The sequence below is a fragment of the Pagrus major genome, chromosome 8, assembly GCF_040436345.1.
Source record: "Pagrus major chromosome 8, Pma_NU_1.0".
In the NCBI taxonomy this organism is placed as follows: domain Eukaryota; kingdom Metazoa; phylum Chordata; class Actinopteri; order Spariformes; family Sparidae; genus Pagrus; species Pagrus major.
The window spans coordinates 26,483,611-26,555,699 of NC_133222.1; the positions used below are offsets into that span (position 1 = coordinate 26,483,611).

Consider the following 72,089-nt stretch of genomic DNA (forward strand, 5'->3'; position numbering starts at 1 on the left):
ACAGAGGTTAACAACACCTGTCTGTATCATCTGTAGGAGTTAAATTTCCCATGACTTGAGTGCCCCCCCCCCCCCCCCCCCCCCCCCAGTAGTAGCATTATTGTACACCTCTAAGTTTCCTGGAAATAAAAACTCTTTGACAGTCAATTACCGAAACTTCATCGATGGTGTTATTGATGTAGCCAAAGTCACTGACGATGAAAGCCAACAGATAGGTCGACATTTGCGGAGTTGCCTCAAAAACTGTTGTCTGCAGACCATGACCAGTGCTCATTGATTCTGTAGAAGAAAAATGATATTTAATAGAATACAATTTTGACTTGATTTGTATTATTTATATGCAGTCACGTTTCAAGAGAATTGAAAGGTTTTGAAAGGTTTTTAATCTCTTACACCTTTTTGTTTTCAAATTTCAAAGGTTTTTGTAAGCATGTCACTTTATACACCCTGCTGTCCAGCCTATTTTACATCCACTTATAAAACCAAATGGAGGGTTTGGGTTAGGGTTAGTGTATGTCTGTATGGAGTATGGAGAGTATGTCTTCCTCATACACTCTATTTTGTCCAATTATCATCTGAGTGCTACTAACCTATTTCTGCACCATTGGACAGGGCCACAGTTCCAGCATCGTGGATCAGAGTGATGTGAAAAACGGCTTTCATAGCTGGCTCGTCAAAACAGGGGAAAGCCTTCCTTGCATCTGTCGGCTGCATCTGAGTAGTAGCAACGACCCTGACAGGAAAGACAGATTAGACACTTGATGTTAGAAAAAACAACTGAACATTTTTTGCTAAATGTTTGTTTAGAGTTTTGCCAAACGCTAACTAATAAAATTCACATAAATTACATCTCTGTGCATCCAGCAGAGGGGTAGAGCCCACATGTGTTTAATCTAGATTAGCGCAAAGACTGGATGCAGGGGGAAACTGCTAGCCCAGCTCTGTCAAAAGTGGCAAAATCCACTTTCAAAAGGCTCCAAAACTGGTCTTTCAAATTACATCCTGTTTTACAAGATACATTTAGAAATAGTCATGACAAAATGAGCCAAGCTGTTTCAGAAGCACTTAATACTAGGCATTGCAATGACTTGTTGATCAACAACTAATAAGCAAAGTGGCTGCAGGTGGCATGTCAAAATGTACCAATCTCATCTAGACAAAATCCCAGTGAGATGGTGACTACAGTATAACAGGTAGAACGCATGAATAAAATAGTTTGGAGGGTTTTTTGTTAGTTTAGACTAACTCTAGCTAAAATAACAAACTTATATGAAACTTTTTTTTTGTCTTTGCTGGAAACACATACTTTTTCTCTCCATTCTCCCAGTATTCGCTCCGATAGAAGCCTCCCAGGTCATCAGCCAGCTCTCCAATAAAGTCAGTAAAGAGCTGGTACTGCTGGTCCTTTGTCAGTTTACCATCCAGCTGTAGGACCAGGTACTGAGTCACAGGCTCGAGCCAGGATTTCGTGATGGAGGGGGCTTTGTCTCCATTAACTGAGGTCAGCCTCGCCAAGTGGTCATTCTCAAGTTTGTTGTAGGTCAGCTTATTGGAGTGGATAAGAATCAGGTCAGTCTCCTCAGCACACTTAAACGCCACAGTGGAATTACCTGAAACAGCAGGAAATAACTTGATCAGATATTGTGATCAGCAGTATTTAGAAACGTCAGCTCTATCCAACCTCGACCCATTTGGTCTAATTAGAATTTTGTACAATTAAGGGATTGAGAAATTTCTCCTAAGTCAGTCTAAGGTGTGACTATTCTGTCAAAAGCTCCTTTTTATCAAGAATGAACAAGTCAATATGATTTTCTTGGATGCTGTGCTATGCTTTTAACATGAAGGAGATGGAGCTCATTCATTATAGCCTATATCCAATCCAATCCAAAAATTGACCAATCTGTGTGTAACAGAAAGGTAAGCCCTGCACATGCACACATCTCCCTCAGTCTCCCAGGCTAGTGTTGCTACCGTACAGTTTATACTGTCATGTTAACTAAATGAAATGACCTTATGAAACTTGCAGGATTGTGAGCAATTTCAATCGACAACATTTATATCACAAACCTGTGTGTGTACATCAAGTGTGTACAGGAACTTTAAAATTCATTTGGAAAGAAATGAAGAAGCTATGGATGCTTTATATTAGGCCACAGATCTGTGATGGGTGAGTCAGGATTCAGGATATAAACCTGACCAAGATCCCTGCAAGCAGAAGGTTTCTTGAACGATGAACGTTTCTTCTCCATTTCTCATGTATTGTCTCTTGACATTATACCCTCTTAAGGCTGTAACTGATCAACCTTCTGCCAGTCTTTATCTCCATCCCTTCACCTCTTCAAAGTGCCTCAAAAAGTCTACTGTTTATAACTCATGCTGACCAAAGACAACTGATTCAACCTGAGTAATGATGTAACTACTTTGTAATATCAAAAAACATCTGGCTCCAGAGTATCAGTGAAAAACATTACACACACAAAGCCTTACCAGTAAAGACATAGTGTCCAGTGTCATTTGGAGTCAGTCGTGGCCACAGGGTGACATGATAGGTTTCCGGCACCAGGCTCTTGGGCAGTCGATACTTGTCCCAAGGATTATTGGATGGGGTAGGTGTAGTGGCAGTGGGCTTAGATGTTGTTCCTCCATCCGTTGGCAAGACATTATCATTATTTTTAGCCTTTTCCTGTGAGTAAACAACAGACAGAGCTATGATAGTAGCCAGGGCTCCTGCACCCAGGATGATAGCCACCACCCCAACAGTTTTACTGATGAAGAAACCTTTCCCCATGTTGTCTTCCCCACGCTGAGACACTGCATGCAACAGTGGAAGGTGAACTCCTATATGAAGCCATGGGTAGCATCTCCCCTCCCATTCATTATACCAGGTGATACATTAACAGTTGGATCGTAAATACCAGCCTCACCTGGTGAAGACAAAACTTGCTCTGTCACATCCTTCACACTGATAACTACTGACTTCAAACCGTACTGTGCAAACTTTACTGTACATTTAACTTCTTTAAAATAAAAGCCCAGAACAAAAGTTCAATAATTCTTCTGCTGTGACTGACACATGCACTCGCAGGATTAACTACAGTTATCAGACATTCATCAAAGGAAGGATGAGAAGATTATTCATTTTTTCTTAATGTAGAGGCTCTTCCAGTTCATTCAGAATTACATTTGACTTTCTACATTTTGTCATGGAGATATTTGAAACGTGAGCCGTTTAAAAAGAAGAACACAACACAATGACAGCTTATAAAGAAATAGGAATAGCTTGACATTTTGTGAACTACGGTGATCTGTTCTTTTGCTGAGGATTAGAGCCAGCAGCCATTAGCTTCACATCAAGACTGGAAACAGAGCAAAGTCTCATTCTCTGCAAAGAAATTTTGATTACACTTAACGTAGTAGGCTTAGGATTATACACTCTCCTGAGAACTTTGCTTGGTCAAATTGAAAGTGGAAAGAGAGAACTTGTCCCTATATATCAGCCATGTGATGAACTGCCGACTTGTCCAGGGTGTAGCCCGCCACACGCCTAGTGTCAGCTGGGATCAGTGTAAATGTCCATAAGATGTATATTTCTATGACATGTGTAACAGTATGTGTTTTTAAATATCACTTTATATTGTATTCGCTCTTTTAGTAATTGACTTTATATAATTCTATCAAGCTCAGGCCTGTAACAAACAAAAAATGAATCTTTTGGAAGACAAGACCACAAGACTAATCAAACTTCAGAGGGTTGTGGAAACTGAGCCAAATGATTGAGCGCAAGAGCATTTTTGTCTTATATACATTATATGTATTTTATTCTATATTTATATTTTTTTTTAAGTAAAGGGTAATAATACTGTTGTTGTTCCCTTCATTCTCCATAATCTCCATGTGATTTACATTTTCCAGTCTGTAGTTAGACTTTAACAGAAGGGCGGTTTTTCCACAGTCATATCATTTTATGAATGTCATTTTATGGTCACATAGCTGTAAAGCACAATCAGAATGAAGAGTTATGAGAAATGAGATCCACTTGCAGCCCTTAACCCCCTCCCAGTTACTGCAGCTCTTTATCTCCTAAACAACCTTCTGCCCTTCCTCTCAGGTTGAACCTTTTTAAAAAATCACCCTGACATCTTATATTGCACTCTTCAAACTCTTAGACTTGTTATAGTTTACATTTACATTAACTCCCAAATCTCCATTAACACAATAACAGTTTAAAGGTTAGTCACTCATTCAGTCTTTTCTCTTCAAAACTGATATTCAGCCAAACAGCGACTTTCTGTGTTGTTCATACTAATTCAAAATACTTTGAAAATTAGCTTTAAGTCCAGATGATGGTTTGCCCTGCAGGCTTTATCAACATTTTTCTCCTTACACACATAAAAACAAGACACCCACCACTAGAGTTCTCCAGAAAATTTGACTGGTCCTCACCATGTCCATGTTTTATAGTATACATTATACTTTAACAGGTTTTTTCCAGTATTTATTCACATGGAAATCAAATGACTTAGAATGTAAAAGGGGTCACTCATAAAAAGAATTATTACTCCCCCGACTCCTTTGTACCCCTGAGCTCTATGAAGTTTTTAAGCCTCTTTTAGCACATTATTTGGGTTTTTCAGTCTGCCTCACTTACTGCCCAGAACCAAACAGCAAACACACATGTATCAGTCCCATTGTTTGAGACTTGCTGTCTTTCTTTGTTTTGGCTGATTTTCTAAAATCCCTCTGGACTAATTGCAGGGGATTCAGATCATCTGTGCACAGGGTGGGAGACTGACTCCTGATTGAGGAGTGGAAGCAGCTTGGGGTGTTTCCCTCCCAGCCAATTATGGTGTGATGACGCCCTTTTTGTAAAGACTTAAAAGAGGTGGGGAATGGCACACAGGGGGCACTCACCCTAATTCTGAAACTTTCCCTGACTCACTGAGAACTTTATTCCCCTTAGATTGCCAGCCAGAAACTCTGGTCTGTTTAGGCCCTATTGTGTTTTCTTGGCTGCCCACATCATTCTAGTGAGGAAACTGTGTTTATTTGGGAACCCCTTGAAACCCAAGCCCCTATACACCTTCAGTTTTACATTTTATTTCCCTGGGGCTTGTAGAAGAGGCATTTGTTTATTATACCCAGAAGAGGCATTTGTTTATTATACCCGGAACATTTCCCCTAGATTTACATGTTTTTTGTTTATAGTTTTATGTGGGTTGGGCTGGCATGTAAGCATTTTACTGCCAGTACCGCCACAAAGTTAGTGTCTAGCTGAAGAACATGGTGGCGCATTAAGCAGCTGTAAAGCCAGATATTTATTGTCCAGAGTTAAAGCTGGGCTTGGTAAGATTGAAAAAAACAGCAAGAGCTAGCTAAATTTTGAAAGTATCCAGAAGAAAAAATCATATCCTTCCCATCATGTCTCCCTCCTAATCCACTCCTCCAAAACACATAAACGTGCACAGTACATAAAGTTTATGCTGATTATGTGCATGAAGAAACAACTTTGTAAAATGCCACGAAAAACAAGCAAAATAGCCATCACAAACATACTTTAGTCCAAAAAGTTGCTCACTGCTGTGGGTGTGTGCTTTGTGCTAACTAGGTTAGCTGCTGAACGAGATGTGGGCTTTTCAGCCACAGTGCGATTTGCGCTGCACTGGCCGCTGGGTTCAGTGCAGTGCTGTGCAATACGGTTGAACTTTGGGTGCAAGAGCGCTGAACAGTGTGCTGTATGATGCGCACCGCTTTACTTGATGCAGTGGGAAAGTGTTGTGGCACCCAGAGGCCCCTCAGTCGCTCTAGCAGTGACTCATTCTTTGGCTAAGAGGGAGTCTGCTTTTTGCCTCTTAGTCACTGAACAACACTTTATGCTTGATACAGGAATGAAATGATTGGGTAGGCCTATTAGAGGCCAGTGACAGCCATAGACACAAGATTATTCTTCCTTTTTTTGTCAGAGCATTTGATTTATTGATAGCTGTCGGGATGTTGACAGACTTTCTACAAATATAACACAAATGTTTGTAAAATAACTTAGAAACTACATGAGTCCAAACCAAAAGTAAAATGAGAGTGAATAGGAAACTTACATTTGTCAGGTGGCCTGAAGCACAACTCAGATGGAATGCTAGTGTTTCTTTGTATATACTGGATTTATATTTAGGTAATGGTTTGCACATTCACCATATCTACTAGGAATGCATGCAGACTAAAATTGCTAAGAGTGTAGTGTTGAAGGAGACTTCTGTGGAACAATTTTTACACAATAAAATGAATCGGCAGAACAGTGTTGAAATTATGGAGGCTAAAGAAATATACAGAACATTCATCTTTTTATACTATAGTCACTGACAGAACTTGATTCTGACTGGTTTGCAGGCATATGTCAGTTGCATATGCAATTACAACAGTTCAGTACTGTCAGATGTCTCTAACAAAGTACCTGGAAGAATTTAATCTATTCTGTATCAGAACAGTGATCATGCAGCCCATGAAAATGTGACTGGTAGTTCCTCTAAATTATGCTACATTTAAATTTTTTAAACCGTGATTTTTTCAGCTTTATTACTGAAACACATACTGCCCATGGCAGAGATACTGTCATCATGGAGTAGAAAGCAGGTGTTTTGGAGTAAGAGCAGTGGAATTTGAGATCATCATGGCATCTTTCGACCATCCAGCCTGACCGTTTGGACCATCCACGGGAGGAAGAGAGTCAAGTGGATCAAGCTGTCGCACTCGACAGGCGGACTGTGTTCTGAGCCGACAGAGAGCAGGACTACAGCGGGACGAGGAGAGGTGGACTCGATGCTTGGTGCTCGCATTCAGTTAAAGTTGATGGACAGTGTTTACCTGATATCAAACTTTTGATGTGAAGATTCCGACTACATTATCATCATCACATGTTTATATTTGTATATAAATAACTCTAATGTTCTGTAATTACTGTAGCATGAAGCAGTTTACAACCTTTCATTTCGCTATGCAGACCTGTGAATAAGTTACCATGAACCTTATGTTACAAACCTTAAAACCTTATGTTATTTATAAAATAATGGCACTCCTTCTACATCCCCATACACATTTTCTGCTGTATCAAGACACTTCATTGTGCATTTTTGCTACTTATTTATACTAACTGCCAAAATATGCTAGTATACAACAAAGAGTATTCATGGTATACACCATAGTTAAAATTGCTTTGTCCTCTCTTGACAATAAATCAAAGCTTTGATAAACCATTAATCATGTTAGTTGAAGAGAATTTCCAAAATCACATTTGACTTCCTGTAGATATTTTTTTCATCTCAATACATTTTAAGCTGTCCTGTAAAGAAGAATCTGCCTTCTTCACCTTGACAACTATGTCCAAAGCCCTAGATAGTATATGGCTTTTGCTGTAAAATGAGGAACACTCTGGGGTCAGCTGCAGTTCATTGTCCTTTTCAGGCCTTCTTGTTAAAATGTGCAGGATTTCCTTAGATGTGAGAAAGAAGTGGAAATGCTCTATGTGCTATACAGCTAAGAATGTACAGGAACAGATATGGCTAATGTTTTATCTCACGTGAGTCAAACTGTCCTTTGGTGCATCATTAGAAGCCTACCAGGAACAATATGTTCAACACTTCAGACATTTCTAATAGTTTTATAAGTTGTTGTCAAGGAAAGATTTTACGATGTGGGGGTTTACAATAGTGTCCATTAAGCAAGCAAGGACAGAGAGGTTTTACAACAGCAAGTGTATATAAGATCACCTTGGCTATTATGATACTATCTCTGACCTTGTTTTTATCTCTGGATTACTCTGATAAAAGCTTTGATTGTCAGGTCAAAAGTCAGAATGAAAGAGTTCATTGATTGTGGAAAAGTTAAAGCATTATTAGTAACCATAAAGGTTTAGAAAAACGCTGTTGTGTAATGTAGCTCCTTTTTTAAAAAAAAACAAAAAAACAAACTCAATTCTTGACCTCATGATGGAAGTAAATTATAAGTCAGGAGATTCATATAGTTATTACAGTTGATCTTGAGGGGGGTATTATGGTCTGAAACACATTTTTTAGCTATCAATGCAGTTGTCAAAGCTCAAAACCACAAATGCTAAATGTCTAAAGGAAAAGTAAGGGGATCAGGTCGTTTAGATTCATCAGCCGAAAACTATGAGTATCTGCAATTTGTGTCAGCTCATCTGAGGTGCTTTTGTAAGAGCGCTCTACAGCGGGTGATTAAAAGTGCTCAGAACATCACTGGTACCATCTACAGAGCATCGGTGAAATGAGATGTCTGCACAGGGCCTAAAGGATACTAAAAGACAACCCCCACCCAGCCACTGTCTGTTAACCCTGCTGCCATAAAATACATTTATTCTTATGTAGCACAAAGGGACATTTGAAGCGTTCATGAAACCCTGACTGCTGTTGGCAATCTGCTGCTCTGTCTCCTCAGTCAGAGGGCACAGAATGGGCATCACCAAAGGAGCAACAGGTTGACATTGCAATCCAGAGAGCCACACTGCTTGCATGGCTTTAAAAAGTTTCACTCATTTCTTGAAAGAGCTGGGCACTGTAGCTGTCAGCAAACCTTACGTAAAAAGAAGGAAATAATTAATTTGTTGGAGACTATTTCCAGCCAGTGCCACGGTGTGACTCACTGAGTCTGTTCACATACAGTGCTGCTGATAAGATAAGCCTTTATTTTATCATCAGAGGGGAAATATGGTTGTTGTGGCTGCGCAAGAACAGAAAAAAATAAAGTTAAGAATAAGAGTGATATAAAACCAAAATAAGAGTAGAAACTATACAAAAGCACTCAAAGAGAAGATGACTTAAGTATCAGTGGTGTGATTTGATTATTATCAGCAAAGTCAGCAAATCTAATATGTGTAAATCGCATATACTAGACTAATATATAATGTGATTATTTATTCATACATATATATATATATATATATATATATATATATATATATATATATATATATATATATATATATATATATATATATATATACACACTGAAAACAGTACAACATAATATGCACAGCAATATAACAAAAGTATTTAGTAGTAGTATTTAAAAATCGAAATACAATAATATATAATGCTGTGTAAAACATAAACTGTGTTTGGCAACAACAGTGTGACAAAGTGTTCCTGAGCCCATGTAGTAATCTCCTTTACACAATCATGTGTTTGACAAAGTGTTGAAACTCGCCCCATCCTTGCTTATGATCGCCTGAGCCTTTCGAGGATGCCCCTTTCATACCTCATCATGATACTATCACCTGTTACCAATGAACCGTTTACCTGTGGAATGTTCCAAACAGGTGTTTTTGGAGCGTTCCACAACTTTCACAGTATTTTTGCTACGTCAGTCCAGCAGAGAGATGATGAGGTGTGTGTGTGTGTGTGTGTGTGTGTGTGTGTGTGTGTGTGTGTGTGTGTGTGTGTGTGTGTGTGTGTGTGTGTGTGTGTGTGTGTGTGAAAGGCGGGGGCCCTGCTGCATCTGAGTGGGATGATCTGCTACAGCTCGTCTTGCCATAGAGAGGGTGAGAGGGGTTATGCTGGATGGCTTTGACATTGAACCTCATCGGCCAGCCCAGCCATCGAGCCGGCCTTCTTTAACAGCTTGTTAGGTCTGCGGGCCTCACTACTCTTGATGGCAGCTCACACCAGTGAACTGGTATGTCGGCCGAAGCTTACATAAAGTGCTTCACAGAGTGTAAAGTAGACAAAAGTCCAAAAAGAAGGAATAGTAGAGAAACAGCTGCAGCAAAAAGGCAGCCTAGGGCTTGTCATGTAACTTTATTATCAGGAAAAAGGCAGGACTCTGGTGCTGTACCTAGTTTATTTTTTTATTTACCGCACACCCTGTCAATAAAGATAAAGGCGGATATAATATCTGTGTATAAAGTGCAATTCTTTAGCCTTGTGTAACATGGTGTAACAAGATTTGTATTCTGTCAAGTTACACAGTATCAACTCAGGATATGGAAATATTCAGCTAAGAGTCTGTGCAGGCCTTAACTATAGGCTTTATCAAAAAGGAAAGGAAATTCCACTCTTAAACATAGAGAGGGTGTCTGCCTCCTGAACCAACACTGAAAGATGGTTCCACAGGAGAGGAGCTTGATGGCTGAAAGCTCTGCCTCCCTGTCACAGAGCAGCTCTGTAGGCAGCACACACACATGCACTCACATGTGCTCTCACTCTGCATATCTCACTCTGCATATCTCTCCGTTGTGTCGCTGATTACAGACCACACACACACTCACACTGCATATCTCTCCGTTGTGTCGCTGATTACAGACCACACACACACACACACACTGCATATCTCCGTTGTGTCGCTGGCAGTATTCAAAACACCTCGCAGTTATCCCTCTCTCCTTAACTGTTTCAGTAGCGCCATCAAGGGTGCATACTTGGTTGTTCTGCTGTTTCCTGTACGCATCATTACTCTCACTCACTATTTGATGAAACAGGGGCGTAACAATTTCCTACATTAAGAAGAGTGCTTTGTGCATTTTGAGGGTCAACCTGATCAGCATGAAAATGTTTATTATATTTCATTGTGATTTCATCAATTGTCTTGGTTCGGTTGGGGTGAAAAATGTATGTGTAAAATACTCTAATGTCCAATGGGCTGTAAATGTTTTCTCTGCCAGATAATATTGTGCATTTAAAAAATGTTATGTAAGTTAATACGCCCAGGGGAGGGGCTTTTGGTTTAAAGGGGGCCATCTTGGCCTAGTGGAGTCAGGCTTGGTATGGTTATACCCCTTTTCCACTGGTCAAAAATCCCACTTAAACCCACTAAGATCGGGCTTCTGTGTGCAATGGGAATGTGTAAACTCTGCATTTACACCTGAGTCAATTGACTCTGCAGTAGACACAGGTTTTTATCACCTCAGCTTGGCTTTGATCTAGTCATAAGACCCAGGTAACACGCTAAATTCCACCGCACAAAGTGAATACATTGTTAACATCCGGTAGGGACACGTAAATAAGGAAGGAATTTGTGATGCGGTCTATTGAGGACATCTTATTACTGGACACAGTGTTGGAGGCAGAGCCCCATTCATTCCTATGAAAGCTGCTCAGTGGTGTTTTGAAGCCAAAAAAGCTCAACTTCCAGGCTATGAAAATACCTGGATCGCTGACCGAGCCGGCTAACTTCAGGTTTAGCACCCAGCTAACTTGAAGGGGGATGAAATAAATTAATCATGAAGGTCTTCTAGTCATTCCAACCAAAGGGCTCAAACTATGACAGTGAAACAAGTCATTTCGCGGGGGTTGTGACGCTCAAAATAATGTATCAACTGTTTTACAGACGCTTATTTCACAATGGGTCTATTGTTGTTTTCTCTTCTGTTACAACTGTTTCCGGCGCATTCGTAACGTGAAACGTGACGTCAGAATGTAACAATTCAGATAAAAATCACAGACTTGCCTGCAGGAATTGGGAATGGGGTCAATAGAGAGAGAGAGAGAAATCTCAGGCTCTACAAATAACCTGCACAGGCACATTAGAACAATACATTCACAGTGCAGTTGGAAGAAAAAAGACAAGCAAGTGAACCTGCTACTAATGAAAGTGCCAGTTTGCAGCAGCAGCATCAGTTGCAGTAGAAAGTGTCTACAGCATCATTCAGTACACCACCACAACCACCTAGACCTACAACCCAATGCTCTATGAGACACTTTGTGCAAAAGGCTATGTACTTTATAATGGATTTTTTGTAGCACTCTGTTCCATGTTGAGTATAATAAGCCATATAAATAATAAACATTTGATATAATGTATGTTTTGCACATTAGTAATTCATTTTATACATCATGTTACTGTCACGGGTATGGTGAGGACCCAAAAGCAGCACAGGCAGACAGGATATCAGTCGGTAATGACTTTTATTTATCACAGGAGTCTCAAACAGTTTATACGGTGATGGGGAGAAAAGTCTTGGCTCACAGTGATCTGCGAGGTCTGAGAAGGAGTGAGTCTGGCGTCGCTGACTGAAGGCAAAGCCAGCAACAGGTGGATTACCTAGCAGGCAGACAGGTCCAGTGGTGAGCTGTGTAGCCGCAGAGCCGAGCAGGTGTGTAACCAGGAGGGGATAGGCGAAACTCGTGGTCGAAGACAGAAGGCTGAGGTAATATCCAGGAGATCGGTCAGGCAGGATAGTCAGAGGCAAGCAGGGTCGGAACCGGGAGATCAGGCAGAAAAACGCTGGAGAGTCTGGTGCAAGCATCGAGAACAATCTGGCACTGAAGCAGAGACAGGAGCAGGCTTAAATGCAGCCAGGGCTGTCACAGGTGTGGAGAGTTGGCCTGATGAGGAGGTGTGGCTGACTGGCAGAGTGGAGCAGAGACAGGTGAGTGGAATAATACCAGGAGATGAGCAGACTGTGACAGTTACATTATTTTTGATAATAAATTAATTGAAGCAACAAAAAATCTGAGGAGCCACTTGGGAGCTGAAAGAGCCGGCTCTTTTTAGTGAGCCGAGCCATAAGAAACGGAATTCCCATCACTACTTTGCAGAGTGTTGTGTGGGGCTGGGCGGAGCGTGGAGGCAGAGGCGGTGCTCAGCTGCTCAGACCTGGCCACCTCTGGATGAGAGAGTCAGTGCAGAGCCAGAGCTTCAGGCAGTCTGGCTATACTACTCTACTTTGAAGAGGCGCAGCAGCCCGGCATGGCAGGGATTTGCATTTCCACCACAACTGGGCTACCTGCTTGGAGGTGTTTCTTAAACCAATGACACCTTGTCTCGATCCCTACAGTACTATCAAAAGATCACTGCTCACAAAGTGGCTCCACTAATTCAGTTACAATTACATTTAGTTTATTCTAACTACTTCACAATAAAAGCCCCCCCTTTGTTTAGTCATTTTAAGCTTGTATTATGAAGCAACATTACAGGAAACATTGTGTTTTCACCAGCAGTCACTAAACATGACACAGCTGAACGTGAACACGATGAAACAGTAAAACACAGCAGATGTTTGAAAGAACAAACAGGATGAGAGAAACTAAAGAGATTCAGTTAGAAGCTACAAAAGTACTGAGAGCTGAACACACTGACACACTGAGAAACATCTTTCTCTCAGGTTTCCTGCACAGACATGAGCTGAGTATCGATTTGCAACACACACTTGTTTGAGGGGGAGGTGGGTGCTTGTTACAGGTTGGCCGCAGTCGTGAGATGTAACAGCAGCCTGCTTGGAGGTGGGGTGGGCCCAGCTTGGCCCTCCTCCCGAGCAGGTCCATTGAGGGCATGGCTCAACTCCGTGCAGTAAAACTAATGATTTAAAGTAAATCAGCTTGATTTGGTTTGAGCCATTTCAGAGCCATTTCTGGGCAGGAGAGCACAGAGATTACTTTTTAAATGTTTTGGATTAAAGTGGATTTATCTTCCCTCTTTATCAACCTGACTGCAGCAGCGAGCCAGAGAGGTGATCTCCTATGTCAGGTGTCTATGTCCTGTATTGGTACAATTAGACATGCACTAAATTGAGAATTCAACTTTGCTGAACATTGATGAGAACTTGGCCTAAGTGGGCTGATGGTCACTGATTTTGTCCATGTGTGACCATACCTTAATGTTGACTGCTAACTAGAGCTGGAGGGAAATGTACTTTACTTTACTAATGTAATGATACAGAGAGGAGAGGGGGACTAGATAAGAGAGAGCTGGAGTGATAAGTGCTGAGTTCAGTGAGAGGCTGAATGGATTTCATACAGACACACACCCTCAGTGCATGCCATTCAGTATTCTGCCTGTTTGAGGCGAATAAACACACATGTGCATAAAGCAAACAAACACAAATGATCCTGTGGTAACATCTGCATGAGGAAGGCAAGGCGAAGATGTGCTTCACTTTCTCTGTGAACACAGAATAAGATCCCCAAACCAGACACTGTCCTCCCCTTGGCTGTAGTTTGACATTTTCACACTGATTTTAGGCAATGTAATAAGTTAAGATAATTATGGTGGGAAAGAAAATCACATAATGGCACATCAAAATGTATACATTTAATCTTGTTAGCTAGCATTGCTTGGTGCAAGTTATTTTTGAATAGCATTTTTTAATAATTATGCTTTTTAAAAAGTAATAAGGACAAGCCCCCCCAAAATCACACAAAAAGGCTCCATTGGGGCTCATGGGCAAAAGGCACGGCGACTGGGAATCAGGGAAACCAGGAGGCAGGGCTGAAGGGCGAAGCAGGTCTGGAGAGCAAAGCATGTATGGGGGAAATGAGAAGGGCCAATGGGCGAAGCAGGTCCATGGGGCAACAAGGAAGCTGGGGCAAAGGGTGTAAGCCCTCAGGAGGCCGGCTGGGGTGCCGACAGGGAATCAGAGACTGGAGAGGCGTCGACTGAACCACGGACTGGAGAGGTGATGACTGTTCCAGGAAGTGGGTTCAGGACCAGGCGGTGCATGTGCCAGCCCAGGAGGAGGCGAGACATCAGTCAGGACCCCCGACAACAGAACAGGAAAGGCATCTGCCGGAACTCTTGATGTCTGAACTGGAGAGGTGTGGACTGATCCAGGAAGAGGAACAGTTTTCCACAGAAACTGCCGGAGAGATGCTGGAAATAAAGCACTGCTGATGAGCTTGATGTGACACAGGTGTGGGGGACAATCAGACTGGTGAGGAACACAGGAGAGAACAGAACACTGGAAACACAGGTGAGAAGAAAGGAGAAAGTAACAACAAGACACAAGAGGATATAACTAAAAAAATAAAACAGGAAATCAACAAACCCACACTATGACAGTCACACTGTAATGATCTGTGAAAGTACATTGAAGACTGTTAATTTTGAAATTGTATTCAACATTTGAGGTATTTTACTCAGGTGATTAAAGCTTTGTGCATGTATTGTATGTAATCTGATGTGTATTATTATATATATTCTGATGTGACCTTTTCTTTGGTCTAATGCTGAGTTTAATTGGAATATTTAAATATTTCAAATAGAATTTCATTTGCTATGAATACAATTTTCTAAATTGTTGAAGTTTGTCTGTTTTTGCTGTAATAATCCCATGTTTGATTTATGCAGCACAATGAAACCTATTTCTGGCTTTGAATGATGTTGGTAAAAAACATAATCAATCAATCAAACTTATTTGTATTGCACTGTTCATACAGCAAAGAGCATAAAGTGTTTCACACAATGAGAATAATAAAAACAATAGGTTCAGGAACAGAACAACTGAACATCCCTGGTACCATCTACAGAGCACTAGTGAGATGTCTGCACAGAGCCCAAATAATACTCAAAGACATCACCACCCCAGCCACAGTCTGTTCACCCTGCTGCCATCTGATAACAGATACAGAAGTATCTGCTGCTGTACCACCAGTGAAGCACAAAGGACTCAAACATAGTTTTGTTTTTTGAACCCTTGGGTTTTAAAAAAATGACAATAAATATAGCTTGTAACCTTGTATATCTTATCCTATTCTTGTTTAGAAAGAATGAAGGCTTTACAAATGAATGGCGTTTTAAACAGCATTAATGCAGTACCCGTTTCACAACTTTAAGAGGTGTAACATGTGTGAGCAAGCCTATGTGTCTTACATTTTTCCCGGTGTCATATGCAGTATGTCTACTTTACATTGTGTGTGTTATTTCTTGAAAAGGATTACAATGATTCTCAATTGTGATTTTTCCGAAAAACGTGAAGGCAGCATGATCGATGTCTGGTCACCATAGCAACCGGACGCTATGCGGCACCTTACAGTTCTCAGCGCTTCTCCTTTTGACGCAGACATTCGTTTTTAACCGACGGCATCGATACATCCATCAGTAAAGTGCAGGTCAGCGTGTCCAGAATGCCTTTGCTAGTGACAGACTACTCATGGACACAGACAGACTCGATGGTTTACATTAGTGTGCCTTTAAAAGGAGCCAAAGCTGAGAAAGTAGACATCCTGTCTACAGACGAATACCTCAAGGTAAACTAACATGCTAACACAACAGTTAACTAACAAACAATTAACGTGTGTCACTCAGTCAGCTGTATGTGCCTTTTTGTCGACAAACATAGTCAACATGTAGAAATGCACGAACAACACAAATGGCACATAATACAACAACAGAGCGCTAGGGTTCTAGTTCTTGCTCTATCAACACGTTTAGCTATATCACACACAACTTCTATTGTACCATGTAGCTGTATTGTGTAGGCTACAGTGAATTGTGTAGGCTACAGTGAAACTGTATTGTGTAGGGCTACAGTGTAGCTGTAGTGTTTAGGCTACAGTGTAGCTGTATTGTGTAGGGCAACAGTGTAACTGTATTGTGTAGCCTACAGTGTAACTGTGTTGTGTAGCCTAAAGTGTGTTGTGTAAGCTACAGTGTATTGTGTAACCTACAGTGTAGCTGTATTGTGTAGGCTACAGTGTATTGCGTAACCTACAGTGTATTGTGTAGGCTTCAGTGTAGCTGTGTTGTGTAGCCTACGGTGTAGCTGTATTGTGTAGCCTACAGTGTATTGTGTAGGTGACAGTGTAGCTGTATTGTGTAGGCTACAGTGTATTGCGTAGGCTACAGTGTAGCTGTATCGTGTAACCTACAGTGTATTGTGTAACCTACAGTGTATTGTGTAGGCTTCAGTGTAGCTGTGTTGTGTAGCCTACGGTGTAGCTGTATTGTGTAGCCTACAGTGTCTTGTGCTGGCTACAGTGTATTGCATAGGCTACAGTGTATTGTGTAGGCTTCAGTGTCGCTGTAACCTACAGTGTAGCTGAATCGTGTAACCTACAGTGCATTGTGTAGGCTACATCATAGCTGTGTAGCCTACGGTGTAGCTGTAGTGTTTAGGCTACAGTGTAGCTGTATTGTGTAGGGCAACAGTGTAACGGTATTGTGTAGCCTACAGTGTAACTGTGTTGTGTAGCCTACAGTGTATTGTGTAGGCTACAGTGTATTGTGTAACCTACAGTGTAGCTGTATTGTGTAGGCTACAGTGTAGCTGTATCGTGTAACCTACAGTGTATTGTGTAACCTACAGTGTATTGTGTAGGCTTCAGTGTAGCTGTGTTGTGTAGGTGTATTGTGTAGGCTACATCATAGCTGTGTAGCCTACGGTGTAGCTGTAGTGTTTAGGCTACAGTGTAGGTGTATTGTGTAGGCTTCAGTGTAGCTGTAGTGTTTAGGCAACAGTGTAGCTGTATTGTGTAGGGCAACAGTGTAACGGTATTGTGTAGCCTACAGTGTAACTGTGTTGTGTAGCCTACAGTGTATTGTGTAGGCTACAGTGTATTGTGTAACCTACAGTGTAGCTGTATTGTGTAGGCTACAGTGTAGCTGTATCGTGTAACCTACAGTGTATTGTGTAACCTACAGTGTATTGTGTAGGCTTCAGTGTAGCTGTGTTGTGTAGGTGTATTGTGTAAGCTACAGTGTAGCTGTATCGTGTAACCTACAGTGTATTGTATAACCTACAGTGTATTGTGTAGGCTTCAGTGTAGCTGTGTTGTGTAGCCTAGGGTGTAGCTGTATTGTGTAGCCTACAGTGTATTGTGTAGGCAACAGTGTAGCTTTATCGTGTAGGCTACAGTGTATTACTAAGGCTCCAGTGTCTTGTGCTGGCTACAGTGTATTGTGTAGGCTTCAGTGTGGCATTATTGTGTAGGCGACAGTGTAGCATTATTGTGTAGGCTACAGTGTAGCTGTATCATGTAACCGACAGTTTATTGTGTAACCTACAGTGTATTGTGTAGGCTTCAGTATATTATGTAGGCTACAGTGTATTCTGTAGGCTACAGTGTAGCTGTATTGTGTAGGCTTCAGTGTCTCTGTATTGTGTAACCTACAGCGTATTGTGTAACCTACAGTGTATTGTATAGGCTACAGTGTCGCATTATTGTATAACCTAAAGTGTAGCTGTATTGTGTAGGCTACGTCGTAGCTGTGAAGCCTATGGTGTAGCTGTGTTGTGTAGGCTTCAGTGTAGTTGTATTGTGTAGGCTAAAGTGTATTGTGTACGCTACGCTGTATAGTGTAGCCTACAATATAGCTGTATTGTGTAGGACTACAGTGTATTGTGTAGTCTACAGTGTAGCTGTAATGTGTAGGCTATGCTGTATTGTGTAGCCTACAGTGTAGCTGTATTGTGTAGACTACAGTGTAGCTGTAGTGTTAGAGCTACAGTGTAGTTGTATTGTATAGGTGTATTGTGTAGGCAGTGAAGATGTATTGTGTAGGCTACAGTGTATCTGTATTGTGTAACCTACAGTGTATTGTGTAGGCTACAGTGTGGCATTATTGTGTGGGCTACAGTGTACCATTATTGTAGGCTACAGTGTAGCTGTATCGTGTAACCTACAGTGTATTGTGTAGGCTTCAGTGTATTATGTAGGCTACAGTGTATTCTGTAGGCTACAGTGAAGCTGTATTGTGTAGGGCTACAGTGTAGCTGTAGTGTTTAGGCTACAGTGTAGCTGTATTGTGTAGGGCAACAGTGTAACTGTATTGTGTAGCCTACAGTGTAACTGTGTTGTGTAGCCTAAAGTGTGTTGTGTAAGCTACAGTGTATTGTGTAACCTACAGTGTAGCTGTATTGTGTAGGCTACAGTGTATTGCGTAACCTACAGTGTATTGTGTAACCTACAGTGTATTGTGTAGGCTTCAGTGTAGCTGTGTTGTGTAGCCTACGGTGTAGCTGTATTGTGTAGCCTACAGTGTATTGTGTAGGTGACAGTGTAGCTGTATTGTGTAGGCTACAGTGTATTGCGTAGGCTACAGTGTAGCTGTATCGTGTAACCTACAGTGTATTGTGTAACCTACAGTGTATTGTGTAGGCTTCAGTGTAGCTGTGTTGTGTAGCCTACGGTGTAGCTGTATTGTGTAGCCTACAGTGTATTGTGTAGGTGACAGTGTAGCTTTATCGTGTAGGCTACAGTGTCTTGTGCTGGCTACAGTGTATTGCATAGGCTACAGTGTATTGTGTAGGCTTCGGTGTCGCTGTAACCTACAGTGTAGCTGAATCGTGTAACCTACAGTGCATTGTGTAGGCTACATCATAGCTGTGTAGCCTACGGTGTAGCTGTAGTGTTTAGGCTACAGTGTAGGTGTATTGTGTAGGCTTCTCTGTAGCTGTAGTGTTTAGGCTACAGTGTAGCTGTATTGTGTAGGGCAACAGTGTAACGGTATTGTGTAGCCTACAGTGTAACTGTGTTGTGTAGCCTACAGTGTATTGTGTAGGCTACAGTGTATTGTGTAACCTACAGTGTAGCTGTATTGTGTATGCTACAGTGTAGCTGTATTGTGTAACCTACAGTGTATTGTGTAACCTACAGTGTATTGTGTAGGCTTCACTGTAGCTGTGTTGTGTAGGTGTATTGTGTAGGCTACATCATAGCTGTGTAGCCTACGGTGTAGCTGTAGTGTTTAGGCTACAGTGTAGGTGTATTGTGTAGGCTACAGTGTAGCTGTATTGTGGAGGCTTCAGTGTAGCTGTATTGTGGAGGCTTCAGTGTAGCTGTATTGTGGAGGCTACAGTGTCTTGTGCTGGCTACAGTGTATCGTGTAGGCTTCAGTGTTGCTGTATTGTATATAACCTACAGTGTAGCTGTATCGTGTAACCTACAGTGTATTGTGTAGGCTACATCATAGCTGTGTAGCCTACGGTGTAGCTGTATTGTGTAGGCTTCAGTGTCTCTGTATTGTGTAACCTACAGTGTATTGTGTAACCTTCTGTGTATTATGTAGGCTTCAGTGTGGCATTATTGTGTAGGCTACAGTGTAGCTGTATCATGTAACCTGCAGTTTATTGTGTAGCCTACAGTGTTTTGTGTAGGCATCAGTATATTATGTAGGCTACAGTGTATTCTGTAGGCTACAGTGTAGCTGTATTGTGTAGGCTACATCGTAGCTGTGAAGCCTACAGTGTAGCTGTGTTGTGTAGGCTTCAGTGTAGTTGTATTGTGTAGGCTAAAGTGTATTGTGTAGGCTATGCTGTATTGTGTAGCCTACAATGTAGCTGTATTGTGTAGGACTACAGTGTATTGTGTAGTCTACAGTGTAGCTGTAATGTGTAGGCTATGCTGTATTGTGCAGCCTACAGTGTAGCTGTTTTGTGTAGGCTACAGTGTAGCTGTAGTGTTTAGGCTACAGTGTAGTTGTATTGTGTAGGCTACAGTGTCTGTATTGTGTAACCTACAGTGTATTGTCTAGGCTACAGTGTGGCATTAATGTGTAGGCTACAGTGTAGCTGTATTGTGTAACCTAAAGTGTATTGTGTAACCTACAGTGTATTGTGTAGGTTTCAGTGTATTATGTAGGCTTCAGTGTAGCTGTATCATGTAACCTGCAGTTTATTGTGTAGCCTACAGTGTTTTGTGTAGGCATCAGTATATTATGTAGGCTACAGTGTATTCTGTAGGCTACAGTGTAGCTGTATTGTGTAGGCTTCAGTGTCTCTGTATTGTGTACGCTACAGTGTATTGTATAGGCTACAGTGTGGCATTATTGTATAACCTACAGTGTAGCTGTATTGTGTAGGCTACATCGTAGCTGTGAAGCCTACAGTGTAGCTGTGTTGTGTAGGCTTCAGTGTAGTTGTATTGTGTAGGCTAAAGTGTATTGTGTAGGCTATGCTGTATTGTGTAGCCTACAATGTAGCTGTATTGTGTAGGACTACAGTGTATTGTGTAGTCTACAGTGTAGCTGTAATGTGTAGGCTATGCTGTATTGTGCAGCCTACAGTGTAGCTGTTTTGTGTAGGCTTCAGTGTAGCTGTAGTGTTTTGGCTGCAGTGTAGTTGTATTGTGTAGGCTACAGTGTCTGTATTGTGTAACCTACAGTGTATTGTCTAGGCTACAGTGTGGCATTAATGTGTAGGCTACAGTGTAGCTGTATAATGTAACCTACAGTTTATTGTGTAACCTACAGTGTATTGTGTAGGCTTTAGTATATTATGTAGGCTACAGTGTATTGCTTAGGCTACAGTGTCTTGCGTCGACTTCAGTGTTGCTGTATTGTATAACCTACAGTTTAGCTGTATCGTGTAACCTACAGTGTATTGTGTAGGCTACATCGTAGCTGTGTAGCCTACGGTGTAGCTGTATTGTGTAGGCTTCAGTGTCTCTGTATTGTGTAACCTACAGTGTATTGTGTAGGCTTCATTGTGGCATTATTGTGTAGGCTACAGTGTAGCGTTATTGTGTAGGCTACAGTGTAGCTGTATAATGTAACCTACAGTTTATTGTGTAACCTACAGTGTATTGTGTAGGCTTTAGTATATTATGTAGGCTACAGTGTATTGTGTAGGCTTCAGTGTAGCTGTGTTGTGTAGGCTACAGTGTATTGTGTAGGCTTCATTGTGGCATTATTGTGTAGGCTACAGTGTAGCATTATTGTGTAGGCTACAGTGTAGCTGTATAATGTAACCTACAGTTTATTGTGTAACCTACAGTGTATTGTGTAGGCTTTAGTATATTATGTAGGCTACAGTGTATTGTGTAGGCTTCAGTGTAGCTGTGTTGTGTAGGCTTCAGTGTCTCTGTATTGTGTAACCTACAGTGTAGCTGTATTGTGTAGGCTACATCATAACTGTGAAGCCTACGGTGTAGCTGTGTTGTGTAGGCTTCAGTGTAGTTGTATTGTGCAGGCTAAAGTGTATTGTGTAGGCTACGCTGTATTGTGTAGCCTACAATGTAGCTGTATTGTGTAGGACTACAGTGTATTGTGTAGGCTACAGTGTGGCATTATTGTGTAGGCTACAGTGTACCATTATTGTGTAGGCTACAGTGTAGCTATATCGTGTAACCTACAGTGTATTGTGTAGGCTTCAGTGTATTGTGTAGGCTACAGTGTATTGTGTAGCCTACAGTGTGGCAGTATTGTGTAACCTACAGTGTATTGTGTAGGCTCCAGTGTAGCTGTACTATGAAACCTACAGTGTAGTTGTATTGTGTAGGCTTCAGTGTAGCTGTGTCATGTAGCCTAAAGTGTATTGTGTAGGTGACTGTAGCTTTATCATGAAGGCTACAGTGTATTGTATAACCTACAATTTAGCTGTATTGTTTAGGCTGCAGTGTATTGTGTAACCTACAGTGTATTGTGTAGGCTACGCTGTATTAGGTAGGCTACAGTGTAGCTGTAGCTGTCTGTATTGTGTAGGCGACAGTGTTGCTGTATTGTATAACCTACAGTTTAGCTGTATCGTGTAACCTACAGTGTATTGTGTAGGCTACATCGTAGCTGTGTAGCCTACGGTGTAGCTGTATTGTGTAGGCTTCAGTGTCTCTGTATTGTGTAAGCTACAGTGTACTGTGTAGGCTTCATTGTGGCATTATTGTGTAGGCTACAGTGTAGCTGTATAATGTAACCTACAGTTTATTGTGTAACCTACAGTGTATTGTGTAGGCTTCAGTATATTATGTAGACTACAGTGTATTGTGTAGGCTTCAGTGTAGCTGTGCTGTGTAGGCTTCAGTGTCTCTGTATTGTGTAACCTACAGTGTAGCTGTATTGTGTAGGCTACATCGTAACTGTGAAGCCTATGGTGTAGCTGTGTTGTGTAGGCTTCAGTGTAGTTGTATTGTGTAGGCTAAAGTGTATTGTGTAGGCTACGCTGTATTGTGTAGCCTACAATGTAGCTGTATTGTGTAGGACTACAGTGTATTGTGTAGTCTACAGTGTAGCTGTAATGTGTAGGCTATGCTGTACTGTGTAGCCTACAATGTAGCTGTATTGTGTGGGCTACAGTGAAGCTGTAGTGTTTAGGCTACAGTGTCTCTGTATTGTGTAACCTACAGTGTATTGTGTAGACTACAGTGTAGCATTATTGTGTAGGCTACAGTGTACCATTATTGTGTAGGCTACAGTGTAGCTGTATCATGTAACCTACAGTGTATTGTGTAGGCTTTGGTGGATTGTGTAGGCTACAGTGTATTGTGTAGCCTACAGTGTAGCAGTATTGTGTAACCTACAGTGTATTGTGTAGCCTACAGTGTCAATGTATTGTGTAGCCTACAGTATATTGTGTCGGCTCCAGTGTAGCTGTACTATGAAACTTACAGTGTAGTTGTATTGTGTAGGCTTCAGTGTAGCTGTGTCGTGTATCCTCAAGTGTATTGTGTAGGCGACAGTGTAGCTTTATCATGAAGGCTACAGTGTATTGTCTAGCTAAATGGTAGGCTAGACAATACACTGTAGCCTACACGATAAAGCTACACTGTCACCTACACAATACAGCTACAGCTACACTGTAGCGTACCTAATACACGTAGCCTACACGATTTAGCTGTATTGTGTAGGCTACAGTGTATTGTGTAACCTACAGTGTAGCTGTATTGTGTAGGCTTCATTGTAGCTGTGTAGCCTTTGGTGTAGCTGTATTGTGTAGGCTTCAGTGTCTCTGTATTGTGTAACCTACAGTGTATTGTGTAGGCTACATCGTAGCTGTGAAGCCTACAGGGTAGCAGTGTTGTGTAGGCCTTAGTGTAGTTGTATTGTGTAGGCTAAAGTGTATTATGTAGGCTACGCTGTATTGTGTAGCCAACAATGTAGCTGTATTGTGTAACCTACAGTGTATTGTGTAGGCTAAAGTGTTCTGTAGTGTGTAGGCTACAGTATAGCTGTATTGTGTAGGCTACAGTGTAGCTGTACTGTGTAGCTGTATTGTGTAGGCTACAGTGTCACTGTATTGTGTAACCTACAGTGTATTGTGTAGGCTTCAGTGTAGCTGTGTTGTGTAGCCTAAAGTGTATTGTGTAGGCGACAGTGTAGTTTTATCTTGTAGGCTACAGTGTATTGTATAGCCTACAATTTAGCTGTATTGTGTAGGCTACAGTGTATTTTGTAGGCTACACTGTATTAAGTAGACTACAGTGTAGTTGTATTGTGTAGCTGTATTGTGTAGCCTACAGTGTGTTGTGTAGGCTCCAGTGTAGCTGGTTTGTGTAACCTACAGTGTAGCTGTATTGTGTAGCCTACAGTCTATTGTGTAGCCTACAGTGTAGCTGTGTTGTTTAGCATACAGTGTATCTGTATTGTGTAGCCTACAGTGTATTGCGTAGGCTACAGTGTAGCTGTATTGTGTATGCTATGCTGTATTGTGTAGCCTGCAGTGTAGCTGTGTTGTTTAGCATATAGTGTATAGTATTGTGTAGCCCACAGTGTATTGCGTAGGCTACAATGTAGCTGTATTGTATAGGCTACACAGTATTGTTTAGTAGGGCTGCAACTAACGACTATTTTAATAGTTGACTAGTCACCGACTATTGAAACGATTCGTCGACTAATCGGATAATTATTAATTTTTTCTTAAATTTAGCATGAAGTTGCTTAAATTATGTGGCAAATGATAATAAACACAAGAAAGATGGGTACTTCAATGAAAAATGCATCTTTTATTCAACTTTGCTGCTGATTCATACAAAAAGTAAATAAAAATGTCCTATCTAAAACCAATTAGGCACAGTGCTCGGTCAGTATAGACATAAATCCATAAATAAATAAACCTCTGTCCAGTTTTTAAGGACAGGCAAATGTGTTTTATAAAAAAAAATTAATTAATTAAAATCAAGTAAACATTTTTTCCTGTAAACCAAGGACAGGCACATTAGCAGCAGTAAAACAGTAAATAAAACAAATATTAAGTGCATTTTGTGAAGTACATTCAGTGGTCAACTGCAGTCTGTTGCAAAAGAACTTTACAATTCTCAACAGTCTGAAATCTAACGGTTTTAACAACTGACGTTTGTAGATACACAGCTGAAAATAAAGCATTCAGAGTTGTCCAAATTCAAGTTGTAAACATGGACTGTGTGATACAACCTGGACACAAACCTGTCATGGTGGACAGACCAGGTTTAAAATCAACATGAGGCTCAGGCTATGTCGTTCAGTTTATTCATACTGAGAAAAGCCAGCATATCCACATGCTCTCGTGTGAGGCTTGCTCTCTTCTGGGAGCAGATATTTCCTGCTGCTGCGAAGATTCGCTCTGCCGGGGTGGATGTTGCAGGAATGCACAGAAGAGATCTTGCTAGGTTTGACAGTGTGGGAAAACGCCCCTCATTTTCTCTCCACCAGCTGAGAGGGTCATCCTTTTTGGCTATTGGTGCCTCTGTGAAGAACATCTGAACTTCCCTCCTCACCATTTGGATTTTTTTGTCCTCCTGGGTTTCCTCTTCTTCCTCACTCAGACTGTCAGTGTCAGACTGAAGCAGGTTATCCAGCGCTGACTTTGCCCCTGGGACATTACCCCTCCTCTTCTGCTGTAGCTCAGGGTCATCATGTATCCCAGTCTCGGCCTTTGCCTCTTCTATGGCAAGAACTTCAACTGTACTTTGCACCCTTGTGCCATCTTCAGGTGAGATAAACTTCATCTTTCTGAATCTTGGATCGATGGCAGCTGCAAGAACAAGTGGGTTGTCTCTCTCTGCAGACACAGTGTTAAGATTCTCCCATCTCTCACTTATTCCTTTTCCTGCGATGGCTCGAAAGGCTTTTCCTGAGCTCGTCTCAAACTGGGTTTGCTGTATGGACCGTTGCAGCCCTTTGACCAGCTGTGGAAGACATGAAGCAGTAGCATACTCCTGTCCACTGAGGAAAACGGTAGCGCATTCAAAAGGCCCCAACCCTTGCACCAGCTCTTCAAGTAGCACCCACTGCTCTGGTTTCAGGTCAAAGTAGTGCTTGCCTCTTGGTGTTACCTCAGGGTCAGAGAGAGTTGCAGTGACTGGCCAGCGCTGCTCCAGGAGTCTCTCCACCATGTAATAAGTACTATTCCATCGCATACTGACGTCCTGGATCAGCTTGTGCTCTGCAGTGTTCATTTGCTGCTGCTTCTTCTTCAGTTTTGAATTTGCCAGCTCACTTCTCCTAAAGTGCTCCACTAAGCTTCTTGCAGCACCAGTAGCTTTGTTGATGCTGGGCTCTTTGAGGGCACTGTTGACGATAAGTTGGAGGGTGTGCCCAGCACAGCGGACTGAAGACCAACCGTGTTTTTCTTCCAGGAGTCAAGCTGCTGCCAGCATGTTAGACCCGTTGTCGTGTACTATTGCTTTAATTTTGCTAGGCAAGATGTCAAATTTCTCTATCACCTCTTCCATCCATATCATGATGTTCACAGCAGTATGCCTCTGCTCCAGAGGTAGAGTGGCGAGGTTCAAAGTCTTCATTTGCCAGTCTTTGGTGATGAAGTGACACGAAACTCCAAGATATACCTCTGTGGCACGGCTGGTCCAAACATCAGACATCAATGTGAGGGAGCTGTTGACCTCTTTTAGGATCTACTTTACCTTTAAACACAAAAGTTGATTTTTGTAAATATTTAAAGTGCAAAAACCTACATGTCAACAGAAACTATTCAACATACAAGTTATACTGTTTTAATAATTGCAGCTACTCTATGATTTTACCAAAATTAAGTTATGTATTTCAGCTATTTTAATATATATATGTAAATATAATATATGAATGAAATATATAATTGCTTTTAAATGAAATTTGTGATTGCTTGTATGAAATATGTGTGATTGTTTATATGAATTATGAAATGTGTGTGTGTTTGTGTGTGTGTGTGTGTATTTTAAACAATTACCTTCAGAAACGTTGTACTGTATTTCTGCTTCATCAAGTGGGTGAAATGGGTTCTGGATGGCAGGATGTAGTCTGGGTTGAACTGGGCTATCATCTGTTGAAACCCGGCACCATCGACCACGGACAGCGGCCTCATATCATAGATCAGCATCTGCAATACTGACTCAGTGAGGGCAGTCGCCTGTTGCGGGGTGCACATCTGCCTCTTCTGCAGAAAGGGGTCCATGGTGGCTCTCTCTGCATTTAATTTAAAATACATTTGTCAGGCGTAACGTTAAAGCTCTCTTTTAAAGCGAAAAAATTGGCTTGAATGTGACTTGAATCTTACCGAGGCGAGTCAGACTCCGTTTCGTTCAACTGCCCGACGTGCTTTCTCTTTAAATTTTTGTGCATTACCGAGGTGCTGCCGTGATACGCAAGGTCTGCTTTACAAACCTTGCAAGTAATCTTTTTATTCGCCGTATCCAGGCTAAAATGCTCCCCAAGTTTTGGTACGCGTAGCTAATGTGTTGGACGCCCCCATTTCTGTGTACGTTACCGCTAGACGCTATTGTGCATGTGCGACTCTCGGCAGAGATTGTAATTAAATGAGATGCCTCACTCTGTTGGAAAAACACGTCTGGCGACAATGAATTCCATTGTCGACTATTTCTATTATCGATTTTTGTCGACAACATCGACGAATCGTTGCAGCCCTATTGTTTAGGCTACGCTGTATTGTGTAGGCTATGCCGTATTGTTTAGGCTACGCCGTATTGTGTAGGCTATGCTTTATTTTACAGCCTATAGTGTAGCCTACAGCGTAGCTGTACTGTGTAGGCTACAGTGTAGCTGTATTGTGTATGCTATGCTGTATTGTGTAGCCTACAGTGTAGCTGTGTTGTTTAGCATACAGTGTATAGTATTGTGTAGCCCACAGTGTATTGCGTAGGCTACAGTGTAGTCGTATTATATAGGCCACGCCGTATTGTTTAGGCTACACCGTACTGTGTAGGCTACGCTGTATTGTATAGCCTATAGTGTAGCCTACAGTGTTGTGTAGGCTATGCTGAATTGTGTATAGGGATCATTTAATTCGGGGGATCGGGGCCGATATGGGCATTTTTTTCACTGATCGGGATCGGCAATTTTGAACGTGGACCCAAGCCCGATTATTTTTACGTCAGCTGTCGTCAACAGAGCACAATTTGTGGCAGAATGCAGTCGTGCTCGTAGCATTAGTCTGGAGAACCTGTGGATAAAATGTCTGCAGTGTGGAAATATTTCAAATTAGAAAGCGAAAGCAGTCCAAGGGCAACACGTAACATCTGCAATACGACCGTTTCGCGAGCTGGTAACAAAAGAGCTGCATTTAATACTACAAGTTTGATACGGCACATAAAAAAAAAAAACAAGAGTTCACTCAAGCAATACAGGCAAAGGCACCGAAGCAACAAACACTCGTGGATACTTTCAAAAGGAAAGAGAAATATCCTCGAGTCAGCGACATGGCCGCAAATATTACAGAGAAGGTCATTGAATTCATCGCTCTGGATAACCAGCCCACCTCTGTGGCCGAGGATCAGGGTTTAGTTACTGACTTTGTTTACTTGTTGTTTTTGTAAAAATAAAAAACAAACAAAAAAAAACTCATTAAAACCAATGTTGCAATAGGATATGCAGAATAAGAAAGAGCCATATGAAAGTATTTACTTTGTTTCAACAAAATAAAAAAAAAGCTATTAAGAACAGCTTGGATGTAGGTGATTTTTTTCTTAATGCAGCTGTATTATCTAAGAAAATATTAGTTAGGGCTAAGTATCGGATCGGGACTTGGTATCGGCAGATACTGAATATTAAATGACTCAGATCGGGATTGGGGTAAAAAAAACCTGATCGGGACATCCCTAATTGTGTAGCTTACAGTGTTGCTGTATTTTGTCACCTACAGTGCATTGTGTAACCTACAGTGTGTTGTGTAGGCTACAGTGTAGCTGTGTTGTGTAGCCTGCAGTGTATTGTGCAGGCTACAGTGTAGCTGTATTGTGGAACCTACAGTGTATTGTGTAGGCTACAATGTAGCTGTATTGTGTAGCCTACAGTCTATTGTGTAGGCTACAGTGTAGCTTTATTGTGTATTCTACAGGCTGTTATGTTGCCCACAGTGTAGCTGTGTTGTGTAGCCGACAGTGTAGCTGTATTTTGTAGGCTACAGTGTTGCTAAGTTGTGTAGGCTACAATGTAGCTGTATTATGTAGGCTACAGTTTAGCTGCAATGTGCTATAATTGTGTAGCCTACAGTGTAGCTGTATTGTGTAGGCTACAGTGTAGCTGTATTGTGGAACCTGGAGTGTAGCTGTATTGTGAAACCTACAGTGTAGCTGTATTGTGTAGGCTACAGTGTAGCTGTATTGTGTAGCCTACAGTGTAGTTGTGTTGTTTAGCATACAGTGTAGCTGTATTGTGTAGCCTACAGTATATTGTGTAGCCTACAGTGTAGCTGTATTGTGTAGCCTACAGTGTATTGTGTAGCTGTATTGTGTAGGCTACAGTGTAGCTGTATTGTGAAACCTACAGCTTAGCTGCACTGTGTAGCCTACAGTGTAGCTGTATTGTGTAGGCTACAGTGTAGCTGTATTGTGTAGCCTACAGCATGTTGTGTAGGCTACAGTGTAGCTGTGTTGTGTAACCTACAGTGTAGCTGTGTTGTGTAACCTACAATGTAGCTGTATTGTGTAGGCTACAGTGTAGCTGTATTGTGAAACCTACAGTGTAGCTGCACTGTGTAGCCTACAGTGTAGCTGTATTGTGTAGCCTACAGCATGTTGTGTAGGCTACAGTGTAGCTGTGTTGTGTAACCTACAATGTAGCTGTATTGTGTAGTCTACAGTCTATTGTGTCACCTACAGTGTAGCTGTATTGTATAGGCTACGCCGTATTGTTTAGGCTATGCCGTATTGTGTAGGCTACGCTGTATTGTGTAGGCTACGCTGTATTGTGTAGCCTACAGTTTAGCCTACAGTGTAGCTGTATTGTGTAGGCTATAGTGTAGCTGTATTGTGTAGGTTATGCTGTATTGTGTAGACTACAGTGTTGCTGTATTGTGTCACCTACAGCGCATTGTGTAACCTACAGTGTGTTGTGTAGGCTACAGTGTAGCTGTGTTGTGTAGCCTACGGTGTAGCTGTATTGTGTAGCCTACAGTGTAATGTGTAGGCTACAGTGTAGCTGTATTGTGTAGCCTACAGGCTATTATGTAGCCTACAGTGTAGCTGTGTTGTGTAGCCGGCAGTGTAGCTGTGTTGTATAGGCTACAGTGTAGCTAAGTTGTGTAGCCTACAGTGTAGCTGTATTGTGTAGTCTAAAGTGCCATTATGATGTCTAAACTAATTTAAGCCAAACATTCTTTAAACAGGTTCTGGTGTTTGTCTTCATACAGTACCCATAAATGTTTTCCACATTCTCTTCTGTACAGGTGCATTTCTCACCGTACCTCTTTGAAGCCTTCCTGTTTGAACCTGTTGATGAAGTCAGAAGCACAGCAAAGGTTGGAAACGGAGTTGCAGTAATCAGTTTGCCAAAGAAGACCAACAAAGTGTGGGAGCGTCTGATGATAATTAAAAGTAAGAGCATCTACCCTGTATGTAGTCCTTTCACTAAACCGTTCAGCTGCACAATTCAAAGGCATACGATACAAGAGGTAGTATCAGGAATTGCCAGCAACCATAGCCAGTGTGTCAAAAATAAGATTTTCATTAGCTGTCATTGAATGAACAAACTGGCCGAGTTATGTATTAAGACAAACCTGTGGCACAGAACTGTGCTGTAGCTGGAGAAGACTTCAATATTTCAGCTTTCAGAAACATTTTATTGTTCAGGACTTGCTCTTTATTCTACATTTCAGAATCAAAATCCCCTTCATTGTCCAAGTATGTGAACACATAGGACTCCAGTTTTATTTTGTTTTTAATGTACTTTCACACAGAACAATTTACAAGCAGACAGAAATAGACATAAAGCTGTAGTGCAAATGAGTACAAACTGAATGAGTGAAGTATTAGACTGCACATAAAGTGTGTGGTTATGTACACTATATGCATGCCTACGTGTCTATATTCAATGCATAAAGCATGTAGGATTTAGGTGAATGTATGTGGATGATACAGTGTACAGTGTGTATTTCAAACTGTAACTGTGTCATTTATAATTTGTAGGTAAGTGGGTGTTTTTTTTGCTGTACTGTAGGTTATACAATAATTTTGCTGTTGTGCTTTAACACAATAGGGAATTCGGGTTATATTGTCTATCAATGATAATGATTATCAGTGATAATTATTCATTTTGATAGATATTAAGATGCAGTTACGATCTAGATCAGCGGTTCTCAAAGTGTGGGGCGCGCCCCACTGGTGGGGAATAGAGATGTGACAGGTGGGGCGCGACAAACGGGAGGAAATTTTCCTTTTTATGCCTATTTTTATCAATGCCTTTCTTTAATGACAACAAAGATCATATCAATAGTCACTGTTCCTGTCGCCGCGGTGGTAAGCGCGGCCCGCTAGCTTGATAGCTGCGTCTGGGACTCCCGAGTGTAGCCAGGTCTCAGTGATTATAATCACACAACTCTCCTGGACGAGTGACCATGTTGATAAGCGAAATCGTAGTTCATCCATTTTGTTGTTAAGAGACCTGACGTTGGCAACGAAGAGGCTGGGGAGCGGTGGTCTCCTGGGATTCCTCTTTAGTCGAGCAAGAGTGCCGCCCTGGCAGCCCCGCTTCTGCTTGCGCTCCCTCCGCAGGCTCCGCCGCCTGCCACTCAGTGTGATCATCCACGGAGGCTCCGATGGTCTGGCTATCTCCGCTGGTATCCGGTGACTATGTGGGAAAGTATCCATATCGGGTAGTTGTTGTTGCGTGATCCCGATTTGTAATAGGGATTCACGACTGTACTGTATTAAGTTTGATCTACCTGAGTGAAATTCCCAGAGTGCGATCAGAACAACAACAAACATTTATACTCCGCCAGCAGATGATATTGTGGATGTATCTCTCAAATGCATACCGAAGACCATTCTGTCGGCTTCTCTCTGATATCACCAAACAGTTTTTCCAGAAATTTGTCGTAATTTCCTTTGGAATATCTCTTATTGATATCACTGAAAACTCCATATTTCTTATGGTAGGAGCGAAAGCTTGACAGACATAGCAACAGTAACTAAGGGGGGCAGGGCTTAGCGAACGGTCAATTGTAGAGGAACAAACTTTCGCGCGGATGTTAAGCTTGGCGTAATTCATTAGCATTGTGTTGGGGCGATGGGGGCAGGTGGGGCTTGAAAATTCCCCCTTGTCCAAAGTGGGGGATGACCGAAAAAGTTTGAGAACCACTGATCTAGATACATTAGATCGCCTCAGGAGCACCAGCCTTGAAGAAGGGACATGATAGCCAATTCAATAATTAAATCTCATCAAGTTAGCCGTATAGCAAAGCAAAAATATCAATAACCTGACTACACAGAGATTACAATAACACCCAAACAGTGAACAAAACACCTAAATGGAGCACATGTGCATTACATCAGCCAGTTAAGCAGTCTTGTGCTTAGCCATGCTATGCTATGCTGTGTGCTATCAAGGCCCAGTTCAACGTTACCAGTCTTTGAAGAAAAGGTGCTGATGGGTCCTTAGCTGATGAGTACATTGTAATCCCAATGTTGAACAGTGCTGTCCTTGCTGTGCAATGGACGATGAAAGATGGTGGATGGAGGAAACTGGTTGCTCCTTTCCTTCGCAGGGGTAGCAGCTTGGTGCTACCTCGTTGCTGCGTTTTCCTCGGATTGTGGAGTTAGCTGGCAAGCTGTGTATCACAGCTGCTGGTACTAACTGAGCTGGTGTACTGGCAGGACCTTGCATCACTGCTGTGGGGAGAAGTTCTGTGGGCCTGCTGGAAATGCAGCTGGAAGCTCTCAGCAGCTGTTGGGCCCAGAAGAATCCAGGAGAAGAGAACTGGTGGCCAGCTCCATGGGGGCAGACCTGGAGAAGAGCTCTGAAGAGCGAAGAGGGCAGGCAGCACAATGGGAGAATAGAGAGACAAAAAAAAGGAGCTGGAGTTTTGACTACCTGGTCAGTGGGGGATCTGTCACCCTGACCAATAGTAGCTCAAAGCTGGGTCTCTTGGCAGTCTTTGCTGCTGCATTTTGAAATCCACAGTGAACAACTTCATCTGTGGATCCCAACATTACCTTATTGCTACTGCCAACATGTCTAGTGTCTGTGTTGGGAAAAACGTCTTTGGTATAGGAAGAACATGGAAGCAATCAACACATAAAGTGATAGTGATGCATAGCAGTCACAACAATGACAACATTTTCAAACATCAGTAGACTAAATAAGATTTTAAAATCACTCATGTGTCAGGCCTGGGCTTGAAAGGAGGACTCAGGAGCAGAATTTAGGACAATAAGAGCAGGCTTTTAATTGTGAAATTTGTTTTTTTTCACTTGAACTCTTAAGCAAGGTGAGAAACAAATAGGCTATAAATCACAATATCTAATCTGCAGGCTGAGGAAACAAGAAACAGTACAACAACAAATTGAGGCAAAACAACCTCAAAGAAAAAGGGAAAGGAAACAGAAAATCACTCCTGAGGAGGCAAAGAAAAGAACTAAGAACTAAACTACTCTGGCTCACTCGGCTATGAAAACTTATAACAAAAAAACAAAAAAAAACAAACAAAAAAAAAATCACTCCAATCGGAGGAATAAGAAAAGGCTATAAACATAAACTACTCTCTCGACTGACTATGAAAAATGAATGAAACAAAAGAGGCACTCCACCGGAGGCAAACAAATGGCCATGAACTTAGACTTGAATACACTGAGAAAAATTACAAACAAAAGTCACTCACTTAAGAGGATCAAGAAAAAGAAATAAAAACTTTGATTCTTGGCGTGAACGAGGCTGTGAATGAGCCCTTGGGTGCGAGACGAATACAACACTCTGACACAGAACAAAGGGAGACGCAGACTATAAGACACATCAGGTGAGGGAACACAGGTGGAAACAATTAGGGATTAGGGGAGACATCAGACTGGTGGCACATGAGGAAGGGCAAGTGACCTGAAACGAGAGGAGAGTTACTTTTCAAAATAAAACAGGAAGTCCACGAGACACAAAACCCAGGACAAGACATCATGGACCATATGAATTAAGGTGTCTAGTTGCACATGGCCTACAGGCCCTACATTAGGCTCTAAGATAAATAGAGATCCCTGATAACCCCGAGCTAATCATTTCAAATATCTGCTTCACTTCATTAAAAGTATGTCATACCTTTACATACAATTAATTTACCATTATAAATTGATGTGTTTCAGATGATAAAGAAAAACAGAGGACGATCAGAGAAAAGGCTCTGTTGAAATACCAGGAAAAGCTTTCTTTAGAGTCTAGATCCAAGGCAGAGAAACAGCATGCAGAGAAAAAATATGCACTGGAGACAATGATGAAGGTAACTTACTCAGTGACTCCACAATCTACTCAATATTCACATCACCAAGTGTCCAAAATTACCTTCAGAAGTCTGCAGTAAAATCTAGAAGCCTTCTAGCTATATATGACTTAAGGACTTATATATAGGCTTTGTTTTTTACTTGATCCCAGCTTGAAAAGGAGGAAAGAGACAGTATCCAGAAAATGAAGGAGACTGAGCGAGACATAACCACAGCAGAGCTAGCAGCATGGCAACTGAGACAGAAGGAGGAAGCCCAACTCAAACATCAGAGTCAGAGAGACGGTCAAAACAAAGTGAAAGTCATGACAGAGAAGCAAGACAATGGATGTTCAGGTGGTGGAACGGTCATACCGGGTAAGTAATTAACTGTGCAATCAAATTAGCTTCTATATTAGTTGGTTTTGGTATGATAATGAACATATTCCTGTGTTTAGATCAACAAGCCAACAGTGAAGCAAAGAGCAAGAAAAAAAAAGCAGACCTGCCTGCTCCAAGACTTGCTGGAAACATTCAAGTCACATTTACCCCACGAGTTTTTTCAACAGCCCTCAGGGAATCAAGAGTGCCAGAGGAAGAAGAGGTGAGAAACACGCATCAACATATTTCTGTGGAAACTTGCAGCACAGTCTCATTCACATTTGTAGACTCTAAATAGATCAACATTAACTATCAGGCGATCATCCAAAGAGGATGAAAGACACCAGTCTAGAATTAGTTGGACAGCAAAAATCCTCTCACTTTGATGCTCGATCATACTGTACCTTCAACTGTTCTGCGTATGGTGACTAATAAAATTTTTTGAAAAGGAATACAGTATTTTCACAAATGCATGTTTAAAAAAGGGCAAATACCAATTATTAGTTATCAAGGAGTATGCAGTAAACATAGAAAAAAGAAAAAAAGATCATCGAAATTTAGAATAATCAGTGATTGAATGTAACTAAGTACAACTTACCCAAGTACTGTACTTAAGTACAATTGTTAGTATTTTTCCATTTCTGATAATTTATACTTCCACTCCATTTATTTAACTTTAGTTAGTTGGGCAGCACGGCAGCGCAGTGGTAAGCACTGCAGCAAGAAGGTCCTGGGTTCGAGACCTGGTTGGGGCAGGGCCTTTCTGTGTAGAGTTTGCATGTTGTCTGCGTGGGTTCTCTCTGGGTACTTGATCAGTTACTCTAAATTGTCCGTAGGTGTGAATGTGAGCGTGGATGGTTGTTTGTCCCTATATGTTAGCCCTGTGATGAACTGCCGACTTATCCTGGGTGTACCCCGCAGTTGCCCAGTGTCAGCTGGGATCGGCTCCAGCCCCCCCGTGACCCTGAAAAGGATAAGCAGTTTCAGATAATCGCACACGGCACATCAGTTTGACTTTATTGATTATTTGAATCTCTCAACAGTTATAAGTTCTGTGTTGTTATTATTAAATAATATAAAGAATGGCATTTTTGGCAAGGGGCTGTTTGCAGACACAAATTCAGTCTCTACAGCTGTTAAAGCTGACGGACAGCTGATGCAGCTATGATCAGCATCAATCAACATCGCTTCACATGACACTTCAGAGGAAAGGACATCTCATTTCTCACAAAATACACTCCTTCGTCTCCTCTCTCCTCCCATGGTTTCCTCGTGCTTCTCCACAAATCCTCGGTGGGAGGGACTAAGACGCAAGGAAAAGACGCAGTGAGGGAAACGAGAATGCAATTTAGGGGGAAATGTTATGTACCCTGTGATTACAGAGAGAGAAAGGATGCTACATCAGAGCCAAAGTAGCACATTATTGAATTAATTTCTTTTATCACCAATCAGACACAAAAAACATTGGTACCAATAATTGGAAAAATGCTGAATATCTGACTTGATATTAGGCCAGGCCGATAATCAGGCTATCCCTAGTTATGAAAAGGCATTATGGCATGCCCTCAAATATACTAAGTGTATTAAATCTTAGCATGCTTAAGAATACTCGTACCCTGACTTTGTACACTTTAAGTATATTGCTGTGTATGTACTATTCATGATTGATTAGTTTATTTATAGTCTACCTTATTTGTATTATAAGTAAGTACATTAAAAACATATTGTTAGTCTCTTGCAAATATACAAGCAATATACCATGAATATATTCTTATTAGTATTCTAATTTATTTAATATATTCTTAATGTGGTATTAATATACATTGATATATTCTTAATGTAGTAACAATATGCTATTAATATGTTCTTATTATAGTTACAATATACCATTAATATATTCTTATAAGTAATTATTATTTATTTAAAATATTCTTAATGTGGTATTAACATACCATTGATATATTCTTATGTAGTAATAATATACCATTGCTATATTCTTATGTAGTAATCATATACCATTAATATATTCTTATTCTTATGTAGTAATATATACCATTGATATATTCTTATTGTAGTAATAATATACCATTGATATATTCATATTGTGGTAATAATATACCATTAATATATTCATATTGTGGTAATAATACACCATTTATATATTCTTATTGTAGTAGTAATAATATACCATTGATACTGTACTACTTTGTATATTACATTATATTGTCTCATCTCATCTCTCATCTCATTTTCTTGGCCGCTTTATCCGTGAGGGTCACGGGGATGTTGCCGCTTTATCCCCCCCTTTCAGGGGGTTGCGGGGGTTACTGGAGCCAATCCCAGTTTTCATATGGGCGGAGGCCAGGGTATATCCCTGGTCGCCAGCTCATCGCAGGGCCCTTTCTGACGGCAGAGGCTGCCACACAACTGCGCGTCAGGAGCAATTTCGGGGTTCAGTATCTTGCTCAAGGATACTTCGGCATGTAGCTCGGTTCCGCCCAGGGGAGCCGGGGTTCGAACCAGTGACATTCTGGTTGCTGGTCACCTGCTCTACCCACTGAGCTACAGCCGCCCCCTTACATTATATTGTAATTAATGAAATATGTTCACTTTCCTTCCTGTTTACTCCTCATGGAGCCACCTGTAAATGCACCTCTGCTCCATACATTTCTGATTAGTGAAGATCATTTGATCAGCCGCCATCATTTCAGCTTCCCAAGAGCTGTGCTGCCAGCAGGGCTGCTTCACACAGAATGGAGGCCACAGGCTGCTAAAGTAATGCTTTCACTGCTGATTCACACTAGACTCATCACTTGCCACTGTCATCTGTCAACATCAACTATGATGAATTGTAGCACAGGTTTTGTTGATGCATAAGCCATGAGTCTTTTATGGTTCTAATGAAGACATTTCTTAAATATAGAAAATTATTAGAACATAGCGTTTGTCTAATTATAATATTTTATTAACCATATTCTTTCTGAGTGGAATTAGTACTAAGATTGCACTTTATATATTCCAACCAACTAGTGGCTCAAAAAACAAGCTGAAGCCAGACGTGCTGTAAATGCAGATGTTGAGGAGCTGAAGGACCTGAAGGAGAATGAGAAGAATTCTGACTGGTTAAAGAACAAAGGAGAGTAAGTCAAGTCTCCTCTCAAAACAGTTTAACAACACTTATTTTTTCTGAACCATGAACACTAAAGTTACTCTCTCCTTTAGTAAATGCTTTGTGACTGGGGACTACCTGGGTGCAGTGAATGCCTACAACCTGGCTGTCAGGCTCAACAGAAAGATCCCAGCTCTGTATTCAAACAGGGCTGCATGTCATCTCAAGTTAAGAAATCTTCACAAGGCCATTGAGGATTCCTCTCAGGTCCGTACTGTGTCTGTGTTTTACATCATCTGCTCTCCACTGCATGTTACACACATTAAAACTGCACTTGCTGGTGTCTTGAAACTTGCTAATAGCAGCAGCACATAACTTGATTAATAATATCTGGAAATTCTGTACAAGGAGAGAGAATATAGAATGGGGTCATCTAGTCTGCTCACTGCTGTGTGCGACACTGTTGTAATGTTTCTCCTAAATTAAAATTCTACTACTGCAGCCTCTATAAAGTCTTTACAGTTAATTCTGACACACAACTTCAGTGGCAGTAACCAGGGATTTATTATTTTCAGGACTGAAGTCGATACTGATTAGTAGTGATCAAGAAGACCAAAAGCAGATATTTGAAACCAATATACATCTGCAGTAAAAATTTTAATCCAAATTTAGAATAACCAGTGATGGAATAACTAAGTAGACTTTACTTTAAAGTACTGGACTCAAGTACAGTTTTTAGGTACTGAAATCCTTAAAGCTGCTATGTTATTTCCTTATTAAAATGTGCGTTCAATAGCTCTGCATTCCAACAGTAATCACTGTTATGGAGTGTTGATGAAAGTTCTCAGTCATCCAGGTCATGGTTAGTCTAAGTGCTGTATCGTAGGCAACTGGACTTGTTTCAGTTTTTGAAAACGTTTCACCTCTCATCCAAGAGGCTTTTTTCAGTTCTACAGGGCCACAAGGATCTTTCAGAGGGCTCAAAACCAGCTACTCAATGAAAGAGGTGACAGGTTTATTTTAGCATCAATGCACTCACTGCTAAGGCTGACCAGACATTTGAGGAACTAACATCACTACTACCAAGCAACGTCCTGGAAAATGTCTCCAAGTTTGTTAAGAAGGCACAAGCATCACAACACACTAAAGGTAAGGAACGGCAGACATGAAAATTAAAAACTTTACAGGCACGTCAAAAAAACAGAAGCTCTCACCTGGAGAAATAAGGACATCAACAACACAGCATATTCAGACATACAAGAGAAGTGGGTGAAAAACTTGTCCAACAGAGAGCTCACCCAACCAGAGAAGAATGTTGTTGCCAAAGGACTGAACTTTGCAGTAACTCCAGAACAGATACCGGTAGTAGATCTCATCACAGCAACAGAGTCAGCCATCAGAAACAACAAGCTGGCAGACACAGAGGCAGAAAAGCTACGGTTGAAGGTATCAGCTGCTCTTGCTAATGCAAAAGCATCCCCCTCCAACCTCACTACTGAGGAAATGAAGGCCCTGGCATCACTCAGAAGAAACCGGAACATCACCATCTTGCTAGCAGACAAAGGGAGATGCACTGTAGTGCTAAACACAGCTAACACCTATGAGACTCTGAGGCGAGATCCTACCAGTAGCTACAAAAAGAAGGTTATAGAATATCTGCAAAAACTGGAAAAGGATAAAGCCATTGACAGGCCATCATATTACAAACTGTACCCCGGGGAAGACATCCCATGTATCTATGGACTCCCCAAGATCCACAAGGAAGGAACACCACTCAGACCCATCACCAGCAGTATTAAATCAGTTACCTATGACATATCCAAGCACTTAGCCAGTATCCTAGCTCCTTTGGTCGGTAACACTCAACACCACATCAAAACCTCACAGGATTTCACCAACAAGGTGAGAAAAATAACACTGGACCCAGATGCAACAATGGTTTCTTATGATGTTACATTACTCTTTACATGCATTCCCACTCAAGAAGCGGTTAAGATGGTGAAGAAACGCCTGCTACTGGACAGTACTCTGTCCAGCAGAACCAGCTTCACCCCAGACCATATTTGTGCCTTGCTTGACCTCTGTCTGATGACCACCTACTTCCTGTCTGCACTTCTTGGACTGTGCAGTACACATTGGAGAAGACAGAAGCCTCAACATTGAGGTGTACAGAAAACCTACATACGCAGATCAATACTTGCTGTTCGACTCTCATCGCCCACTGGAGCACAAGCTGGGGGTCATCAGAACCCTAAACCATCGTGCTGAGACCGTGCCCACTAAGTCAGAGGAGAAGGAGAAGGAACAGAAGCACATCAGGGGAGCACTTAAAACCTGTGGCGACCCAAACTGGACCTTTTTTCAAACCTGTAAAAGATCCAGAGCAGACAGAGAGGAGGAGACGAGAAAACAAAACATCTTCATTCCTTATGTCGCAGGAACATCTGAGAAACTTAGGAGGATCTTTAATAAACATCATATACTGGTTCAACCTACCAACACGCTGAGGCAGAAACTCCATCCTAAGAACAAAACACCCAGGCATAAACAGAGTAATGTAGTTGATGCTGTTCAATGCAGCCAGGACTGCACAGATTTGTACTTTGGGGGAAACAAAACAACCTCTCCATAAACAAATGGCACAACACAGGAGAGCCAACTCCTCAGGTCAAGACTCTGCTGTCACTTACATCTGAAGGAGAAACATCATTCCTTTGAGGACAACAGTGTAAACATCTTGGCTAAAGAAGACAGATGGTTTGAAAGAGGAGTAAAAGAATCCATCTATGTCAAACTGGAACGACCGTCTTTGAACAGAGGAGGTGGCCTAAGACATTACTTATCACCCACATACAATGCAGTACTGAGTTCCCTCCCCAGACAGCTTAACAACCATTCACACCACCTGGGCTCACCTAGCCCAAACAATCCACATGAAGGCCGGTTGGGTCAGCGACCCACAAGAGATGAGAGGTGAAACGTCTTCAAGAAACTGAAACAAGCCTAGTTGCCTACGATACAGCACTTTCAACTGTTATGGAGTGTTTGTCCAGTAACCCGTGTCTCTCCTCTCTCTGCTCATGCAGTAAAAGAGAAAATAAATTTTCTGGTATCCCTGCCCACTTTTATCCAGTTGGGACAGAAACTCCATAAAGGGACAGTCCTATCTGCTTGATGAACACACACAGGACTGCTAACTAGAAAACAGGAAGTTAGCTAAAATGACGGCAACACTTACAGCAGCTTTAAGTATTTCCATTTTCTGATACTTTATACTTTACTCTACTACATTTATTTGATAAGTTTAGTTACTAGTTACTTTGGAGATTAAGTTTATTTGATGTTGATAGGCTGTTACTTTTGACATGTAACCAATCAGATAGTGTTGACGGTGGGGCACTGAGTGAGACCACAGCGTGGTGACTACAGACAGAGAAAGAATGCTGCATCGTAGTCAAAGTTGCACATTTTCAAATTAATTTATTTTATCAGCAATCAGACACACAAAAACTGCAATACTGATGATTGGAAAAATGCTGATTATGGCCCCCCAGGCCAGGCAGATAATCAGTCCATCCCTGGTACAACGTGGAGCTCTATGCACAAAGAAAGATGATCTATCTGGCTTTGGTTACAAAAATAATACTTGACAATAGGATCAATGAATTGTTGGTTTGGGTCTGCACATTAGATTATCCTACATGCCACTGAAGGGCACACTGCCCCCTTCTCACTTAATAAGACATCATTGTTGATATAACTAGTTCCACCTGAGCTTTTCATTGGGTAAACATCACTGCATGATTAGTTGTGTTTTTCACCAGCCTCCTTTGTGTTCATACGTAACCTTTTGTGTAACCATTTCCTTGCATTTCCAGCATGAATGAGAGGGAAGATTTGATAATATCGTGAAAAGAACTGTGCACATGTGTCACTGGGCAAGCAAGCACTGTAATGACTGTCAAACTGGTACTAAGTTTAGCAGATGGTGAATCATTAGACAGTAAACTGGATGTAGATGGGTTAATCACTGACCAGTCAATATCTCCACTGATTTTACACATCAAACACTGTATAAAAAATAAATAAATAAATAAATTGGGGTGTATGAGCTCACCAGACCTCTGGATCCTGCTCCTCATAATCCTCTCCTTGGTCCAGTTGCAGTGTGGGTACTGTAGGCGCCAGGCTTTGAGAAGGAAGAAGAAGGTTTGGAATCAAACAGAGAATATCTTTGACTGTGTTGCATGGATTTCTTTGTCCTTCATGAGCGTGAACATTTGTATCTTGAAGCTGGTTGAGTTTTTAGAGTCTCCGTTTTGGATTTTGCTGTTGATCCTGCAGTGTGCTTAATGTGAACGTAGTGTCATTAAATGAACACAACATAAGTTACTCCGACTACACAGACATTATCTCACAGTGCCATGTTTATAATCGTACACGTCATGTTGTGAATTAGGCTGATTGTAAAGCCATATTAAGCTCTTGTATAGCTTTTCTGTAAAGCTGAGATAAACATCATGTTTCTCTGCAGGCTCTTGATCTGTTGACTCCCCCAGTTGCTGCCAACGCAGCTGCCAGAGTCAGAGCCCATGTTCGCCGTGGATCTGCTTTCTGCCAGCTCCAGCTCTATGCAGAAGGTTTGAACTGCATCAGTTAGTCTTTCTGATTTGGTACACTGGTCCTATACACTTTTAAATTTTATTTTTGAACTTTAATGACACTCACAATGATTGAACTCTAAACATCAACGCTTTTTGCTTTTGTTTTGAAAGATATAATGGTGTAGTAACAATAGGTCACTGTAGAAGTTTGAACATGTTTCTACCTATTCTGTGCGGTCAGCTGATCGACCTGTGACATGTTTTCTCAGGGTTACAGGACTACCAGGCTGCTCTAAAGATTGACCCTCACAATGAAGCACTGCAGGCAGACACGCAAAGAATCAGAGACATCATTCAAGGCACTGCAGCTCAACCTGAGACACAGTAACACACAGAAAATGCACTGTGATGCTTGTTTCTGTTATCCCTTACCAAATAGATTAGTACATGATAACAGAGAACTCAAGGCTGCTGTGTATCTGTGACCACACAGTCACACACTAACTGCCTTATTGGAAACTGGGACAGGTATGTTTGTGTGGAGAACACAGTGTGTTCTACTCTATGATGCTGAGTTCATAGGAGATACTCTATCAGTATGCACAGAGCGCCCTTGTGTGGTTAAATGTTGCACCTAAAGTGAAATGCAAATGATGGATGTTGATATGTGAATTCATAGAATTTTTTATTTTCAATATGAATTTTACATGTCAGCTTTTTAGTACTAGTATGTAGGTTGACACTGAGTGTGAATATAATAAAAGACACCTTCAGTTCTTTCAAATGTCTGGCCTTTTGTGCTAGTGCATTTTAGTACATAAAGACTTCTGCAACCTTGAGCTGGCGTGTTTTTCTTTCACTATATCATATAATGTCATTTTGACAACATAGTTTTCTTATTGTTTTAGTAACTGGAGTATGGTCAGCTAAAACTAAAAAGAAAGACAAGAAATGAAAAACTTTGAGCTGTCTCCAACAAATTCTTGTTATTTTTCAGGTGCAGTTGCTATGATCATAGTCATGTCACATAGATGGTTTATTTAAAAGGCTTTGCATTGTCCAGGAGGCAGGGAATAATTTCATGGAGTCCATACACTAGATAATGTTTCCAAGAACTTTCATTTCCACCATGTAAATAAATAGTATAGTGAGGAGATTTATGACATCTGGTATGCTTTGTAAGCACACAAAGGAATGCTTAATTCCAAAATTTGACATTCAAATTGTGGCATTATTTTGGACACAGTTGCCAAATTTAAAGGTAGTTTTGAAACCATTATTTTACCAGAAGGTATATTTGAATGTATGTAAAATGTATCATGCCAAATTTAAGGATCTGAATCCTTCATCCACCAATGGTACATCAGTGTTGAGAGACAGAAAAATGTTAACAGATGTAGACACAACTGAATGTTTGTTGTCAGCTAACCTCCAAGATCAGAGGCTTTAAGTTCACATCAGACTGACTGCTCACAGACCATCCCCAGTCCACCCTGCTCCCTCTACAGTATTTTATGACACTGATTTCACATTGAAGGGATTTGGACATTGCTTCTCCTCTTTGTAAACGCAGACTTTTTGTAAAGGCCTTTATTGCCGTGAATCTGAAGTGCAAATTGAGGTCAACTGATCAGACCACACAGTGGGTCAGGACCCAGTGCTGCTGGGTCATGGGAAGGCTAGTGTGAGTCTCCAGATGATTCTGGAAAAACTGGTGGTATGGTGCTTTCTTCTTTTTATTATTCTGATAATAGCTGCAGGATCTAACATGCTTCCAGAGCTTTATTGAATTCCTTTAGCATGACATAATGCAGACCCCATAACTCAGTGCAGGTTAGTAGTCTAACAAACAAAGTATAGCAGCTTTAAAATATGGGTCCACAGAAAAGATGTTTTTGTCAGTGCATTGATCTCAGGAGATCAGAGCTCCAATCCTGCCAAACATGTGAGTGTGACTGTGAAGTAGCACTTGAAGACCTCGACCACACACTCTGCCCTCTGTCAGCGGACACAATTGAAATCTGTAAACACCCCGCAAAGCCGCTTTTCTTATTTTTTTCTTCTACCAATTTTCTGTTTTCTCTAATCTCTTAATCAAATGTGCCAAAAGCTCCCCAAAGAATTACCAAATGGTTGAAATTTAGCGTCAAAAGAATAGCATCATTAAGAGGCTCTGTTTTGTAGTGGAGCTGCAGTTTGAGTGAATGATTGTCAGTGAATTACTTCTCCCAGCATTTGAAAAGATAAACACAATTCCAGCGTGCAGAGACGAGCGTGAGAGCTTAAGTGTTATTACAAAAGATTAATGCAAGTGCTTGGAATGGAGCGAATGGAGGCCCACACACAAGGTCGTGCTAGGAATTCACTGGACAACTTAGCTGTGGGACGAAAGGAAGACATTTACGGTTACACTTTATTCTGAGAGGACTCGAGAGCAGGAGACAACACAAATACCCTCAGAGGCACAATGCAAAAATGTTTTTTAATATGTACAGTCGCTGGCAAAAGTGTCCATCCACTTGTAAATAACTTGTATATCATGGCAGTCCAATGATTTCTACAGCTCTTTTGTTAGCTTCCTGGCACGGACTTGTTTCTTCAGCACAGTCCACATGTTCTCAATGGGGTTTAAGTCAGGACTTTAGGAGGACCATTCCAAAACCTCAATTCCAGCCTGATTTAGCCATTCTTTTACCACTTGTGATGTGTGTATGGGATCATTGTCCATCCAACTGCACCCAAGAGCCAATCTTCTGCTGATGATTTTAGGTTTTCCTGAAGAATTTGGAGATAATCCTCCTTCTTCATTATTTCATTTACTTTCTGTAGAGCACTAGATCATTATTGAACCAAACTTGTGGTTCAGTAATGTGTGTGGGTCAGTGCTGCCAGATGGGGAATGTTAAACTATTGTAGCAGAGGCTTGAAATTATCATCATTTGGGGAAAATTCTCGTACCTGAGTCATAACCACAAGAATAAATGGGCATAAATGTGTAATATTACAGAACACGCATTCAAACTCATGGCCTACAAATCTACCCACATTGTTTTTAAACAACATGATGTACAAAATTATTGTACATTGTGGCTTTTTTGGCCTGCTCTGGCTTGGCAAAGGATTGGCAGCTGAAATAGGAGTCCAACAGGCTCATACCAGCTCTAAATCCAGTGAGTGAGACTTTATCCAGCTAAACAGTCCAAAAAGAGCTAAAAGGAGAGGGAGTATCATGAAGTCACCTGAAACACAGGAGAGTGATAATAGTCTGCCCTGAGCAGCAGCAGCAGGACGAATCCCCCCATGGAGTCCAGACACTGGTGGCGGTGGTTGATGACTCTTCTGAGATGATGAAGCTGGTGAATCTGCAAAGATGGGGAGGTGGAGGGCACGCAGAACAGCGGCATGAACTAGAGGCAGGAGACAATGGTTTTTAAAAAGACAGCAGCAAGATGATAGGCTAACAGTGAAGGTTTTTCGCTGTGCTATTAGACAGATGTGAGCAGCTGATATCGATTGACGGCGCCCAGATAATGACAGGCAATTATCATGAGTGAAAGGAGTGAATGAAAGGAAACAAACTAAAGACTGAGCATGTGAAAGACTTGTCTTCCTGTCGGAACTTTCACTAGAGCTTCACGTTGCAGCATGTGTTAATAGATAACTGTTTGCCTATCAGCCATGTCACTTCTGAACCTTATAAGGGGATAACACTGTATGTTCATGTTGTGTCCACAACTTGTTGTTCTAGATGTGTCTAAGCCAGTCCACTATTAAAATAATGCTGCCTTTAGTATCCACAAGCTCCAGCAAGTTCTTTATAGACTTCTGCATAGATTTTCCAACAGTGGTAAATCCATGTTGTGGTTACCCTGAATGTCTGGTAATTATCAGAAAAAGTAAATGTGTGTGTGTGTGTGTGTGTGTGTGTGTGTGTGTGTGTGTGTGTGTGTGTGTGTGTGTGTGTGTGTGTGTGTGTGTGTGTGCGTGTGTGTGGGGGGAGCAGGCTCAGGCTGATTCCCTCCTATTATTGTGTGAGCTCAGTTTGATTGACAGGTGGTCAGCCCTCCTGGCTGGGTGCTGGAGCTGACTGACCACTACCATATGGAGGCCTTTATCCCTGCACGCTGAGCAGGACACACACTGCTGCCTCTGGACACCACTCTTTAACCCATTTAACACACTCTAACAAAGGAAGTGGACCCCCATGTATACATGTCCCTGCACCAGAGAACAGCTTGGAATTTAACCAGCTCCTGGGGTCCAAAGTTAGGGCCAGTTGGTCCACACATGACACTGACATTTATAAAGAAGAAGAACTATGATTACATTTGAACAAATTGTTCTCCATAATAGTTTTTTCCAATTGCTTTCACAAACTTCTACTTTTTCAAAACTCTTCAGACAGTCTGCACAACTGAGGTCAATGTGGATTAAACTGTGGATCACTTTTCATTGCTTTGACACAAAATGCATTCAGTGGTCACATCTCATGAAACTTACTAAACTCAACCATCACCAAACCAATATTGGCTGATATATCAACAGTGAATTGTTAACTTCCTGATATTGCTATCAGCACCAGAAACTGAGTATCAGTCAGGCTCTAATTTTTATATTAGTGTGGCTTTGTAAAGTTAATATTGTGAACATTTTAGCAAACTTTTGCATTTTTACTTATCTAGCATATAAAAATAAACATCAACGTTCATTCAATAAAATGTTGACTTAACTTAGGTGGCGATTGACTTCAGTCACCTTTTCGAGCATAAAAGAGCCCTCAGGTGACCTCTGCTGTCTTGGGGAAAATATGGAGCAGCAAGGAGCAGTTAGGGACCCCTTTCACCTCACTCATTCTCATGTGTCCTCTAGGTCTTGAACTAATATTGATTGCTGCAGCTGTGATCATTCATTTGCTCTTGTTAAGAGCAGATAATTAATTCAGTTATTGGCCTTAACAGACACAAAAATTCCAATACCACTCAAAATTTCCATTTCATATATTTTATTGACTACATCTCACAGACTGGCTGTACATAATGAAAGTAAAGCCTCAAATTTCAATCTAACATTGATCCTCAGTGAGAATGTCAATTTGCTGCAATAATTCAGAGAAAACAAAATCTACTTAAGGCATCACAGGTCCAGTTTACATTTCAGCTTAAACTGACCTGTTGTTGTTTCTGTGGTGTTATACAGAAATGATGTTTTCTTATTAGTGTGAACAACAAACATGCTGCACAAGTTCCGCTCAGATTTGTACCGTCCTCCTTCCTTCCTCCTCCTTCCTCTTCCCTCCCTTTCTGCCCAGCTGAATAACCACTAAAGGTAAATTAGTTTATAATGACCCTGCACCATCCATACAAAACCTGATTAGACACGCAACCCTCTGCCTAATGAGCTGAAAAACGGCTCTGTGTGTGTGTGTGTGTGTGTGTGTGTGTGTGTGTGTGTGTGTGTGTGTGTGTGTGTGTGTGTGTTAAATGTCTGTATTTTGCTCCTTTAGTCACAGCTCTGTGTGGTATCTTCTAACCCACACCGACACTGGTAACCATGTAAACACACACACATGCACATACCAGAAAGCATATTTAATTGCATGAATAGTGTTATACATGCGACTCAGTAATGTTACGAGCAGCAGAGCAGGTTATATACAGTAGGTACTGGTGTTTGGTGTTAATGGTTCTGGAAGTTACAATCATATTTTAGCAAAGCAAATAAAAAAGATTGTGTCCCAGGTTTATTGTAGGTGAGGACGTAAGACATGATGTGGACAAAAACTTGATGATGAAGAAGAAGAAGACAGGGTCGACTGTCACTGTCCTACCTACTGTATCTTTCCTACACATGCATGTATTGTCAGTGTGTACATGTTTGTGCTGTAATACATTTATTTTATTTTAGTTATTAATTATTTGGTTTAGGAAAATTAAGCCTGTTGAAGCATCTTGCAGCATTTCTGATAAAAAATTTTGTTAATGCAAAAGTAAAATAAAACATATAAGCTACTTTACTAACCGTAGTGATACATATTGCGTCATATCTATTGTGTAAGGAGTGATGTTTTCTTGTTGGGAGACAAATGTTGTGACTGGAACTATTTTGTTTGCATTTTGGATGTTAGGTGAACTATTGTGTTGAGCTTCATGTTGAAATGTGTGACGAGTTTTAAAAACAGGAACTGAGATTAGAGAAATTAGGGCTGGACAATAAATACAATATATAGTTATCATGATATGAGACTTTATTTAGTCTTAAGACATTGGATTTCAAATCATTGTGAGCGGAGTGAAGTGTTGTCTTTTCCTGGTTTTACAGGTGTCATTTGTAAGAAGTAGCCAGAATTTGAAAGTTACTCCAAAACTGTAGGGGGCAGCATAACCACAAAGTGCTGCTCATTATACTGGACTTGCTACATGTTGCTGTAGCTATCTTTGCTGTCACAACTGGCTGCTGATACCAAGTAGCTCAGCTAGCTGCAAAGCTAAGCAGCCCTATTAGCTGAGTGACTGAGTAACCGAAGGCAATGGGGCTCAGCCCAACCAGGCTAAGTGAACTTCCAGTGATCACAGCTGGCAAGGCAGGAATATGGTTAATTTTTCACATCACTGTTTGTGTGAAAGTTACAAAGGTGGAATGGTGGGACAGTTTCATTCCACCTCTGATCCTCCAGCGGCGGTAGTATCAGAGGCGCTGCAGAGGCGAGACAGCGTCTGTGTGAATGGATAAGCCGGTAGCGTGGTACGGATATGTTGGTCTGATGGTGTTCACAGTCTGACAGCTAAACAGATCCTTCACTCATCAAATAAAAGAGAAATGTCCCACACTTCAACCCACAAAGCAACATTACAGGACCAAACAACAGTAATGTGGTAACTCGTCGTGTCTTTTGGCAACTTACATGAGGATAAAAATACTGCATCCATACATGGAAAAGTGTCTGTCATCCTGTCTCTCCTGCCGACTCTTCATCACATTTATGCCTGAAAAACAGCATCTGTCCCCAGCAGCAGAGCCAGGCAGCTCCTGCAGTTGAATGGCGGTGACTATGTGACGCGATTCAGAGCAAAACTCACCTTTTTTTTCCCCCTTCCACTATTGTGTTGTTGTAGTTACTGTACTGGAACCTCACTGTGACTGTCAGCCATCCTGACTGAAACTTCAGTGAACTTTCCCACAGAAAACAGCATCCCTCCCCGCGAGTGAGGGTCAGACAGCGTCCTCTATTTACTGATGGTGATCATGTGAAGATGTCATTTAGAACAAAAAAGGATGGCAGGATGCATGGTGGGTCAGGATCTTCATCACAACACATCATAACAGCATATGATTATAAACAGTAGACAGATACATGTTTAGATTAACAGGTGGAAACATGTTAAAAACACCTCTGTACCACCACACCTATTTTGGCGGCAGAGGAGAGAGAGAGCTGGACATCGGCAGCGGGTGAAAACTGCGTGTAGAGCCAGAATATTTTCACATCTTACTCTGTGAACTGAGGATTTATTTGGACCAAACCAGAGGTAAGTTTGATTTAGCTTATGTCCAGTTTGAATGAAGTACATTTTACGATGAGTTAGCGAGGCGATTAAGCTCGTCTCGTTCAATAAAAGACAGAAACTTGGATATTTTGGCTTTTAGTTAAGAAAATAAGTGTAAAAATGTTTCCTTTGTTGATATTTTGTGAGTTTATTTTCATTACTGATTAGTAGCAAACTACTTTTACATCTCCCAGCTGAAACTATCACCTTTTGAAGCACAAAGCGGTATTAAAAGACTAGCTGTTAGCTGGTTAGCATGCTAACTTCAGTAGACATCTCTGCAGTGAATAGTAGTCTTTGACAGAATGTCAACACTGTTGTTTCTTCACACTCTGTTAACAATCTACCATCTACAGAGTATCGGTGAAGTAACTTGTCTGCACAGAGCCCAAAGATACTAAAAGACGACACCCACCCAGCCACAGTCTGTTCACCCTGCTGCCATCTGACAACAGATACAGAAGTATCTGCTGCTGTACCACCAGACTTTGTTTTTTGTTTGTTTTTTTCCTCATATGTAGCATCAACGGACTTAATCTGAGTTTCATTTACAACCCTGGTCTTGTAAAATGACAAATATATGAACCTCTAACCTTTAAATTTTTATATCTGGATATGCCATGAAATATATCCCGTCTTTCTTTTTCTGTTACAGAGGTCCTCAGGGATCTGTAGTCCCTGTGGACCTGACCTTTGCTCTCTCTTTGAAACTTCTAAAATTGTTAATTTGAAAATTGAAGCTTATCTTGTTTTTTTAATTCATTATGAAAACTTAGTTTCACCTTCTCTTTTCCTTTTCCTCCCTCTCCTTCCCATCCTTTCAACCCTCCTCCTATCGTTCCTCTCTCCTCCTACCGTCTGCCTCTCCTCAGTGATAATGAACAGCCTGTCTTGCCCCTGTGAGTCTGTTCAGAGAGTGTGTGTGACTGTGTGAATGATAGACTAACCCCTTTCTGAATTATAGACTCCTAGGGGTCACCCTGTATCCCCAGGGGCCTATTGTTATTGCCCCACTAACAGCCTCTCTCAGCTGCACTTGACAGCCCATTGGTCGGGTGTGTGTGTGTGTGTGTGTGTGTGTGTGTGTGTGTGTGTGTGTGTGTGTGTGTGTGTGTGTGTGTGTGTGTGTGTGTGTTTCCTCTCAGGTAGAAGAAGCCAGCAGATCACTCCCTGTCCTCCAGCACGCCTCACTGCCCCTTTTATGGTCTCTCTCAGTTACTGAAAAGGGCCTGGACACTTAAATCCAAATGCTACTCACTGCCACTAACTTCCCATCTCGCCGTCATTTCCAAGGAAGTGAGCAGCACAGTTAGAGGAGGACAGAAAGCCAGGCAGATACTGGAGGAGTAAGAGGAGAACAGAGTGGGTATGTAATAATATTAAATGGACCTTTAAAGATCCATTAGAACATTGGGTAAATATGTGCAATGTCATCCTGCAAAACCATTGGAGAAATGTACATTGAAGAAATGCAAATGCTGCTGTCCATCCAAAAGAGACAAATGTTTTTAGAAGGTCAAAAAAGTGTTTTATTTGCTTTTACTATTAGCAGTAGAGGCGAACAGAACATGTGCAGATCAGATTATAACCAGGTTGCCAGTAGGAATGGAGAGAACAGAGCTGATCATACAGAGTTGGTAAATCAAACTCAGTAGAGAGAAGAGTGAAAGCATCTTTCTGAGAAAAGCTTACGTTTCATTCTTTGCTTTTCTTTCAATGAAATAAACTCTCCAGCTCCAATAGAGCTGATGCTATAGCAGCTATGCTAACACTTAAACCATGTCGCTGCCATCTCTAGCAACCAGTAGTTCCTTAGATCATCTGATCTCTGGAATCTAGCTATCTCGTAAGGTCAGCCGGCTTGTTTAGTGCTTCCAATTTTTTGGTTAGTCCAGACTGTTTGTTTTTTAATACACTGGCTCTGTCCACGGTTTTTATGTCAATGATCTAAATACTACAACATACATAATTTGTAGCAAATTTAAAACACTTCCTCTGTGCAGAAAAAAAACCCTGCTGTGCCATGGCCAAATTAATCTGAAACTGATTCAGAACACAGGTGAAAATAACCATCAGGTCACAAATTAGGATATAACCTGTTAGCAAGTCATAATTACGAGATACCAATGCTTTTGTCTCTGTTGAATACAGTGCACATTTGTATGTGTTCTGTGTTGAAAAACATTGAAGACATAATTAATAGAAAAGTTTACAAAAAAAGAGTTACAAAAAACATCTAAAGTTTAAAATTCCTCCAATAATGCAGCTCTATTATGTCTTTGCGATGTAGAAGAAGAAAAAAACATTCCATTGTAATGTGGGAGGATTTTACTCAGCACTGTAAAACCCACAATGAAACCCACACCATCACCATATTTCACTTTCCCTCTCTGTTTGCCGAGTTTGATGAAGGCCGGCGAAGCCCTGCTAAGCCACACAGAGCTCTATACACACAAGCCTCTGCCACAGAGTGCCCGGCTGATTATTCCCCTCAAGTGCTGCCGCTGCAGCGACGCTTTGAAGTCTCACATTCATCCATCTCTTTCTCCTCTCTCCCTTCTCTATCAGTGTCTGTGTCTTGCTCATGACTAATACCATAATGATGTTAAGAGGCAGAGGAGGAGGGGATTTAAATTAGAGCGCCGTCTTTCTCTCTCATTGTATTTAATGGCTCTTATTGTGAGAGCTGTCAGGCCACAAGGGGTCCCTGAAGGAGTGATAGGGCCATTCCTTCTGCCACTCTGAAGAAAGGATGAAGGGAGAAGTGGATCAGGAGAAGGAGTATGGCCAGTGTAAGTGGGGTAACACCAAAGTACAGAGATGTGAGAGACAGAAAGAGTGCCAGCGTTAAGTATCCAGGCTCCTTTCTTGGGTTTTAATTAAAACTCCTGAGGAATTCTAAACCAGGCTTTTCTTTCTTTCTGAGTTCAGAGCTTAATGTGTTGGAAAACACGTCTGGGTTATATTGAGAGAGGAGTCGAAGAGGAGGATACTGAAAGCAAATAAGAGGCTGTTTACGGATAAAGCCATTCCTATTTCTCGTTAATCAATTAACTCATTCATGGTTAATGAAAAGACTAATTAACTCCTGGTTAAAAGGCCATGGCAGGCTTGTGAAGGAGAGATGCAGCAGATCACGAGTGTTGAGAGGTATATAGTATGAGCAAATCAGCCTTTTAAAATTAGACTCTGCTCATTTAACATAGTATACAAAATGCTTTAATATGAAAGGTAAGTGAAAACATTTTCTCTTTGTTTTCAGTCAAATCTCTCGTCTGCAGTCTTCTCTAATTGCTCACATCGGCCGTTTTCTTTCCTTTTTTCCAGAGTGGGAAAGAGGAAAGTGTGCTTTGTCAAACAGCCATCTCCATGTCTCTCCATCTCAATACTCCACTCTGAACTATTTCCGCATGTCTTGTCCCCTACTTCATCATCTTCCTCACTGAAAAATCCAAAAATATTGTTCTTTTCCATAGTTTTGGACTCAAGATGTCTCCTACATCCTTCTTCTCTCTGATTGCAGCAGAGGTGTAACTGATGCAGCGACATCGTGGTCTCCTTGCATATGGTCCTGAAGACTCACTCAAGGTCACAACAAATTCAGATGTTCTCTATATCTGGCTGTTGGCCTCTTGGGAGTACCTGACTCTGACTAACTAATGGCCATCAGGTTACTGAAACACTTCCACCTAGTTGGAAGCTACTGAGCTAGTTAAGACTAACAAGCTAGCTGTGTTCACACAGAAAGAGAGGTGAATCACCTTGTGCTAATTCAAGTTCGATCCTGGGATCATTTGTGTTTATTCAAGTTAGTTGCACGGCGTTAGGCCCTTTTCACAGAGACTCCTCATTATCACCGCAACGAAGGCTCGTCTTTATGCTGCCTTTGTTTGTTCACACTGAACCAAGCAGGAACCAAAAGAGGCGTGGTGGTACACATCATGACGTTGACATCCATCTAAACATGTATCTGCCGACTGTTTTATAATCATATGGATGCAGTTATAATGTGTTGTGATTGAGATCCTGACCTACCATGCATCCTGGAAAGTGACGATTTTTGCTCTAAATCAAACAATTACGATCACCATCAGTAAACAGTGGACCCTGTCTGACTCTCATTTGTGAGGAGGGATGCTGTTTTCTGGGGGAAAGTTCACTGAAGTCTCGGTCAGGAGGGCTGTCCATCGCTGTGAACGCCTTGTACCGGACTGTGTTAATACAATAGATAAAGTTGTTTTGCAGGTCAGGCTGGGTACGGGTCGTTGATTTGCACAATTTCTAACAGAATGGCTCTCATAACGGGTTAGGTGGGTGCAGGTCATCAAAACCTTGACCTGCGCATCACTACAGCAGGCACAAAGGGTATTTGTGTCTCTGTTTGCAGTCAGCTTAGCCTCTGAATAAGTCAGCGCTAACCAGAGAGTGCTCTCCTTGACTGCAGGTGTTTATTCCTCCAGAAGCTCTGGGCTCTGCCTACAGCTGTCTCCTCCAGAGCTCACCAACTCCAGCAGTTGCCAGGTAACACCAACAGGGTGACTCGTTAATTCAAAACACCTGCGTCTGTCTTTTCGTCCACTAGTCCAATTAAATGCACAGCAAGCATTATTATTTGTCCAATATTTGCATTAACAATTTCCAAAAAGTTCTGTGACTCAAATTAATTAAGCTGAGACCCAGTAAACAGCTTGCAGCTAGCTGTCATTCAAAGCCGACACACCCTTAATTATGCATAACTTTAAACTGTAGTATACTTATAACTAAAATGAGTGAGTTATTTGAAGTTATATAGGCCAAGATGATGAACAATCATAGTTGAAATAATTAAAACTGGTGATAATACTGTGGCAAGCTGTTGTTCATTCATGGTAAATCCCAGGAAGTTAGTTTTTTATATACATATATTTTTTTAACAGATTATGAGCAAGAGGCAGGATATCACTTTGCGGTTGAACACCCAGACAACTGGGTCTTCCCAAGCAGCACCAAACTAAACGTTTTGTGATACATCAGAGGGGTGACAAGCTGTTGCAGAAAAGCAGCACATTTTCAAGAAACTTCAGTTTATAAGTTTATAACAAATAGCTTGGATACAACCTAAAAAACACAGATTTATCTTCACTCCTGTTTATCAACCTGACTGCAGCAGTGATCCGGTGGTGACCTCCATTGTCAGGTGTTTATGTTCTGTAATGTTGACTGCTGACTGGAGCTGGAGGGGAAATGTGCTTTACTTCAGGAGAGGGGATAAAGGAGAGAGAGAACCAGAGTCTCTGCTGAGTGCTGAGTTCAGAGTGTCTGTGTATTTAACCTGAATATAAACACACAGACTTTATATTACTTTTTAGTATTATTCACTTATTTCCTTCCTTTGGACATTTGGGATAATATAAGTACACAACTAAACAAAGTATATAATGGTATAAATGGTATAAAGGTCTTGTCGTTTTTAGACATTCTAATGAAGAAATCTTACATTTTATATATATCTTTGCTGACTATAAACCAATGTTAACGGTAAGTAATACACCAACATGTCACTGAAATGTATTGAATAATTGCTGTTTCTGGAGAAAACGAGGCCACCCGAACCTAAACCTGCCTAAATGTGCTGTGGATTGGACTCATCTCTCATCTCTCTGAGGAGGCAAATCGTAATGAGGGAATTATGTAGCAATGCCATTGGCCATATAGGATTGCCCTTCATTCCTTTCTCTCTTTTTGGTCAGAAAAGTAACAATTATTTCAACACAAAAACACATGGATGGATGGATGGATGGATGGATGGATGGATGGATGGATGGATGGACGGATGGATGGACGGATGGATGGATGGAAGTGAGGAAAGAAAGGATTGAGAGAAGGGGTCCTTAAGTAAATGATGGGAATGATACTTGGAGGAGAATGTAGCGCTATCGGTCATATGGTGAAGTGGAGGCTGGGGGGCTTTTCATGATCTTCACTCTATTACAAGGATTAGTGATGTAGGGAGGGCAGGCCACACACACACACAACTCTCTCTCGGTCTCGGTTACTGCAGGTCAGAATGACCGTGGTGGGTAGGGATAGCACTTGAGAGCGCAGAGACTTTGTTTTGAGATTTAACCTGATGCACCAGATAGATGTTTCACTGAACCACCTGGACATTCGTCCTTGGAAAGTTCTTGAAGCTAACTTCAACCAATCAAATCAACAATAGGAGAGCACTATCACCAGTGGAGCCAGCTTGTAAATCAAACTCTTACCAAAGTCAGTGAAGAGTGAAAACATCTTTTCCATCAAGAAAAGCCTTTAATGTCATTCTTTGCTCCACTTTCACTTAAATAAACTCTAAACTGTGGTTTAGTCACAAGCGCACTGCTTGAAACCTGGCAAGATGGATTTGCAAGATCATGTGATCTCCTAAATCCAGCTGTCACACAAGGTAAACATTACCACCTCAATTACAAGATATACATGTATGGCTATGATTAGTGCATTTATCTATATTATATAATCCACACCATGCCATGCGATAATTAAAATATAATTCAGAACATAGAGCTCAGTTAAACTGTGAAACTGTAATTGGTTCATAGCTCTTAGTCACTGTGGAAAGGAGAGATGGCTGTCCTTCTAATATTCTGAAAATATTGTTTATTTTTCATTGACTGTGATGCAAAAGCATATAAGCATCTAAACCATGATTAAAGGACCTTTTGTCTCCTTCACAGTATTTTAAAATATAGGCTACTTGATGTAGTAGTTGGATGCAGATACTTTGCTACTGTGTAAGTCCCTGTTTAGTTTCCTGGTTGTAATGCAGAAAACGTTAAAAACACATTAAACATAATAAAAGTTAACAACATTTTAATTCAGGTTTTAAGTCAGGTGGAAACACAAAAGTTATAGTATAGTTGCATTTGACTTTGACAAGCACTGGAGCATGGAAGCACCTGGACGTGAGAGGAAGGGATTTACACATTAGCTTTCCTCGCTTTCTCAAGACAGACCCCCATGAAATCACTCTTTAACTAAGGGATCACTCACTCCCTGTGTGACTGTGTGCACGCGCATGCGTGTGTGTGTGTGTGTGTGTGTGTGTGTGTGTGTGTGTGTGTTCATGGTGGTAATGCCCATGGTAAATTGATATCATTACTGTCTGGTTGTGAAAAAGGCAGAACTAAAGACCGTTCCTATGTTCCACCTCTTGCTGTTGACTTTCTAACAGCTCTGTGTGTGTGTGTGCGTGTGTGCGTTTGTGTGTGAGAGAAAGAGAGAGACAGACAGACAGACAGACAGACAGAGAGTGAAAGAGAGTGGCACGTGAACATACCATATTGATTTGCATGAGTTGACACATCTTTCTTTTTTCTCTTTCGTTCGTACTTAGGTTATTTCTTTCTGTTTGTAAGTCCCCCCCTCCTCTGGGTCTCAGACCTAGCCATGTATGACAGATATGGTTGATTGTGAGTAGATCAGAGCAGATCATTGAGGTGAATGGCCTCAGTGAAACCTCTCATTCAGCTCAGAGTCAAAGCTTTCAAAGGAGCCCTGATATGGAAGAAATGGGGATATCCTCCTGGCTGTTCCTTTATTCTTGTGTGTGTGTGAGAGAGAGAGAGAGAGAGAGAGAGAGAGAGAGAGAGAGAGAGAGAGAAAGAGAGAGAGAGAGAGCAGGGTGTTTTGCGTGGGCTGCTGACTTTGGTCCATGTGAAATTATCAAACAAAGCTGAAATAGGAAGTAGAATGAATAGCACTCACGCTGGGCACCATGACCATAATCTGGTGTGTGTGCACGTGTTTGTGTCTCCGTGCACACTCGCTGTATGAGAAAGAATGGCTCGACACAGTCTTCAAACAGGAAATGAAAATGTTTTTATCCTTTTCTTTATGAGCAGTTTTGAATCGTGCCTTCTGAATTTGCTTCAATGCTAATGGACACCATGCTCTGCTTGTACCAGCAATGGTGATTTTCTGTTAGACTGTCAGTCTGCTTGTAATATGAAAAGTGTTTGTTTTTCTCAGAATGGATATTTAAATGAGTCATTTGAGCTATTTGAATATCTTCACTGTGAAAATGCACTTTAAATTCTGCTCAGATCAAGACCATGGTGTTTTTCCCCTCAGGATGGCACTCCTGCTGCTGGTAAAGAAAAGAAATACAAAGATATCATAGCACAGGAAATACATTTTGTAGCATTAACTGTCATCCTTTTTCCATTTTAATAAGTGGGAAAAGTTTTGTAGAATTTTTATTGGCAAAGCATTAACTCCATCCTTACTGAGTAGCTCAGGCTCACTGACCATCTCACTTGTAATGAGATGGTCAGTGTAGCGGACACTGAAGCCCTCTGGAGGATGGTCTGTCGGCTGGAGTTGGCCAGGCCGCCAAAGGAACAGGAGCTGGAGTCGGCCGGGCCGCAGATGAAGGAACAGGCTTGGGAACTAGAGTTCCCAGTGAAGACCCATGAAGAGGCTCACGGTTACAATGTGCATTGGCTTACCCAGAGACTGCCAGAGCTGGGGCATTGGGCAGACTTGGCTCTGGGGCACTGGACATGTATCTGATATCTGAACATCATAATTATCGTTGTACCAGGACCATCACGATGAAAACCACATCTGGAGCTAACTCTCGTGGCTGAATGGATTAAGAATAGGACTCTAATTTAGAGGGCCTGGGTTTTAATCCCATTTAGAACATATTGTTAAACTGTTCACTTCATATTTTAACACTAAGTTCACTTGTTATTTTCCATTTCATTTCAGTTTTCTGTCGCTGATTAGGCAACAGAAATACTTGGTTAGCTTTAGGAAAACATGGTTTGGGTTTAAACAGACCCTTTCACAACATTAAACATGTGTTTAAAAGGATACTTTCTCTTCTTTTTTCTCAAGTTGCAAAGCTTTGACAATACAAGATGTGATTAGTCAGTTGCTATGACCTATGGTCCTAGAGCAACATTAATTTGGATGTTTCAGGAAGGGCACCAGTACGGCGATATCAGACTGTGCAGAGATGAATGTGAAAATATTCTTCAACTGTGAAACTTGTGCACAATGAAGCTCAAATATCTAAGTGAAGTAACAATGAGCAAAACACATACAGATGTATGTAGCCTACTGTAGAGGACTGACGCTGATTTCATCAGCACAACATACTTATATGCTATGGAAAAACAGTTGTACGATGTCCTCTTGATTCTGGAGGAGCTTTGTCACGCTGAGGAAATTTCCCTAATTATGTCATCAGGGTCATCTCAGAGACAAATCAGCTTGGAGACAAGTTTGTAACAGAAAGCCTACGTTAAGACAATATACTAACGGATAAAACTCAGGATATCTCAGCCTCTGCTGTTTCTAATCAGTTTCTTACAACTCCTCCAAGGTTATGGGAGTAAGCAGCAGGAATACTACTTTAATGATATTAAATTAACATTTAATGCCACAAGAAACACTCACATATAATTCTTTTTCACAGATGACATGCTGACATGCGACATTTAGTGTAGTCAGTCTTGTGTGTATGCATTACTGAATATATCGGGGACATAGTGTGTGGATATATTATTAAAGCAAAATTCTTATTAAAGTCTTACTCTTGTTATTTCCTTTTCATTGGGACATTTTGGTTTCATAACAAGAAATAGGTGTCACTGAGAGTACATAAACAGTTTCAGTTTTGTTGCAGTTAAACTCTTTTGAACACAAGCTGCAGTCTGCATTTTTCTTGAAGAATACTTTCTCTACAACATAAATTGGCATCACGACAAGATTGGACAGAATTTGATCAGAAGAGAAGAAGTCTGCTGCTGTGGCCACATTAAAGAGGTAAGAGTCATCTTTCCATTATTTGTTAATGCGCAGTCTCACCAAGGTCTGTGCAGCAAGCAGAGTCCATTCTCTGTATATTCTCCAAAAGAACCTGAAAAGTAACTATAAATTGATTTGAGAGATGAAAGTGGCTTTCTGGTTTTATTTAGGCTGACTCCTAAATATTAAAATGAATGATGGCTGAATTCTGCTCTGAAGATATTTTTAATGTTATTAGTAATGCCTGTGCTTTTCTTACTATGACCAGTCCAAATGTCTGCTGTACGTTCAATTCATTTTGATGATTACCTTTTATAGCAAGTAGCATCATTTGCTCCTCTATAATAATCTCATAGATAATTTGGGTACACTAATTGACATTAGTTAATGCAGTATTAAGCATTAACCAGCTACTAATTACCACTTAACTGATGTGTCTTGTAATAATATTTAATGAGTAGATGCTATTAACACAGTAATAGAGTAATAAGCATTAACTAACAGTAATGAATACAATACTAAGCTTTAAGTAATGGTTAAAGGTGTCCCTTGTTAACATTTATTAAGGGTTTACATGCTAAGATACTAACATAAGTAAATGTTTGATAAAGATGTTCATGTTCATTGTCGTGAAGTTCGTGAAGTTCAGTTTTTATGAATGTTGGTGATAATGAGGGTAATGACTGTCCACTTGTTCTTCCTCCAACTTCTGACATATTTTTGTTAAGATCAGTGGACACACTTCATGGTCTTCATGTATTCTTGTTCCTTTATTTTCATTTCGATGTTCATTAGCATATAGCCTAACCTATAAATTAGTGTGCACGTTATACTATAAAAGCATTGTTAACCATAACATGGGGTCATTACTCTTTGTGACCCTGATTGTAAAGTTGAAACAGTTATCCTTTATGTGACGCTTTTAATTTCATAGTGTGGAATAAGCATTACTTAACCATAATTAACACTATCCTAACATTATTAACCAACCCCAGACCTACCCGAAACTAACCTAGTAAGTATAAACTATTAAATAATGCATAGATTAATATCGTAGTTGATATGAACACATTAGTGACTACAAGACCCATTTGTCATTAGATTTCAGAGCAAGACTTCTCTTTAACAAGACTTGTGTTTCTGGTTACAAAAAGGATCTTATTACTGAACAGAAAAGTCTCTCTCTGTAGGAATTGTTTGGAATGTTGTCAGACACTTGAATTAATAACCTCAGCCTGTCAGTGGTAAAAACAAGCACTTTTAGTGGACGGAACTTTGACAGTCTGTGTTGCCCAAAAGGATTGCGCTGCTGCCATTTCAGCTGTTATTATACATACTAGATGCCAGCTGAGGTTATCTACTGAACCAAATCCAAAACTCGAAAGTATGAATCATTTACTCACCAAAACATGGAAATATAGGGCCCAGCTTTAAAAATATCCAAATTCCCCTTTAATATTTTGTAAAAGAAAATGAGAGTATTCCCAAACATTTACAAGTCATCACTGAATTCATTCAAGCCAATGAATCAATAAAGTTTTCTATTGAAATGCCATGATGGAATACCAATTCACATGCATCAGCTTTCACTGACAGTCTCAACTGACCTATGAACATGGAAATTGAAGGCCTATCATTCTGTTTTACTCCCCTTACTTCAAATGAAGACTTGAATTTTAAAAAAATGTATTTATTTTCCACTGCCGACATAGTAATGACATCCATCTCTCCACAGAAACCAACCCGCTCCAGATGTGATAGTTGTTTTTTTATTTCTATTTCCCATAGCAGAACTCCTGCCGGTCAGATTATATGAGCAGCAGATCCCTTACTGAGTTGGATCTGACTGGATTAGCTGTTTCCTGCCCCGACACAAAAGAGTCCACCAGGAAACCAGATCAAACCACACACAGGAATATACATGGGTAGGCTGTGCATATCATAACATGTGCGTGTGTATTTCTGTGTGCACATGCCGGGAGCAAAGAGCCAGGCTAAAGGGCCGAAAGCCAACAAAGAACAAGAAGAGGAAGCAGCAGGAAGCTGACTAGTCACTTTATCCCTGGCTCCCACTCTCTCTCCCTGCCTGGGCAGACGGTTGGATCAAGGGAGAAAGTTGAAGTTAAAATCAAAGGTTGAACCAGGGATTAGTCCTGAGTGGAGAGTGGTGGGGGGTGGGCAGGGGACGGTTCAGGTTTAAAGAGAGCCTTAGGATGATTTTCAATGCTCAGATTAAATTGTCTGTTTCCGAGTCAGTGTTCCTATCACCCAAAGACGAAGTAACAAGTAACCATTACTCCTAGTATTGTTGAGCCCAAGTTTGTTCTTCTCTGGTGATTATTAATCCTTTCTTCTTCAATTCTGAGTTGATGATTAAATTCAAATTTGTTGTAGTAAAACCTAAAACAAAGATGGTAACAGGAATTTATTTCATTGTTACTATTGGGTCAAGGAATAGAGATATCAGATATGCCTTGTGACATGCCTTTAAATTACAGAACATTATATATATACAGTGCATTCAGAAAGTATTCAGACCCCTTCACTTTTTTCACATTTTGTTATGTTGCAGCCTTATGCTAAAATCGTTTTGATTGCTTGGACATGGCACACACCTGTCTATATAAGGTCTCACAGATGACAATGCATATCAGAACAAAAACCAAGCCATGAGGTCAAAGGAACTGCCTGCAGAGCTCAGGGACAGGATTGTGTGTAGCACAGATCTGGGGAAGGCTACAAACACGTCTGCTGCATTGAAGGCCCCAAGAGCACAGTGGCCTCCATAATTCTTAAACGGAAGAAGATTATTACAACCAGGACTATTCCTAGAGCTGGCTGCCGGGCCAAACTGAGCGATTGGGGGAGAAAGGCCTTGGTAAGAGAGGTGACCAAGAACTGAATAGTCACTCTGGCTGAGCTCCAGAGGTTCTGTGTGTAGATGGAAGAAACTTCCAGAAGGACAACAATCACTGTGACACTCCACCGATCTGGGCTTCATGCCAGAGTGGCCAGACGGAAGCCTCTCCTCAGTGAAGGTTTGCAAAAAAGCGCCTAAAGGACACTCTATTCTAAGCGTCATGTCTGGTGGAAACCAGACACCGCTCATCACCTGCCCAATACCATCCCAACGGTGAAGCATGGTGGTGGCAGCATCATGCTTTGGGGGTGTTTTTCAGCAGCAGCGACTGGGCGACTGGTCAGGGTTGAGGGAAAGCTCAACAGAGTTAGTTTTTTATTATTTTTTTCATCGGTTTGGGCCAAGCTGATCACTATTGTAACTATGCTGCACACTTCCAGTGCTGAAAAGGAAAATAAAAGAAACTGCTGAACAGTTAAAGAGCCTCATTGTTGCCTCCAACCCTCGACCAACCATGCAGTACCAATTTAGCCTCTAACACAGAAACCTCAGAAACCGCTATATAACCAGAGCTATATCTAAAATTATTGTCTACCATTGACTTTCACCAGCTAACTTCAATGATTTCTTCATCTAAACCATCAACGTGTCTGTTAGACCCAATACCAAGTAAATTGCTTAATGAAGTTTACCTCTATTTAGCAATTCTATACTCGACATGATCAATCTGTCCCTATTAACAGGATATGTAACACAGTCCTCTAAAGTAGCTGTAATTAAACCGCTTCTTAAAAAGCCAACACTTGACAGAGGTTTTAGCCAACTATCGTTAGACCCATATCTAACAGTCCCTTTTTCTCTAAGATTCTTGCCAATCAGCTATGTGTCTTTCTACATAACAATAGCTTTGAAGAGACTGATAATAATGAGAATTTCCAATCAGGTGCATTATAACACCGAAACAGCATTGGTTAAAGTTGCAAAGGATCTCTTAACCGCATCTGGCGAGGGTCTTGTCTCTGTGCTAGTCTTATCAGATCTTAGTGCAGCTTTTAACACTATTGACCATCACATTCTTTTACAAAGAATGGAACATTTAATTGGTACTAAAGGAACTGCATTGAGCTAGTTCAACTCCCATTTATTTAACTGAGACCGATCTCAGTTTGTACAAGTTAACAATGAATCCTCGCTGCATACAAAAGTTAGACACGGAGTTCCACAAGGCTCTGTGCTCGGAATAATACTATTCACTTTATATATGCTTCCTTTAGGGAATATCATTTGAAAACACTCCATTAATTTTCATTGTTAAGCAGATGATACATAATTATACTTATCCATTAAGACAGATGACACTAATCAGTTAGCTAAACGTCAGGCATGTCTGAAGGACATGGATGACCTGCGATTTTCTGCTTCTAAACTCAGACAGAACAGAGGTTATTGTGCTGAGCCCTAAACATCTTAGAGGCACATTATCTAATGATATAGCTACTCCGGACATTATTTCTCTGGCCTCCAGCATCACTGAAAGGAATCTGGGAGTTATCTATCCGGCTTCCTGTAAAATCCAGAATAGAATTTAAAATCCTCCTCTTCACATACAAAACCCTTAATGGCCAGGCACCGGCATATCTTAAAGACCTAATAGTACCCTATTACTCCACTCAGGATGCAGGGTTAATTAAGACAAACAATGTGCAATAACCCATATATTTTCAACTGTAGCATTATTTATTACACTGCATATATGGATATATTCTAGTAGAATGTACATTTCTTGTATTTTTGTTCTGTTTTTGTTGTTCTTGCTTATATATAGTTTGTATTATTATTATTATTATTATTATTATTATTATTATTATTACTACTACTACTACTATTATTATTATTGTTATTAGTATTATCATTATTATTATTATTTTTTTATTATTATTTATTTATTTTTTTCTGCATATTTCTAGACTTTAAATGGGAGCAGCTGCAATGCAAGCAATTTCCCCTCGGGATCAATAAAGTATTTCTGATTCTGATTCTGATTCTGATTACTTATGGTTCCTAGAGTCTCCAAAAGTAGAATGGGAGGCAGAGCCTTCAGCTATCAAGCTCCTCTCCTGTAGAACCATCTTCCAGTGTTGGTTCAGGAGGCAGACACCCTCTCTATGTTTAAGAGTGGACTTAAAAGTATTATTAATATTAATATCTCAATAAGTAAAGCTGTTATTACTGCTGTGGCTGCTGTATCCCCCCTCCTCTCATCTCTGCCACAGCTTCTCTCTCTAATTCCTCAGGCTGACTCCTCAACACTCCACTGTAAAAAAATAAAAAAAATAATTAATTAATAATTAATTAATGTGTGTGTGTGTGTGTGTGTGTGTGTGTGTGTGTGTGTGTGTGTGTGTGTGTGCAGCGTCATTTTACTAAAGGCAGGGGTTAGATTGGTCTGGAGCACACCAGAGCTGAGCTCTACCTCCTGACATTGCACCTTGAGCTCTAGCTCCTTCAATATCACCAAAGTCAGAGCAGCTGGAACTGCAGGGAAGAGAGAAATAAAGCATCAGGCCAAAGATAACAGGTGACAACAGGATAACTAGATGGCTGGCCAAAAAGATTAAAAGTGTAGACTCACTGATTTAGAGACTGATCTGGCAAAGTCAAATGGCAGGGCTGAGTATTTGTAGAGGTCTTGATTATTGAAAGGGTTGCAGCTGGTGGAGCTATGTTCTGACTCCAGCACACTCGTCTCACTCATACAGACAACAGGATGGGAAGTAGAGGGCTTAGCAGGTAACGGCTTGTCTAGGTGGAAGGCATGGAAATCACATACAAGCGAGAGGTCCAATATATGAAGACGGGGCACCCAGCAGCGCTTCCTGGGAACAAGGGAGGTTGGTGGGCAGTGAACTGATGGGAGAGAGCATTAGGCTTGATAATCCCTGAGCAATAAGTTTGATAAGTGAGTGTGATATTGAATCTAACAAAGCACAAGGCCGACCTGGCTCGACAAAGGTGTTTCTGATGAGTCTCAGAGTCCTTTGAACGTCCTCATCCAGATAGACAAAAACAAGGCATCCTATCACGTCCCTCAGCATATCATTGACCAAGTTCTGGAAACAGCAGGGGCATTAGTAAGACCATATACCTAAAGTGGTTGAGTGGTGTGTTGAACGCTGTTTTCCTCGTCCCTCACTCTGATGCAGAGGTGTATGGTAGGCAGAGGGGCAAAGGCACAACTGATGAGTGGCGAGGGATATTTGTTAATTTAATGCTCTACATTAATGACGATACCTGAGTCATGGTGCGTCTTTCACATCTGTGTCCTGCTCCACCCTGACTCCACTCATGAGTCTGTTAATTCCTGCCAGTTTCTCAACAAGATGTTTGGACTACGTGTCCTCGTTCCACCACACCATGGCTGTGAGCTTTTGGTGTCTACTTTTATGTTGGGCAACTTCTTTTTTTAATTTCTAAGCCAGCAGCATCTGTCAGATGTTGCGACTCAACAAATGTTTTTGCATTTGTGATATCCACACTGTGTGCCAACTGTTTCATCAGTTCTCCATGGTCATTTTCATGCCATCAGCAGGAATGAATATTAATTAGGGGTGTTTCACTAACTATTTATAGGCAACTGTGGGCATTCCATGAAGCTCGCAAAAGGTGTGCCACATTTCGAGTTGACTGGGTTTTATAAAGGGAAACCGGCATAGGATGTGCGTGCACTGTTTTATAAATCAGAATATTTTTGTCCATCACTTTCTATATTTCATCCGTATGACACCTTTTGACGTGAATCCTGCATACAGTTTTATAAATGACGCCCTTGGTCTGTTTGGTCCTTCGGCCCTGCCTCCTGGTTTCCCTGAATTCCAGCCATTCCCCAAGGACGAGTGCCATGCTTTGAAGATATTTTTCATAGTGGCCAAACCGTGTAATTACATCGTCACGTGGTGCACTGCAGCCCAAAAAGTCTTTTTCCTATAAGCTTACATTGTGAAAGAAGTGGCTGTTAACCGGTAGATGTATTTTTTTGAGTGTCACAACCCCTGTGAAATGACTCGTTTCCCTGTCATAATTTGAGCCATTCGGTCCAATGACATTTGGAAAGTCTAGAAGATCCGCATAATTAAATTATTTTATACCCATTCAAGTTAGCTGGGTGCTAAACAGAAAGTTAGCCGGTCAGCAGTAGTCTCCAGTGCACACTCTCTATCGGCCACACAACATGGAAGATCCAGGTATTTTCATAGCCCAGAAGTCTAACTTTTTTGGCTCCAAAATGCCACTGAGCAGCTTCCATAGGAATGAATGGGGCTCCAACACTGTGTCCAGATTTAATGTAACCTCCTTGTTCCCAGCCCCTCTGCCTTTCACCTGAAATCCCCAGTCGCCCCTTTCCTCCTGCCTTTGGGCAGTCAGATGTTTTGAGACTTTGTGATCTGTGATTTTTTTGGATTTCATATTTTTGTAATTGGGCTTTTCAACCTGCCTGACTTAGTGTCTGCATTTGATTCCTCACCATTCTGCAACCATGACAAATTCAATTGGTCAGTAAATTGTGTTTTGTGTTAATTTTACAAGAACATTTTCCAAAGTCAAATGAATAGTTTCAACTTCTTTAAACAGGTTAAACCTTTACTCCACTTATGCAGTAGCTTGATGAACAAAGCAAAGTCCCAATTCATTTTGGGGCATTTGTTAATGTTTAGTTTGATTTTTACAGCACTCATTTTACCCACAGCTTTTAGCTTTCCTTTCCTTATTGAGCTGCATTCCTGTCTGTCATTTCTGACAGGTACTTAAGATACAGGGTTTTACCAGACTGATGCTCCATACAGGGAAGACTATGATCTATATGACTGATCCAGAACTGACTAATGCCGCCACTTTTTTGATGCTGGCAGATTGGTTTATAAGGTTACATTCTTTGATACTGTCTCTGTCGGGGAGTTGAACCCCCAACCTCCCCCTGGTCTAATCTCCCTGCTCCCCTCAGTGGATGTCACTAGATCTTTGTCAATTTGTGCCAGAAAAAACTTCTCTCATTAGATATACAGAAATTTATTTTGCTTTTTCATAAAAGATAAATTTAAAGATTCAACTATTAAATACTTTTATATTATGCATTTCGTTCATGTATCTTAAATGTTTCAATGTTGTAGGCCTTTTGCAACACAGCTGGTCAGCCTCTGTCTGGATGTCTTTTATGTCTGCACCAGTTGTTACTCATACAGTGTTAGTGTCATAATTGTTGATTGTAATATCTATGATACTTCAGTTTATTCTTGTATTTCGATGTATCCCATGATCAAATTCCGTAAAAAGATCATTTTAGTTTTAGCTAACAAATTAAGCCTCTATTCTGAAACTGCATTTTCATATATGCATCTCGGAATCATGAAAGCAGATACACTTGTTGTTGCTAAATTAGTGAATGTGAAAGGGATTAATTTTATTCAATAACACATTGATTAAAAGATAGTTTCTGTGGCAAAATAGTTGTGTAATTATGTGGAGATCTAACAATGGCGAGATGTAACTGTGTCCCGCTGAGTAGAAATGCCATCACATAAATGATTTGAATCTGTGGATAAACAGCGGTACGCATGAGTGTTCTGCAATAGAATCTCTCTGTCTGCTGATCCGTGTGAGAACGCTTGTCCCTCAGCATATGCATATATAAGCCTACTATACACTTTCAATTACAACACTGTTCCTGTTCTCCCTCTCTCACACACACACATACACACACAGGGACACTGAAAAGGCAGAGTCCCTTTTTCCCTGTTATGCAAATAACATCAGCCCTTAAAACGGTTTGAGTGAGAATTAAACGTGAATTAAATGAGGCTTGGCTCTTTTCTCTCCTTTCAATCTGAATAAGGCAAAGTCCCGTCACCATGGGAGATCCCCACGCCGTTGCCATGCCTGTTATGGGATTGACAAGACGAGAAGTGACATAAATACCGTGGCCAGCGTTCAATCCAATTATGTGGCGTGGCCCGCCTCAATACCTGCTAGCCATGCAGTGCTGCGCTGGCGTCCTTGTATTCAGCCCGCCTCAGAAATAAGACTGGCCTTATTCATCTTCAGGCCTAGCACTAACCTTGGTCTCTTCACCTCAGCTAGCTCTCAGTCTCTGCCCTCAACCCTATGCTCAACCCACCAGCCTGGCTTAATCCAGGCCTTTGGACAAGGTGCTTCCCCAGGCTCTCTGAAAACCCCTGAGCTAAAACAAAATCCCCTCTGAACTATCCAAAGGCCCCAAGCTAGCCATGGAGATGAATAGCTATTGATATAATGATATACACACAGCACTAAGACAGGAAGTCTATGTGTAAAGAAATTCTGTGATGTTTGTGTGAGTGACTGAAGTTTCTGCTGAGTCAATATGCACATTTTACATGTCAGGATGGCCCCAGTGAAATCAGGTTTAGGCTGATAGGGGATGATTTCAGTCATTGATGATCCACTACTGCATTAATGACCAATTTATGTTGAATGTAGGAATAGCAGTGCAATGGAGTGCTAGGGGTATAGTTGTCATAATGTGTATTTTGAATTGGAAAAGCTCCCATTACATTCAGCCCCAAAAGGTAGGCCTGTTGTCGTGGTGACTCTCATCACTCCTGGAACTCCACCTGGTCTTCATAGAGAGTCCTGGAGTGCTGGAATGGGCACGTGCAAGTGCCTCATTTCCACTCCCACAGTTAGCCATAAACTTACTGTACATAGAAACACCCTGAACTACTTGCTTACATATTCATACTTGACTGCTCCACCACTTATTAGACTTGTTACACCTCAACAATGAGAAAGAACCATCATTGCACATGACCATTACACACAGCTATAGCTATTATGAATTCAATATTCATCACTTGTATCTGTACACTATCATGGGTAGTAATATTTCAGTAATACTTCATAATTGTGAATACAATTTAAAAAGAGATTTACAGAGAAATGGCTCACACGTGAATAACAAGACTGAAATTCATCTCTCATGTTAATGACTGCGTCTTTGATTGACATTTACTGTGTAGACAGCAAAAATAATAAGTGAAATTGGCAATGTCTCAATTTAATATAATATAATATGATATAATGTCTCACTTTATATTTCATGTCCATCTTATCTTTTCACCCACAGCTTTAGAAAACTGTGACCACTGGTCTATGTGAGGTGTCACATTCTCACTGCACCCTCTGTTATTATTAATACTGGTTTATGTCTGGGGTTGTGCATTTACATTATTGGTAAGATTGTAGAAACCAGCAAAAGCAAGCTAAATTTTGCCTACGTTCAACACAGTCCTTTAACTATTAAGACCAATAAGTACATAAACAAACTTAACTCTGTTAGAAACTGTGATGCTACAATCACGTAAACGCAAGCAAAATAGCCACCATGATCGTACCTCTGAAAAGGCTTCCCAGTTCAACAGTTACTCTATGTGTGTGTGTATGCTGTCTGCTAACATTAGCCATCAGCACAGGCTGTTGCTGCCACCACAGTATTGGGAAATTTTGGCTGCACTTTCTCAGACATTCTTGTGCCACTAGCTCGCTAACAGCTTCAGCTATAGTGGAGTGCAAAGTGAGTGTGCACAGGCAGACAGCCTTTTTCTTTTATCTGTCAGTGATATTAAGGGATTTTCTACAAATACAACAAAAATGCATGTAGAATAACTTACCAACCCTAGCTTTAATGCCTCTCACGGGGTTGAATTCTGACTTATCTGGGCTGAATGAGGATGGAGTCTCTGTGAAGTCTGAGGGAAGGAGCTCCTCTGTAATCTTGTGGTACAGCACTAAAACAAAGTTTACTTAGTTTAACAATCTTATCTTCATATTAAAGTTATTAATCTTACATAGCCACAAATAGATACACATCATCATGCACCCAGCAAACGGCTGGGTTTAAAGAAGAAAAAATTGTGTAAAACATAAATCACCTCTTTCTTTTGCTGGCTTTCTAAATAAATGCACGAGCTAGCCAGGCAGCGGTGCTCATACTGCTTTGGTCCACAGGGACCGCAGACTCAATTAAAAATATACTGTTGACATACTGTTGAGCAAGGCTTCCAGACTAAGTTTCTAGTGATTTGAGTTCAGTCAGACAACTCACATTTGAAATGTTTATTTTAGCAGTAAAACAGAGTTTGGCATCCAGGCTCCGACCTCATATACAGCATATTTTGTATGACTGCTGTTTAAAGATATTGAGTCATTTAATCATTTGCTGTAAAAAAAAAAAAAAATATGAATGTATTGGTGCGGTGACTACCCGTCGTCCACACCGTTTAACATGGTTTCCTCTGGTTCTGAGACGAGAGCTGATCCAAAGCACCATCTGAATAGCACAAGAAAACAACAGAAGTAAACTGAAGCAACAGGTTTCACTTACTCTCTCCCCACCACTCCACTGACAAAACTGACAAAAATGTAAACTGGACTTGACAACCAAATCGGTCTCCCTCCCCTCTTCCCCGGCAGTGCTTGGCTTGTGTTTGGGCCCCAGAACCCATTTTAACCACAGGCATTTACAAGCTCCCCTCTTAACAACCTGCCAGGTGCTTTAAGCCTCCCGCTGAAGGGCCGCAGAACGTTATGAGACTCCAATAAGATTAGGGCAGAATGGGCTGTGAATGGAAGAATGGAAGCTCTTATAATGGGAAAGATTGTTAGCACAGCGATGTGTTGCTCTGAGCTCCCATGACCAATCTACAACTAATGAGCATTCAGTGAGCGTGCTCTATGTCACAAGTGTCCCGAGGCTATGATGGGGACACTGAGGCAAGCAATTTCTCATATTTGTCAGCAACACGAGCTAATCGCTTTGGTCAAGTTTTACTTTTATTGTATGAATTCAATATGCTGAGGATGTTCTCACACTCTCACACTGCCTGATGAAAATTCATGGGGCTGCTCACTGGCAAGGGAGTATTTTATTCCAGGGATCTGTACTTGTCGTCTCGCTCTACTTGAAGGAAACTTTAAAAAAACATGTTCTAAAATATATTCTATTCTAAAATAAAGTCAAGGCCTTGTTTTTGTAATATGGTTTGATTTGTAACATTTTAAACTTTTACTGAGTGACTCTGTATAGGACTGCTAATCTGTCAGTGCAAAAGGTCCCAGACATAAAACTGATGGATGTTTGAAAATAACTAAATTGGTATTTAGAATGAGTGATAGTGTCATGGTGAATAGTAGGGATATGTGAGTCCACCTTTATCTGTATCTGTTCTACCAAAGAAATGATCTGTAGAGAGGCGTGGACCACCATGGGACCTCATTCCAGAAAAAATATGTACAGTAGTACAGTGAAGTGGGCCATTAATTACATGTATGATGTCTGTCAATTTAAAGGATATTTTTTCAATTCAAGAAAGTCACAGTTTGTAATAAAACTTCTCAAGTATAAGACTGATAAAATACATAATTAAAAAAGAATACACACCATCAGCTGCATAAGTAACGTTGTCTCGTCTGACGTTCAACTTAACTCAAAACTAAAAGAGTCGGTCCTGTATGTTAGCAGCTCAAAGATCTGACTGACTGTCCTTTACTGTAACTGCAGCTGTCAATATGACCAGATTTGTTTGTATTTCCACCTTTTTAATACTTCTTCTGCGCTAAGGCAGCAGCCATGTTGATGTTGGTGACATATATTGAGTGAGATGATGTGGTTCTCTGAGCGTTTTCACACAAAACTAGATGGTATTTTACTTTATTTATGACAAACGGTGAC

General features: G+C 41.0%; 2 protein-coding genes across 2 annotated transcripts in view; one reads left to right on the forward strand and one right to left on the reverse strand.

The window, feature by feature from the left end:
• Positions 1–2,788, reverse strand: part of LOC141001655 (aminopeptidase N-like) — a 13,208-nt gene extending 10,420 nt beyond the window's left edge. Inside the window, exons 1-4 of the mRNA XM_073472800.1 lie at positions 2,488–2,788; positions 1,307–1,610; positions 591–733; positions 152–279 (exon numbers count right to left, since the gene is read on the reverse strand). Coding sequence (XP_073328901.1) covers positions 152–279; positions 591–733; positions 1,307–1,610; positions 2,488–2,788 — 876 coding nt within the window. The remainder of the gene's footprint in view (positions 1–151; positions 280–590; positions 734–1,306; positions 1,611–2,487) is intronic.
• An 11,481-nt stretch (positions 2,789–14,269) lies between these two features.
• dnaaf4 (dynein axonemal assembly factor 4) lies at positions 14,270–42,844 on the forward strand. Its single transcript, XM_073472801.1, has 10 exons — positions 14,270–14,460; positions 14,605–14,692; positions 30,026–30,173; positions 33,924–34,057; positions 34,210–34,414; positions 34,495–34,640; positions 37,448–37,557; positions 37,640–37,793; positions 42,061–42,166; positions 42,400–42,844. The coding sequence occupies exons 1-10, from the start codon at positions 14,270–14,272 to the stop codon at positions 42,516–42,518; spliced, it is 1,401 nt and encodes a 466-aa protein (XP_073328902.1). The 3' UTR covers positions 42,519–42,844.
• The last annotated feature ends 29,245 nt before the right edge of the window (positions 42,845–72,089 follow it).

Bases quoted from the DNA above. Each gene is read 5' to 3' on its own strand.
- dnaaf4 (XM_073472801.1), top strand. From the start codon at position 14,270: ATGGGCGAAGCAGGTCCATGGGGCAACAAGGAAGCTGGGGCAAAGGGT. The intron at 14,693-30,025 runs GTGAGAAGAAAG...TCTTCTGTACAG, and splicing joins ACAGAACACTGGAAACACAG to GTGCATTTCTCACCGTACCT. The intron at 37,794-42,060 runs GTCCGTACTGTG...GTTTCTCTGCAG, and splicing joins CCATTGAGGATTCCTCTCAG to GCTCTTGATCTGTTGACTCC.